Genomic DNA, 72089 nt, shown 5'->3' on the forward strand with positions numbered 1-72089 from the left:
GTTATTTAGCAGGATAAAAAATTAAAAACGTATTATTATATCATTATTAAACATTGTTAAACATTTTTGCTCTCATTTAAAAAGAGACATTTTTCAGAAATATTTTTACGTCCTTCCAATTATTTTTTGTGCGTATTTTATACATTGGTGACAAAAAAATGAAGGTGAGAAAATCAAAGTCATATGTATACAGGGTAAACCAAAGAGAAATGTATCAAAAAAACATCATTAATGTTCATTTTTTCAATTAAAGATTTGTAACGAATCACTTTACTCTTTTGGTGCCAGTATGTACGGGTTGGGGGGCCTGGCTGGTCTTTTTTTCTTTTTCTTATTTTTTTTTTCCTTTTTTTTCTTATTTTTTTCTTTTTTTCCCCTTTTTTCTGTTTTTTTCTCTCTTTTTCTCTTTTTCTTTTTTCTTCTTTTGTTCTTCTTTTTCTTCCTTTTTCCTTTCCTTTTTAATCTCGACATTTCGACTTTTTTCTCGACATTTCAACTTTTTTCTTGAAGTGCATAATGAAAAAAAAATCTTCCCCCAGTTATAACTAATATAGCTACATGTAGCATGTGTTGCCTTCATTCTAAGGCTGATACAAGACTCTTCATTTATTGCGGCTCCAGACATATTTGTTTTTTGTGTTTTTGGTCCAATATGGCCCTTTCAACATTTTGAGTTGCCGACCCCTGTCTTAGACACAAGTAGGAGCTGCAAGGAACAAAGGTTGTGAACCGCTGGGCTAGAGGGTCAGAGGTCAGAGCTGAGGCGTCCTACCCTCCATGTGGTCGTTAACCTGGCAGCTCAGCAGCCACTTCCCCGTCTTCTTGGGGATCATCTGGGCCGTGGCGAACGTGGCCGGGAACAGGCTGAGGGTGTCGGTTCGGTGGCCGCGGTCCAGCAGAGTGTTCCCTTGGAAAAAGGCGGAGTGAATGTCCACCTCGTTGCCCATGCCGAACAAATGCCAGGATACCGCTCGGTGTTGGCATAACTCCACTCCGGGCAGGTTACCAAACGTGAAGCCATTAATAGCTGTAACAGGAAACACAGACGGACTTTAGATAACTGGAAAACATAAACATTTATCTACACTTCTATAAGGAAATGGTACAATGCACACAGCTGCGTTGGTCGTAAAAATATCGCAAACTAATAGCACCATAAATTGTATCATCTGGGATAATTTTATGGTAAAACAGCTTGCAGTTGTCTGGAAACTCCTACCGTGCATCTGGTTTGACTCCTCAAACTCAGGGAAATCTACATTATCTCCATTGGGATCATTTAAGGTCTGAATGTTGTCGTCTAGATACCAGCTGAGGTTTTCGTCCACCACAGTGAACATCAGAAAGACATCCTGGTCCACGTCGTTGCGGGCAGAATCCGAACTTGAGGAAGCTTGCTCATTGGTATCCTTCAAGATCCCTGCAGTCATAGAAAAAACAAGAAAACAAGAACATTTATGCTGTGGTCTCCAGCCAGTTTTTCAAATTGTTATTTGGGGCTTAAAGTTTGAGAGTATCTTGCTTTGTTTCTGTTTAAATAAGCCATAAATAACCAACACCAACATAATTATTTGAAAAACAATGAAGAGTGAAAAGCAAGATTTCTACAGGTATTTACAACTACGTAATTACTTCAAAAAGGTCATTAGAAACTATACAGTAGCTCCAGAAGACCCAGTGCTGAAAGAGATATTACGTGCTTATTCATCAGAGCGAGCCAAGGGCACTATATCTACAATATATAAGGACTTCATGATTAAAAAAACCTACTCCACTGCTACATTAAAAATAACTGGGAGAAGGAAGGTAATTTTGAAATTCCCAAGGAGGAGTGGCATAGTTGTTGTGAGTTTCAGTGGAAATGCACCAACTCGCATACATGGAGAGAATTTGCATGGAAATGTTTAATCAGATTTGTTGTAACCCCTAAACAGAAAGCTCACTTTGCAGGAGGGGATTCACAATGTTGGAGAATGTGTGGGAGCCGGGATGCAAACCATTGGCATATATTTTGGGAATGTCCAGTAATTGTAAATTTTTTGGTTAGAGATGCACAAAATATTAGAAAACATGTTTCATATGAAAATACCATATCATTTCAAAACTTTTATTCTGGGAGAAACTAATTTTCTCACAGGGCATCTCAACAAATATCTATTTGGTGCTCTGATTTCTGCTGGCAAGAAAACCATCACACGTCACTGGCTGCATCCTGACCCCCCCACAATGGAGGAATGGACTAATATTGTCAATGAAATATATAAAATGGAAAGGATTACTTTCTCACTTCGGCTACACATGGATAAATTCACAAGGTCATGGTCAAAATGGGTCTCCTATACAAAAGTCACAATTACCTAGAAACTAAATCACTTGTCTCCACTCATTTACTTTCTCTGTCATTTCTCTGAAAGGACTGCCAGGTTTTATGCGTTTTATACGTACATAATTTTATGTGTGTGTATATCAAAACCCTTATAATATTGTAGTTTGGTCTCCCTGCAACTGAATGTAGTCGCTGTTACAAGCCCATACATCACGTTTTGATTCATCATTTTTTTTTTTGTTTGTCTTTAGTTAGTTCTGTTTGTTCGTTTTTCCTTAAAAAATATAAATGTACGCAGGTTTTGTTTCTTTCAACATTACACAACTATAGAGCAACAGCTATGTTTTGACATGCTGATGTTTTTCTTTCTCCCTGACAATAATTGTAAACCAATTGTACACCAGCTGTGTAATGTAAGATGTGAGTATAATAATAATAAAGAAAAAAAACAAAAGAAAGAAAAACAATGATGAACAATAAATGCGAACAGAACGTCTGCTAATGCCACCTTGAAACATACCTTTCTTGCACGTAAGAAGTGCACCAATAAGTCCCGAGGCGATGTCCTTGGGTGCGTCTACGTGGGAGTGGTAGACCCAAGTTAAGCAGTTGGCGTCGTCGTCTGTGGGGGCAAATTCTGGCTTGACCACCCAGCGGTACGTGTAGTTTCCTCCTGGAGGAACCGAGTCGTCCTGCTTCAAGCGTTTTGATGTCCCGTCTGGATAGAGAGCCCCTAGCGGATCCATTCACAATGTTTAGACAAAGTAGATCTGTTTCACATAAAGTTAACAGAAACCAACATGACAAATGATAATGATTCTTATACCCATGTGTGTGTGTTGAGAAAGGCATGGCCTGGTGTTTCTTGTAATTTAACACAAAGTGGCAGGTTTGAGATTCACATGCCACATGGTTGGAGAAGGATAACTGGTTATTGATCATCGCACGTGGTTTACTCAAAAACCTTGGCAGGACAGACAGATGAAAATGCCATTTGGACATTGAAATCGTCCTGGATGGGCTGGTTGGCAGGGATCATTAACATCTCAGGTTTGCTGAGGTTTAGCTGAAGGTGGTGTTCCTTCAACCATGCGGAAATATCTGGGAGACAAGTTGAGATTCGTACAGAAACCTTAAGCCTATTAGGTGGAAATTACAGATATAGTTGGGTATCATCTGCATAGCTGTGATCAGAAACCAAGGTTACGATCTTTCTTGATCACTTACTGGCATTTGCAAATCCCAGTTCCCATTACACTTTTACGCAAAAGAAAATTGAATCTCTGAAAGTTAAATAAACTTAGAATAGAACTGAATAAAACTTAATAGATAAAAGGCAGCACTGCAGGGTGTTTCCATTAATCGCTGTTTTTCGAATAAGCGTAATTCTTGTAATTCTTCTCTTCAAAGCAACGAAAAAGAAAATCTCAACGTTGAAGAAAATGGACAAAAACATCTTTAGTCTTTGACAAATTTTTGCGATTGTGCTACTACTGTTGAGAAACTGGTTGGACGATGAAGCAGCGGATGATGATTATTCAGAGGAAAAGGCCTGATGTGATCTATAATGATTAGTTAGTGTTATAACTAGTACTGGAGTTGAGGGGGGATGAGGGAGGATGGCATCCCCCCCTGAAATAAAAACGGTCCAAATCATCCCCCCTGTAAAACTGCCATCCCTCCTTTCCATCCCTTATGTCATTTCATCAATGAATGTGGTTTTACTGCTATTTCAACATTTAGAGTCATCACCAGAAAAATAACACCAGAAAAATAACTTATTTGACCATTTTCCCCTGTTTCAAGTACATTTTCACTTGAAATACCGGTAAGTAGAAAAATCTGCCAGTGGGACAAGATTTATCTTCTTATTCCAAGCAAAAAAATCTTGTTCCACTGGCAGATTTTTCTACTTATTTCAAGTGAAAATCTACTTGAAACAGGTGAAAATTGTAGTTTTTTCCAGTGATGAGTCTTGTTTTAAGTGTAATGAGACTTTTTTACTAAAATTAGACATTTTATCTAGAAATAAGACAAATATTCTTGTTAAGATTTTGAGTTTTTGCAGTGATCTATTTTACTTATCCTGTGAAGGACAGAGTCATATTGATAAGTTCAGAAAAGTGTTTTTTATTGTTGTGTTTTGATGTATTTGATGTAAGCCCAGTGGATATTTAAAGCTTACAGAAGGCTGCATTTAACTGCTGCTATGTCATTCCTGCAGTATTTCTGCAGGTGTTTTGGTCACTGCTATTATTTGTAATATATTATATTATTTGTAATCAGCACAAATTATCTGTCCCCATATGATAAAATCCACCATCCCCCCTGATTGTTTTTTACAACTCCAGTACTGGTTATAACACAACTTCATCTTATTAATGAAGCCGACAACAGCTGGAAACTAGACTTGGATGACTTTAGATTGATCAACTACTTCACATCCAGTGCTGCCAGAGACGTGGAAATGCACAAAACACTTTTGCAAATAAGTGGATTATGGAATTGCCTGAAAAACCACCGGTTTTAGGTCAATAGGTTTCAGATCAACGGGATTTAGGTCAAGACTCACAGAGGGTCACTTTCGATCAGCACATCTTTTCCTTTTCAAGCATCTTTTTGTGCTGTTTCAATATGTCCTTTGTGCCATTTTGTCCAACTGAAAGGCCCAAGACCTTTGTCCCAGCCCTGCACCGGGAATGCTGGGTAACAAGTCTCACTAATTGTCTGGTTTTATCAGTCCACATTTAGTGGTTTAAATACCAGAAACACCAGCACATCCCCACTTAGGATGCTTTTCCCTTAAAGGGAGTGTTTTTTCTGCCTATATTTTTCTTTTCGGACCTTTTCCTATAAACAAAACAATGTACGGCAGTGCAGAATTTGGTTTGTTCATTAAACAAACATTGTCCCAGAAAGACTAGACTCATCAGCATTTTTTTTATGGAGTATTCACATCAAAAACGTCCTTTTCTAAAGATCGGTAACTTATTTAAACAGATTAAAAGGGTGGAAATAACCATGTCTAAGGTACACTTTATGTCCACTTTTACTTTGCTTTATGAGGTCTGCAGGGACTGAAATGCCTTAAACTTCAGACAGGCTTAAGTGACTTTACACAGATGACCTTTTCACCTCTTTTATACTAATATGTTTTCTTCATACGACAAAGTCTAATAAAGCAACCGCTGATTTATTAGTTTTGGGTGTCTGCTGACAAATGTGCTTTCCTCCTTTTCTTCCATTCCTCGCTCTGCTCCCCCCTGGTTGCAGAGAGGTGGGTGCGGGCGAGCCAGGAAGTTATATAACAAAAGAAGTGCGGAGGTCAGAACAGTTAGAAGCAAGGTCTGACAAGATAAGGCCGGCGTTTCCTCTGGGGTGTTGACAGAAAACCACCTTCCACCCCCATCTACTGCCACCCCCAACATAAAATAATTCAAATTGTTAGTAAAGAAACATCCCCTGAATAGATATATAAAACTAGGTAGGTATATAGGTATATAAAACTTATTTAATTATTATTAAATAAATAATGTAGACAGTAGATGGGTATATGTGTATATGTATGTGTATGTATATTATATATATATATATATATATATATATATATATATATATATATATATATATATATATATATATATATATATAATATACTGTAAATAAATGAATATTTATTAAAAATGGTTATTGGTGCAAACTATGATAACTATACATGGTTTGCATTTGTTGATGTTATAAAATGTATGAATATGTATTTATTTTATTTACATCTAAATGTTAAACGGAAAGACTTTTTATTTTTTTCTTTATTTTCTGTTTTTCCTTTCTTTTTTATATGCTACTTCTTTAGGTTTGTTTTTAGTTTTTATTGTAATGTTCTGTGTATTATGTGTCAAACCCCAGGAAGAATAGCTGCAGTTTTGCTGCAGCTAATGGGGATCCAAATAAAACAATAAAACAATCACACTCCATCAAAGTAATATGACAATATATTTATATATAAATGTATATATTTCCTCTGTGCACACTTACACTCTCCCACATCTGCAGCCATTCAAGAATACAATATATCAGCTTGATTAAGTATTACATTTTTAAACAATTTTACATGTATTTCATGAAAGTATAACTTTTTTCTGTTCGTTTTCCGTCGGCTTTTCCATGTAGTCCTATTGTTTACTGTATTTAAAGGCGATATAAGGACATGTTGTCCAGTGGGAGTTTCTGTGCAACATGTCGTTGAGAGGAAACCCACAGAGCGACCTGCTACATGTCGATACAGCCTCTTTGTGCAGACGCTCTGATACTTACTGTACGATACTAGGCCTGTGTTGAAAAAAACGATTTTCCAATTCTAAATCGATTCTCATATTAATTCTTAAAAAATCAATTCGTATGTGTAAAGATTGATTTCTTCTTTTCATTATTACATTTTCGCCTGATGAACTTCAATCGCAGTAGTCACGTCATTTAATTCACACACGCGCTGTTGAGCTGTTGCAATTTCTTTCTTTTTTTGCACTTTAAATGGATATTGAAATGAATATTTGAGTTATTTATTTCTTAGTTATTTATTTCATACAAATAACTTTTGGAATTTTTTTGTTTATGCCCAAAAAAGGAATGTTTTGTTGGACACGAAAATAACTACTGCCATGCTTTTGCCTTTAAATATGTTTAAAGGTATGAAACATTAAGGTTTTCAGTTATAATTGCATGAATTGTCTATATTTCATTGCTTTATATACTTTCTTGGGGTTACATTTGCAAAAAATGCTAAAAACCAAATTCTCAAAAGTTAAAAACCCCCAAAAGACAGAAAATGGAAAAACTAAAAACGGAATGTGGGAAAAAATAAAACCGATTTCATCCGTCTCTGTTTCCTCCCTGGATGTGTTTGATAATTCTGACCCACAAGATGTTTCTGTTTCAGTTCTATCAGCATTCTGGGAGCTGATTGGTCCTTACAGCATCATTATTATTAATACTTGCTGTTGAATCTCAATATAATACTAGTAGTAATATGTTGCAGAACTACAGTCATATCATTCATGCAACAGCTCAAAAAACAGTTTTAATAACACTAACCCAAATCAATATCGGATCAAATCAAATCCTGATAATCGATTCTGAATCTTAAGAATCGGAATCGATTCTTGACATTTGAATGGATCCCAGCCCTGTACGACGCGTTCACTCTGAGACCGTTTTACCTTCTGAGTTCTTCTCGTAGAAGACGCCGTGGGGATGGATGGAGTAGCTCCTGCTGGCAAAGTTCTTCAGGTGCACCACGATGACGTCGTCCACCTCGGCACGCAGGATCGGTCCCAGGAAGCCCAGCCAGTCGGGCCGGGGAGCCAGGCGGCTGTAGGAACCGTCTGTGTACTGTCGGAACATGGCCTTCTTATAAACTCTACCGATGTGGTTGTCCTCCCGAGAGAGGAACACGCTGGCATGACTGATGTTGAAACAGACACGGGGACAAAAAGAGAGGAGAGAAGGATGAAAATGAGCCTCATTTTAATCTTGATTTGTCATTTCACAAGTTATGATCATATTTCACAAAACAGGATCAAATTATATTCATTTGGGCCAATAAAAGAGCCTATTCATGGTAATTAGGAATGGGTGATATTTTACCGTTCACGATAAACCGTCAAAATAATTCCCAACGGTAAGAATTTCTAATCTCGTGGTAAAAACGATAAATTCCCGTTGATGATGTTTTTGTGTAAAGCTGATTTATGGTTCTGTGTTAAATCCACGCACAACGTACGTGAAGGAAGGAAGGAAGGAAGGAAGGAAGGAAGGAAGGAAGGAAGGAAGGAAGGAAGGAAGGAAGGAAGGAAGGAAGGAAGGAAGGAAGGAAGGAAGGAAGGAAGGAAGGAAGGAAGGAAGGAAGGAAGGAAGGAGAGAGCAGGAGGAAAGAAGGAAGGAAGGGAAAAAAGAAGGAAGGAAGGAAGGAAGGAAGGAAGGAAGGAAGGAAGGAAGGAAGGAAGGAAGGAAGGAAGGAAGGAAGGAAGGAAGGAAGGAAGGAAGGAAGGAAGGAAGGAAGGGAGAAAACAAGGAAAGAAGGAAGGAAGGGAAGAAGGAAGGAGAGAGCAGGAGGAAAGAAGGAAGGAAAGAAGGAAGGAAGGGAAAAAGAAGGAAGGAAGGAAGGAAGGAAGGGAAAAAGGAAGGGAGGAAGGAAATGAGCCTGAAAGAAAGAAAGAAAGAAAGAAAGAAAGAAAGAAAGAAAGAAAGAAAGAAAGAAAGAAAGAAAGAAAGAAAGAAAGAAAGAAAGAAAGAAAGAAAGAAAGAAAGATAAATTCCCGTTGACATGGTGGATCTGAGAGTGAGATAGATTTATAGTTAAAAGATGGAGTTGAATTGGTATTTTTTTTATCGTCATTCTTATCGTTATCGGGATAAATGCCAGAAATGATCGTGATACATTTTTTAGTCCATACCGCCCATCTCTAATGGTAATACAATTCAACTAAAGTTTCCCAAATAATTAACTGAGGCTCACAAGGGATTATGGCATTTGATATAAACTATACAAACCCATCCATCCGTTATCTATCTCTCATTATTATTCAGGATCACAGCAAAAATACATGTCATGTCCTGTAAATATTGTGTAATTTCAAAAACATCTGTTAAATCTGGATGATTTTTCCTTTTTTCTGTCATGAAACGAAGTCATTAATATGAATAAAATGCCACTAGAAGCAGGAACATTCCTCTGCTGGGATAATGTTTAACCTCTATGGCTTTTTATAGCTATTTTTAGGTCCAAATATGTGCTTGTCATTGTTAGTGCCACATACAATAGGTTGAATAAACGGGGACAAACAGAAAACCAAGGAGGATCAAAGACGGCTAAATGCTAAAACTGCTTGTTTTGAGTGAAAGTAAAGCTGGAAAGTTGTCAAGTCTGACTGAGTCGCTCAGGAAAGTCCAGCATGACGCAACACACAGCTGTCCCGTCGTGCTCATTACGGGGTGAGATCCTTGCACAAGAACAGACACATTTTTTCATGTAAATGTAATAAAAAGTCAAAATCCCATAAGCTATTCTGTAGGATCAGCATGCAGTACGTGCAAACTTACCAAGCCTTATCTTATCTTCAGATCACATCACAACTCATCCTGTTTACCCCTTTAGTTTACAGTTTCTGCACAGAAGCCAGGATGTCTATTTCCTTTAGAAACTGAAACTCGGGAGGAAACTTCCTGGTTGAATAAGTGTGAGGTTAATGGTTTGACTATATATTGGGTATTGGGTGGTTAAACCCCGGCAACTTTGACACCAGGGGCTAAAAAAGGGACGTTCCCAAAACCTCTAAACTGCATAGAAATGTATTTATTTTATATGAAAAAAAAAAATGCTTTGATTTAAAGTTTAAAGTGCTTTAATAGCATTGAACGTGCATGACTGTACAGACAGCCAACCCTCTGCTACGTACGTCCACATCAGCCCAGATGTAGAATATAACCTACAGGTGAAGGTCGGAACATTAGAATATGGTGTAAAAGTTCATTTATTTCAATAATTCAACTTAAAAGGTGAAACTAATACATTACATAGTCTCATTACATGCAAAGCAAGATGTGTTAAACCTTTATTTGTTATAATTTTGATGATTGAATTGTTTATTGATTTCATAATATAGAGATTTTTTATTTGGGATTTTCATAAACTATGAGCCGTAATCACCAAAATTATAACAAATAAAGGCTTGAAATATCTCACTTTGAATGTAGTGGGAAATAATATATTTGTTTCACCTTTAGTTGAATTTACTACAAATGAAGTTTTGCAATACAAGACTGTCTCAGAAAATTAGAATATTGTGATAAAGTTCTTTATTTTCTGTAATGCAATTAAAAAAACAAAAATGTCATACATTCTGGATTCATTACAAATCAACTGAAATATTGCAAGCCTTTTATTATTTTAATATTGCTGATTATGGTTTACAGTTTAAGATTAAGATTCCCAGAATATTTTCTGATTTTTTTGAGATAGGATATTTGAGTTTGAGTGGCCATGGCCCCCCTACAAATTTGCTGGCCACCCCACTTGTCTCAATAAAAACAAAAAATAAAAACACTTGCCGGTCACATAGATTCTATCGTCAGTTATGCGTTTCATCCCAAATCATTTGGGCCAAATGCTCAGCCAGCACGGCCCAGGAGGCCGCTCTTGATCTGCAATCACTGACAGTAGAACTATAGAGAGTCTGCATTGACGTCACTTCCCCACTGGACCAGCCCCCTTACTGCACTGAGTGGCAAAACATCAGCAAAAATGTCTGCAAATAGTGGAGAAGACGGGATAACAACCGATTATCAGCTTAAATTAGCGTCAGTTGGACTTGACAGTGACCCGTACAGTTACCCCAAGAACCAGTGGTCCATGGACATTAATATTTGGTACAGTTACCAAGAACCAGTGGTCCATGGACATTAATATTTGGTACAGTTACCAAGAACCAGTGGTCCATGGACATTAATATTTGGTACAGTTACCAAGAACCAGTGGTCCATGGACATTAATATTTGGTACAGTTACCAAGAACCAGTGGTCCATGGACATTCATATTTGGTACAGTTACCAAGAACCAGTGGTCCATGGACATTAATATTTGGTACAGTTACCCCAAGAACCAGTGGTCCATGGACATTAATATTTGTCCACGAATCCAGTTTCCTGATATTTATATGTACTTAATTTCTACACCAGGAAATACACGAAGCAAAGCTTGAAGGCTTACAAAAGTCTTGACACTTGGTCCGACTTCAGGGCAGGATTTGTTGTAGAAATTAAAGTGATGAGGACACCGAACTTTATTATTTAACCGTTTAACGTTAGCTACCCAAAAATCCAACATTACCTGATACAAAATGGGAACCACAAATCCACGTTTCGGTGTCTGGAATCCAGTTGTTTCTGTGAATTGCAGCGATCCATTTGTCTCTCTTAAGCTTATTTTTTGTCAGTCTGTAAAACGATAACTCCAATTTCTTGCTAAATCTATGAGTACAGTCGATCGCACAACAGCTCTTTCCCATTTTAGATGTTTTCCAGTTGCTCAGACTGAAAGTTTACGCTGCCACTCAGTCTTTCTGACACTCAGTGGGTGAAACCCGCTGTCAAGTCGCATCTGTGACGTCATGCGCATTCCCTCTATTAGTCTATGCACATTAGACCATTAGTAACACAATAAACCTAATTATATCAGTAGGCGTTTCTTTAAGTATTTCTGAGCCTGTATGCTATAACAGTATAATAAAATCCTGTAATGATGGCTTTCAGTTTTGGTTCCACCCCAAGAATTTAAGTGGCCCCATCTGGCCCCCCCTATGAAAACTTTTTGGAGACGCCCCTGGATTATGGAGGTAGATTTGTGTCTTAATTATTCAATCAAAAAAAAGATTGCTTCAATCAAAAAATATATTTTCAATTAAAAAAAAATTCACTTCAATCAAAAAAATATATTTAAATCAAAGAAAAAAAGTGTTTGAATGCAAAACATTATTTGAGACTCAAAAAAAATACATTTGAACACTGTTTTTCTTTGATTGGAAATGTTTTCTTTGATAGAAGTGAAGTTTTTTGTTTGAAGCAACTTTTTTTGCTTGAAATAGTGTTTTTTTTTTTGTTTGGGCCATATTATGGGTTTGTGTCTTTATCATTTAATCAAAAAAGAAGTTGCTTCAAAAAGAAAAAAATATTTTCAGTGACACTTGTCACTCAAACATGTCTGTCTATGGGCTGAACAATGGGGAAGCATCCGCCCAGGGATGTTTGTGTCAAAATGATTCAATAAAAAAAAAGACTTTTTTCACTTCAATCAAAAAAAAATCACTTCAAATCGAAAAAAATATTTTAAATCCAGATAAAAGTGTTCAAATGCAATTTTTTGGGTCTCAAATATTTTTTTTGCATTCAAACACTTTTTTTCTTTGATTGAAAAAGTTTGTGATTTTTGAAAGTGATTTTTTTTATTGAAAATGTTTTTTCTTTTTGAAGCAACTTCTTTTTTGATTAAATGATAAAGTAAATGATAAATAAATGATGATAATGATAAGTAAATGATAAGTGATAATAAATGATGATAGATGATAGATGATAAGTACTTTTTTCACTTCAATCAAAAAAAAATCACTTCAAATCGAAACAAATATTTTAAATCCAAAAAAAGTGTTCAAATGCAATTTTTTGGGTCTCAAATATTTTTTTGCATTCAAACACTTTTTTTCTTTGATTGAAAAAGATTATTTTATTTGAGTGATTTTTTTTTATTGAAAATACTTTTTTCTTTTTGAAGCAACTCCTTTTTTGTTTAAATGATAAAGACACAAATGTCCAACCCATAATATGGCCCAAACACAAAAAAACACTACTTCAATCAAAAAGGTTGCTTCAAACAAAAAAAACTTCACATCTAATAAAGAAAACATTTCCAATCAAAGAAAAACAGTGTTCAAATGTTTTTTTTTGAGTCTCAAATATTTTTTTGCATTCAACCACTTTTTTCCTTTGATTGAAAAAGTTTGTGATTTTTGAAAGTGATTTTTTTTATTGACAATGTTTTTTCTTTTTGAAGCAACTTCTTTTTTGATTAAATGATAAAGACACAAATGTCCTACCCATAATATGGCCCAAACACAAAAAACACTACTTCAATCAAAAAGGTTGCTTCAAACAAAAAAACTTTTTTGAGTCTCAAATATTTTTTTGCATTCAACCACTTTTTTTCTTTGATTGAAAAAGTTCGTTTTATTGAAGTGATTTTTTTATTGAAAATACTTTTTTCTTTTTGAAGCAACTCCTTTTTTGTTTAAATGATAAAGACACAAATGTCCAACCCATAATATGGCCCAAACACAAAAAAAACACTACTTCAATCAAAAAGGTTGCTTCAAACAAAAAAACTTCACATCTAATAAAGAAAACATTTCCAATCAAAGAAAAACAGTGTTCAAATGCATTTTTTTGATATTCAAACACTTTTTTTCTTTGATTGAATTTTTTTTTTTTTGATTGAAGTGAACATTTTTTTCCTGTGCGTTGCGTCAACTCACGGGTCGTCCTCGATGTCTCGGCCGCTGAGCAGGTTCTTCCCACTGGGTGCGTAATCCCAGGAGTCCTCAATGATCCCCACATAGTAGACCCGGTCCCCGCTGACGGCCGCCAGCAGAGCGAGCAGACCGAGCAGAGCCAGCCCGAGCAGCCGCACGGTCCGCTCCATGTCCCGGGGAGCGCCGTGGAGAAACTGAAACTAAAGTGCGCCTGCTGAGCAGTTACGAAACTGAACTGGACACAGTCGCTCTATTCACAGACGCTGCGACCGCCTCCATGCGGTGCCGGCACAACACCAGCAATTAAATTATTAAAAGAAGAAAAAAGAAAAGTAAATCAATCTAATTATGTCAGAATTCCGTTAAGCACCCATGGGAGCTGTAACTCGACCATCTCTCTCTTTCTCTCTGAAGTTTCACTTTTCACATTCTGTTAGAAAAAGGTTGCAACACTATGACATATTTCTTTCATTAAAGATACAGGCTACAACGTTATTTATAAATCTGTAATCGATCTTTTGGAAAACATAAGGTCATAAATGAATGCAATGGGTTCGAAATGCATCATAAAGTAATTAGTTTAGGTTTAACATTTGGAGATAAAGTGGCAACAAAGCTTAAGTACTTCACACCTGATGACTTGCAGTTTATTATAGATTTAACTAGTTTATGTCATCATCAAAAGACACGTCAGGTTCAATGAATAACTTCTAAACCTCCTTGAAATAAAAATGTTAACTATATACAGGACTGTCTCAGAAAATTCGAATATTGTGATAAAGTTCTTTATTTACTGTAATGCAATTAAAAAAACAAAAAAGTCATACATTCTGGATTCATTACAAATCAACTGAAATATTGCAAGCCTTTTATTATTTTAATATTGCTGATAATGGCTTACAAGATTCCCAGAATATTCAATTTTTTTGAGATAGGATATTTGAGTTTTCTTAAACTGTAAGCCATGATCAGCAATATTAAAATAATAAAAGGCTTGCAATATTTCAGTTGTAATTAATCCAGAATGTATGACATTTTTTTTTTTTGTAATTGCATTACAGAAAATCACAATATTCTACAGTATATGTACAGTACAGACCAAATGTTTGGACACACTTCCCCATTTGTTTGAATGAGAAGGTGTGTCCAAACCTATATATATATATATATATATATATATATATATATATATATATATATATATATATATATATATATATATATATATAAATGTTTTATAGTTTTTATAGCTTAAAAAAAAGCTTTTTTCTCTTTCTTTACACTGATTTTCATTCTCATGGAGTCGTTGCTTTGACTTGTGCTGAGATTTTTAATGTCAGGTTTCATTGTTGCAGCAGGTTTGTGTAAATAAGACATGATTCATCGTTTCAGCAGGTTTGTGTAAATAAGACATGATTCATCGTTTCAGCAGGTTTGTGTAAATAAGACATGATTTACAGTGTGTAAGTTCCTGGAGCAGCACACACTTTACCATCAGATGGTCAGGGCGACACCTGCTGGCCAGGTTTGAGCAGTGCAGTCAGAGAAATCAGTGTGGGAACCGGAAACTACACCTGGAGGCAGGTAACTACTTGTTTGTAACGGGAAATCCAATTTCTCTGTTTATTCAGCCTGAACAACCTGAGATACAGATCACTAGATATCCTGGATATGAACTAACTAGTCCCTTTGGTTACGTTCTCTTTCTGTTATTTGCATGGGTCATCATGAGGTCAGTAAGATCAGGACTTGATCACATCAGCTTTCCACTTGGTGGCGTTGATGCTCACTAACCCTGGTGCATCTTCTTCTGCTTCAGGTGAAGGGATGTCTGGACTCGGGGTGAAACCCTCGATGCATCAGGAGGAGTTGTCTCGTCTGGACACCAGTAAGAGGCTACTATAGCAGTAACAACCTGATCTCACAAAAATCCGTGAAATTCCCACGACCTTTCACCACTATTTTCCGTGGTATATACACGGAAAATGGTATAATTCCGTGTGAGCACCACGGATATTGTACCATGCAAAGTCAATGGGATTCGTTGTCGTGATATATACACGGATTATGACATTATTATTATTTATATATTATTCTTTATTATAGTGGCTAAATTATGAGTTTTTGTCGCACAAGGTACTGTTTGTTAATGTCAGTTTGTAAAAACATGTTTTTAACGCTGTTTTAGCAGTGTTTTATTGAGGTTTTAATGGGAACACCACAGATATAGTACTATACGAAGTCAATGGGATCCGTCACCTGATTTGACTGCTGTCAAACCATTGAAATAAGGACAAAACGATAACAATCATGCCATAGATATGGGCCAGTAGGGCCCTACTCTACCTACTAGTAGGCGCAGGAGGCTGTTATCGCCCCTTTCTATGGCTAACCCCATGTTATTAATGTTCAGTAGGCACAGAAGTTTTGTTATGAAGCTCACACCTCACCTCCCTTTTTTATGTATTTAGCTAGAATTTTAAAACCTGAACAATAGAATTCAACGTAAAATGCCGGATCTTGTCCATTAAAAACAATACTTTTTGGAACATAGTGTAATGACCACAGATAGATAAGGCCTTGCCCGCCTGGGCAACACATCAGCATTTGGGCGACTGGTTATTGCAGTTGACTGTGGTCTGGGAGACTGTGGTTTGAGACACGCTCTGGGCATGACTTGTTCGCCACGGTATTTTCCTCATTGTGTTATGGTTTTCTTTTAATATCTTTAACATTTCTAAACACAAAAACACGAAAGTGTCCTTGATAATTCAATAATACAATAGGTTCATGTTAAGGACATCCATTTTAATTAGTTCTCCTTCGATTATGACATGTTATTAATGCTCAGTAGCCACAGGAGGTTTGTTATGTATTGTTATAGGTTGGCCTATGAGTCCTATTTCGTGTTTATTTTTGCACAGTTCACTAACGCTTTGAGCTAGGAGGCTGAAATTCTAGACTCTGTATCAGGAGGTGACTCTCATCCACTGTGCCGAGGTCCAGACCCGTGTGACCTTCGGAAGTGCCAAAGGTCACCGTGTGTGGTGCCTTTTTCTGGCCTTTTTTGTGTTTTTTGAATAATTCACTAACGCTTTGAGCTGGGAGGCTGATTTTTGATTATGTTGCAATGCAGAAGGCCCTTTGCTAGGATCTTTTGGTCCCGTGGCTGTACGACTTCCACAGAGCTAGTTGGCGTTGCAGAGGGTTCACAGAGTTGAGACTTGGCAAGCCCAATCTAGGCCAGTTTCAACAAATGAAACTGGCCAGAACAAATTAGCTGGCATCCCTGGGAATGAAAATAATTTAACCGCATGCCATACCTCCATTTATCTGCAGTATCATTCAGGGACAGCTCTCTTCACTCAGTTTAGAATCACCAATTAACCAAACCCTTTATGTAGGGAGTGAATTTACGCAGGATAAACAGAATCCATTGTCCAGGCAAAAAAATAAAGTTTCCAGAGATTCCATCTGCCAAATCTTCACTTTAGGGTGGGTTTTTCATTTTATGTTGGAGCCATTTGTCACTTTTGCATTATTTAATAATTTATTATTTAGATAGTTTTTGTGGTTTAGTTTTGGGAACACACTTTTAGTTTGTTTATGATATTTAGTATTGATTAAGTTTATTTTGGTACTTAACCATACTTTTATTTTGAAGGTACCGGGCAGCTGGAGCGCATTGTTCTTTGTTTGTTTGTTTGATAATGTAATAACCTCAAGAAACTTTATTTTTGGCCTGGACAATGGACTCTGTTTATCCGGCGTAATTTCACTCCCCAGGTGTCTCAGTGGCCGTTTGATTTGATGTAGTTTATTCTAGTTTGATACTTTGAGTTTTTTAATAATTCACCTGGACAAACAGCCACTACACTAATCTGTTGGGACGGTTGAAGGAAGGTGATGCTGCCACCACGGTGCAAAGCTTGGCCACGAAGATGCCTGACATCTAATTTCTCCTGGCCAGTGTAATTCGTTTGATTTGATGATTCTTCTTTAGCCAGTTATTAGTACTTTTGGTCAGTTTCAAGTTATTTCAGGGAGCATTGTGGGTTTTTCTGTCTTTAACAAAAGGTTACCAACACATTTCCCAACAAGGGAGCCTCTGTGTTGTGGAGATGCAGATTGTTGGTAGTCGGTAGTCTAACTTACTTCCTTAAATTTTATTTGAGAGGGACCATATGCAATTAAAAACATAAATGTAAACATTTGATGCATTGCACCAGAATTAGCCATAGGCTAATTTGCATCTGCAGTCCCCACAATAAGGAGGGTTTGGCCTCGGGTAAAACGTTCCACATATCCAATCTTTTATCAGCTGGTTCATTTGTGCTGCCAGGTATTGATGACGTGTAGTCAGTTCCTCCAGTAGCTACACACCCAGTATGTAGATGTGTGTGTATCCAGGGGTAAATGGATCCTCATGTCATTATTCTGCCACAGATACGACATCATAGAACATCCTGTTTATTCTCTTGACTTCTGCGATGCATCTTCTCTGTTGTGTAGCCAAACATGTGACCCGTCGTTAAGCAGATTCCATCCTTCAAACCCTGAGATTGTGCTGTATTTTTTTTTTTTTATTCTTTATTTAGGTATGGCAGTACATATCACAAAGTAAAAGCAGTAATATTCTTATCCACAATCCAGTTTTTTCATTTTAAGTAAACATATTAAGAGATAAGAAAAGGAAAAAAGAAAGAAAAAAACAAAAACTACAAAGAACTCTATACAATCTGGGAGAGACAGACTATAAACATAAAACCTCCATACAGAAGAAAAATAACATGATTCTCAGTTGGGTGGAGAATGAGAATAAGGATAATGATGTGATATTATTAGTGTCTTTAGATCATTCAAGAATATGAGAGAGAAGGAGGGGAAAAACAAAACAAGTTTTATCTATTCAATACCTCATTCATTTCATTTCATTTCGTATACAATTTTACAAACAAATCTTTCTGGAGACGGACGCTAAATGTAATCTTTTCCATCATATATATACATATATACATGTATATATATATATATATATATATATATATATATATATATATATATATATATATATATATATATATATATATATATATATATATATATATATACATACTGTATATATATATATATATATAATTAGCTAAGTTTGTTATTGTGGGAGCCTCAGGGAGCAACCAATGTCTCGTGAGCGCTTTTTTAGCGGCAGTTATCAAAATGCCAAATAGATATTCATCTGACCGTCCTGTCAGGAAATAAGTCCTTCCCAAATAAAGTACAGAGAACTCGTAAGTCAGATCAGCAATAAATATTAGTTTCAGTGTCCTGTGAAGCTCTTTCCAAAAGGGTTGTATCACTGTTCCCAGAAAACATGCCGGTGGGTAACTCCCTGAAGCCGCACCGTCTCCAACATCTGGTCTTACTCTCATCCATATACGCTTTTTGTTTTGGTGTGATAAAGAATCTTATCAGACATTTCCACCCAAACTCACGCCATATGTGGGAACTTGTTCCTTTTTTTAATGAAATTTACATATTTCAAGCTATCTATATCTCCATTAATATATACTGATTTATAGTTATATGTAGATATGTCGATATATAGATTTATAGTAATTTTTATGTATATAATTGGAGGTAAATATATGAACCAGTATATACAGCATATCTACTCTTATATAGTTATTCAAGTATATTGTTATATCATTGCTGTCTATTGTTCTTTATTATATTGTAGTATTATAGTAAAGTAATGATAATGTAATACTATACATTATAATTACTTCTATTATTACATACATACATAGTAGCACAACTAAATGATGGGTGTTTGTTTTGTTTTGTTTAGTTTGCCTTGATTTGTTTTGATTTTTACTACATTTATATATACACATAATTGAGTATTATATCACTGTAATAAACAGTTATTAAAGTAGATATGTGTGTTTTATAAGTAAGCTTATTGAAACTCTTGTTATATGTAAGAATGTATGTAGATTCAGGGGTAGGACTGGATAAGTGTTTACTTCAATCCCACTATATATATATATATATATATATATATATATATATATATATATATATATATATATATATATATATATATATATATATATATATATATATATATATATATATATATATATATTTATGTATTCTGTTATTTTTTACTTTTTTGTATTCTTTTTTAACATGCATGTTCGAAATAAAATCTTCAAATCCAAAAAATCTAATCAAACCTTATCCTTGAGAAGCTTTGTTATGATCGTGCATCTCAGCTCAGTTGTGTTCATGTTAGTTTAATTACCCCCCCCCCCCCCCCCCCCCGACTCAGATACAAAGAGAACTGGGGGCAACACATGCAGTGACCCCTACAGCTCTGTTCATGGGAGTTCCTGGTTCTGTTGTGGTTTCACCACCATAGCAACTCATCTGCTATTGGCTGTCACCTGTTACCAGAGCGTGTGTGTGTGTGTGTGTGTGTGTGTGTGTGTGTGTGTGTGTGTGTGTGTGTGTGTGTGTGTGTGTGTGTGTGTGTGTGTGTGTGTGTGTGTGTGTGTGTGTGTGTGTGGCTGCTCCCACTTGGATTCCTGTGTGCTGTTTGTTCGGGCAGCCAGGGGGGTTTGAGTGCTGCAGTTCTTTGTCTGATTCTGATTTGTTTGATTTTGAGTTTTTTTATTTCGGTCCATTTGGATACAACATAATACAACATAAAAAAAAAAAAGGTCCAATATATTAAATGGCACCGAAAAGGTATAGGCTGAAGCCGAGGCTTATTATGCCTACCCTTTTATGAACCTCGACTCAGGAGGTTTTATACAAAACAAAACTAATAATTTGGGTTCAAACATTGAAAAAGAATGGATATATTGGACAAGTAACAGAGGTTTCTAGACAAGAAGCAAAGACAAAAAATTAAAGACAAAAACAAAAACAAAAAACATACTATAAATTAAAAAGGAGTGATAAATTAAGTGGTTTTTGGCAAGAGACTGTACAGCGCGGAGAGCAGAGGTTTAGAGTAGGGTGTGTAAAAAAAAAAAAAAAAATTTTAACATACCAAGTGGCTTACAGGGACCTGGTATGATGTGGCGCTGCTTCACCAACTCCTCGGCTAAACGGCCGCGGAGAGCGGTCATGCAAACACTCAATTTGCTACCATCATGGTATTTATTATAATATTATCATATCAATGTTTTATATTTATTTAATATTTTATTTTTGAACTTATTTTTGAATTTGGTTACAGTAGTGCATAGTTTTAGTTCATTTTCTAAATGATTCCATAGCTGGACCCCCTTTATTGATACACAGTTGCTTTTAGTATTGGTCCGTACACCCATTTTCTTAAAAATACATTTCAATTTCAATTTTATTTATTTGGTAAGGAGGGACAGTGCACATCATTATGCATTTACAAAATAAAAGCAGATGCACCCAAATGTAGCCTATTGGCTAATTCCCATTGGCAGTCCCCCCGGCATGACCCCCTAAGTGGATATTTTGTGGATATTTTGACTCCCTAACTTCAAACAGCTCCTGCATGCAGGGTGGGAGTATATTATTGTGTGCCTTGTACATGATTACAACTGTATTAATGTCCACTAGGTCCTCCAATTTTTGTTTAACCCTCTCTTGGTGTATTTTTTTAGTTCATATAGCTGAGCTGGAGTCAGAACGGGGTGCTGTTGGCTCTTCACCGTCTTCCAGTTCAGCCCAGTTCAGCCCAGTTCAGCCCAGTCCAGCCCAGTTCAGCCCAGTTCAACCCAGTTCAGCCCAGTTGCTCTCCTAACTCCAACAATGGGATGTTGCTATTTTAGGAAGGACAGCCTCTGCTTGCCTGCTCCGGTCACCCTGATGTCACCAGACGGCGTCTCGGTGCGTCATAGACACTGTCGCTGTTTTACCAGGAGCTCCCAGCAGCACTACCGGCCACCGTTGTGGGAGGGATGCTGGCACTGATTCATCAATTTCCCTCGGGATAGATAAAGCATCTTTGAATCTGTGAAAAATTGGATAAATAAACTTCTGTCAAACAGACTCCTGCCTCCATCGTATCAATGAATCTGTGTACTACTGAGTTTTGACTTCTGGGTGAAAGTTGAACATCATATTAAACTCATGTAGCTCATCCTTGGAATTATCTTTATTTTATTTTTAAAGAGGTTTGATATCAGCCTGTTGCAGAGGGGTTTAACCGCTGTCAGCATTACTTACCCTAGCTCTGTCTGTGTGTGTGTTTAAATATCATACTGCACATCCGGTTGAGGAACTAGATTCAGGGTGAAAGGTGAGATACTAGTGTGAACAGCCTGTTAAACACGTGGTTTTTGTAGCAGGCTAAACAAAACCTCAAACACTCATATTGCCTTCAAACCTTTTATTTTTATATAATTTTTTGCATAAGTAATGAAGTTAAGCTGCAGGTTTACAGACCAGGGGCCTCATTTATAAAAGAGTGTGTAGGATTCATACTAAAAGTGCACGTGCGCCCAAAAGCCGAAAATGGCGTGCGCACAAAAAAATCCTGATTTTTAAAACCGTGTGCACGAACTTTATAAATCACATTCCACCTGGAAAGTTGCGCAGGTGAATTTGCCTCATATCCCGCCCTCTACACGCCCACTTCATACCATAAATGGGCAATGCAAACTACACGATGACTGTATTTGCATATAAATGAGCCTGCTGAGCATGCGCAGCGGCTTCCTGCAGTCTGTTCCTGCTGCGTCAGGATGAATGAGACGTGTCGAGCAACCGTGCCACTAAATTTCACGGAGACTGAGATGGAGATGTTGTGGATGAGGTGGAGGACAGGAAAACCACATTATTTAGTGGTCACAGTAGTGGCATCACTAACAAAAATAAAGTGAGTGAGTGGCAGCATGTCGTTGCTGCTGTAAACGCGGTGAGTGCCACGGACAGATCTGTTGAAGAAAAATAAGAAGTGGTGTGATTTGAAGGTGCAGGCCAAGAGGTACGGAGCCCCTGAAGGGACACAGATTTTTTTTATATATATAATGAGTTTTACGTGCGCGCGTGAAACCTTTAAGGCTGATTTATGGTTCCACGTTACACCAACGCATACCCTACGGCGTAGGCTCTGCGTCGTTTTAACGCGGAACCATAATTTAGGTTTCACGCGCGCGTAAAACTCATTATATATATAAAAAAAATCTGAGTCCCTTTAGGGGCTCCGTAGAGTGGCCCGGCACTCATTTGTTCTGTCCTCAGTCACTCTCCAGTTGGAAGCGGTGGGTGAGGAGGAGGTTCCTGGCACGGCATGTCCTGGGACCTCATTTATAAAGACCCCTTGGCCTTTTTATACTGCACCCTTATGGATTAAATTTAAGAAGGCCAGCATCCATAAATTACAGGTTGCGTACAACGATTGTCTGCGTATTTTGCTTGGGAAACCAAGATGGTCTTGTGGAAGTGAACTCTTTTGTAAAGTACAAGTTATCACTTTTCATGCTTTTTTGAGGCGATTGATGTTCAAATTCATATGTCGACTTAATAGCTCTTGTAATGCCATTATTATGATGTTAACCAACCCAGTCCTCAGTGCTGTAAGATAACAGTCTGCTATGTGGAAACACTGGTATGACTGTCTTTTTTAAATATTGTTGTATGTTTGTTTGTCTTTTTTTAATGGACCTGAGTCTAAATAAATGAAGGATAAATTAATAATAATAATAATAATAATAATAATAATAATAATAATAATAATAATAATAATAATAATAATAATAATCAGAAACAGAATCAGAAAAGGGTTTATTGCCAAGTTGTTAGACACACACAAGGAATTTGTTGTGGTGATTGGTGCAATACAATACAAATATAAAAGCAACTATATAAGAGATAAAATGTATAAACAGAAATGTACAATATGAGGTGCCAGATATGAGTCTGTACAAAGGTGACCTAGGATGTGCGTTAATGTAACGCATAAGGTCAGGATTGGAGTCTTTACATTAATGTAACATAGAGTGGGATGGGGGGGCAGTCTGTGGTAGACGGGGGAGAGGGGGGACCGGAGCCTTGTTGATGAGGACAGCTGCAGACGGGAAAAAACTGTTTTTGTGGCGTGAGGTTTTGGTCCTGATGGACCGCAGCCTCCTGCCAGAGGGAAGAGTCTGGAACAGTTTGTGTCCGGGTTGGGAGGGGTCTGCTGCAATCTTTCCTGCACGCTTCCTGCTAATAAAATTAATAATAATAATAATAATAATAACAATGATAATAATAATAATAATGTAACTATAATAACATTAATAACAATGATAATTCAATTATTATTATTATTATTAATAATAATAATAATAATAATAATAATAATAATAATAATAATAATAACATACTTTTATTATTATTAATAATAATAATAATAATATATTATTTTAATAATAATATAATAATAATAATAATAATAATAATAATAATAATAATAATAATAATAATAATAATAATGATATTAATAAACCAACAAAGCCGTTATAAACACAAAACTGTCATTAAATACAGACACAAATATCTCGGGAACTAGAGACGTGTGGAGGAGGCGCCTCCCCGTGAGCGCGCTGCGCGCCCCCGCCTCCCCGTGAGCGCGCTGCGCGCCCCCTCCTCCTCAGTCCGGTCCCGGTTATTCCGTCATGGCGGCTCTCAGCAAGCTGCCGCACAACTGCTACGAGATCGGCCACACCTGGGACCCGTCCTGCCTGCAGGCCGCCCTGGACGTGACGAAGAGCGCTCTGGAGGTTTCCCTGAAGATCTACGCTCCTCTTTACCTGGTGACAAGTTTATAACTGTATTTATGTGTTAATAACAGCCATGCAGGGACTGAGATAGCTCCTGCAAAGCCTGATTCATGGTTCCGCGTTACACCGACGCAGAACATACGGCGTGGTGCGCGTCGCCGCGTACCCTACGCCGTAGGCTACGGCGTAGCTTACGCCGTAGGTTCTGCAAATCAGCCTTTAGCCGCCGAGGCTAGTGCAGTCAAACCTGGTAAACATTAGCCACAACCAGGGGCCAAAGTTCATGCAAAGCACGGGTTTCTGCAGCAGAAAGTCAAGGAAAACCTTTTCACCAACTGACATTTGAGTCTGAAGTCATTATGGGTGATTTTTCGTGTCTGTTTTTGTCAGTGATGGAAACTTTTGCAGGTTTGCTTTAACCTGCAGTGACTTTTCAGAGTCCTGACCTACAAAACAGCCTCTTTATTAACCTGTTTTACAAGAAAAAGTTGCACTTGGGACACCAAGACTCTGCAACAGACTCTAAGTCTTAGTTTTATATCTCCTGAAAGTATAAAGTGGAGAGAAGTTTGTATTTATATTGTGTGGCATCAGAGCAAATTACTGCAGCAATAACATTTTGAAGTATTATGAAGTATCTTTATGAATTGTGTGTTAATACAGCTGAAAAAAGTTGTATTTGGGAGACCAAGACTCTGCAACAGAGCTCTAAGTCTTAGTTTCTGCAGGTTTACAAGGTGTTTAATATCTTATGAGATAAGTTTATCTTGTGTAGCATCAGAGCAAATTACTGCAGCAATATAAAATCTGCAGCAATATCAAATCAGATGAGCTTGATTATGAATTATCTTTATGAATTGTGTATTAATACAGCTGAAATTCTGCCTGTCAGATTTAGCTGTTGCAATAAAAACATGTAAAAGTGCCTCATCGGCTGACTGTGTTGCTGTATCTGCAGAAAATCAAGGAAAACCATTTCACCAACTGACATTTTAGCCTGAAGTCATTACGGCTGATTTTTCGTGTCTGTTTTTGTCAGTGATGCAAACTTTTGCAGGTTTGCTTTAACCTGCAGTGACCTTTCAGAGTCCTGACCTACAAAACAGCCTCTTTATTAACCTGTCAAAGAATAAATAGTTGGATTTGGGACACTGAAACTCTGCAACAGAGCTATGAGTCTTAGTTTCTTCAGGTTTACTAGATGTTTAATATCTTCTGAAAGTATAAAGTGGAGAGAAGTTTTTATTAATCTTGTGTGGCATCAGAATAAATTACTGCAATATCAAATCAGATGAGCTTGATTATAAATTGTGTGTTAATACAACTGAAATCCTGCCTGTCAGATTTAGGTGTTGCAATAAAAACATGTAAAACTGCCTCATCGACTGACTCTGCAGAAAATCAAGGAAAACCATTTCACCAACTGACATTTTAGCCTGAAGTCATTACGACTTATTTTTCGTGTCTGTTTTTGTCAGTGATGGAAACTTTTGCAGGTTTGCTTTAACCTGCAGTGACTTTTCAGTGTCCTGACCTACAAAACAGCCTCTTTATTAACCTGTTTTACAAGAAAAAGTTGGATTTGGGACACCAAAACTCTGCAACAGAGCTCTAAGTCTTAGTTTCTTCAGGTTTACAAGATGTTTAATATCTCCTGAAAGTGTAAAGTGGAGAGAAGTTTCTATTAATCTTGTGTGGCATCAGAATAAATTACTGCAATATCAAATCAGATGAGCTTGATTAAAAAGCTGGATTTGGGACACTGAAACAGATTTAGCTGTTGCAATAAAACGTGTAAAAGTGCTTCATCAGCGGACTGTGCTGCTGTATCTGCAGAAATGACCCCGGCCTTGGGACCCGGCTCTCCCTGTGGGTGCATGTGTCAGAGCAACAGTCATGTTTGAACATTTTATTTAAGTTACGTTATACCTTAACTCATGCAGGCATTTCGCATCTGACGGGGTTATTCAGATTCAGATTCAGAAAACTTTATTTATCCCCGAGGGGCAATTGCAAGACAATTGAGCAGCAAGACGTTGAAAATATCAAATAGAATAAGAAATAAAATAGAATAAAATGAACAGGGCATGTCTCGTTATGTACAAAAAATATATAAATATACGAATGTCAAAAAAATGTTACAATAGAGTGACTGTAGTGGTATAAATAAAAGTATAAAGTGTCAGTGTAAAGTGTAAATATATGTTTTGAACCTGAATTTGACTTGACTTGAACCTGCAGTTTGGTGAACCTTGCCCTAGATTCATCCGTTGGTTGGCACCGTAGCCCGAATCCCTGCAGCACGAGCCCTGGCACGGCCGGCTCCTCTGACAACCAACAGGTGTTTACAATGAATAACTCCGAACTATAAATGCATCGGCCAGTAGTAAAGTAGCTGTCAAAGTGCCACACGCTCCTCCTGCTGTTGCATCCTCCAAGCGTCTAGTCCAGGAGTCGGCAACCCAAAATGTTGAAAGAGCCGTATTGGACCAAAAAACAAATATGTCTGGAGCCGCAAAACATGAAAAGTCTTGTATAAGCCTTAGAATGAAGGCAACACATGCTGCATGTATCTGTATTAGTTATAACTGGGGGAAGATTTTTTTTTTCCATTATGCACTTCGAGAAAAAAGTCGAAATGTCGAGAAAAAAGTCGAAATGTCAAGATTAATGTTGAAGTAAAATCTTGATAAAAAAGTCGAAATGATGAGAAAAAGTCGAAAGGTCGAGAAAAAGTGGAAATGTCGAGAAAAAGTGTAAATGTCAAGAAAAAAGTCCAAAGGTCGAGAAAAAAGTTGATATGTCAAGATTAATGTTGAAGTAAAATCTTGATTAAAAAAGTCGAAATGTCAAGAAAAAAGTGGAAATGTCAAGAAAAAAGTGGAAATGTCAAGAAAAAAGTCGAAAGGTCGAGAAAAAGTGGAAAGGTCGAGAAAAAAGTTGATATGTCAATATTAATGTTGAAGTACAATCTTGATAAAAAAGTCGGAAAAAAAAGTCGAAATGTCGAGAAAAAAAGTCAAAATCTTGAGAAAAAAGTTGCAATGTCGAGAAAAATGTCAAAATTTTGAGAAAAAAATCAAAATGTCGAGAATAAAAAGGAAGAAAAAGAAAAAAAGGAAAAAAAGAAAAAAAAGGTCAAACGTTTTTTAAAAAGCTCCAGGGGCTGAAGAGCCGCATGCGGCTCTAGAGCCGCGGGTTGCCGACCCCTGGTCTAGTCTGACCGTGTTGGACGATCTGATTAAATGTAAAACATGGTCCAGGGTTAAAGGAAGCTCTAGCGGTGCCAGAGCTGTTTAGTAATTTGTGATGCCCTGTATGGACCGCTCATTGGTCAGCTCATGATGGGATACATTCCTGCAACATACTAGACTTGTAGACGAGACCGGCTAAACCGAGACCAAGACCAGTTCAGCTCAAGACCAAAAAGAAACCTAGTTATTTCATCATTTGTGTAAGTTGTAGAACATCAGCTCCATCCTGGTTCAGCTAGTTTCCATATGAGCTTGTTTTCAACTGCAGCACAATAACAGAGAAGTGGATGATGATGTTGAACTCACTAGAAATTCTCAGAAAGACTCAGAAAAGGAATGGATAGTAAATGTTACTGATTTAAATTGGACTGAATTTGGAGATGAAACCTGAATTTTAAATATTACTGATATCAGAATCAGCTTTATTCGCCAAGTATGATCATGCCAGACTGGGAATTTGACTCCGGTTATTTCACTCACTGAACCCAGATTTAAATAGTAGCAACAGCAAATAGACAAAAGTGGCTCTTAATAACATATATACAAGCAGTATGAGGTAGAAACTGTTATTGTTACAGCATATGATTGTGGTTTTTAATAATTATTTTTATTATACACACAATTATCGACTTGAACTTGCATTATTTACATTATTGCATTATTGTAGAACAGATTACACTGTATATCAGCATCACTGAAATGGACCTGATGCTTAATCAATCACAATGATATGCAAATATTATTCATATATTTATTCAAATAAGGCTGTTATAAACACAAAACTGTAATTAAATACAGACACATGCAGATGCACCAAAACATTTAATCAAATGCTAAATAAAAATAGTTTACAAAACTGTACATTAACAAGAGGAAGAACTGCTGATACCAGATTCTGTCACCTTGGTGTGAAACGGACTCTCAATTATCCGAGTCCGAGACCCAGAGACCCGAGACCGAAACAAGACCAGGAGAACAAAAAAGTGTTCTGAGACCAAGACCGGTCTGGAGAACTACAAGTCTCCAACCTGCTAACAGATCTCACCTCTGTGTTGCAGATAGCGGCGCTTCTGCGGAGAAGGAAGAAAGATTACTATTTAAAGAGGATTGTTCCGGAGATCCTGTGGTCGTCCTCTTTCCTCACCGCCAATGGAGGCCTGTACATCGTTTTCTTCTGTGTTCTCAGGTCAGTTTGTCCAAGAGATGTGGGAAAAAAATGATGCATGCTGGTCGAACGTTTGGTGACCTGAAAACTAGTTCATCCATTACACCAGGGCTGGGGATCGATTCAAATGTCAAGATTTGATTTGATTTGATCCGATTCTGATATTGATTTGAGTTAGTGTTATTAAAACTGTTAAAACTGTTTTTTGAGCTGTTGCATGAATTATATGACTGTAGTTCTGCAACATATTAATACTAGTATTATATTGAGATTCAACAGCAAGTATTGGCAGCTAATGATGCTGTAAGGACCAATCACCTCCCAGAATGCTGATAGAACTGCTTTCAGAAACATCGTGGGTCAGAATCAAACAGATCCAGGGAGGAAACAGAAACGGATGAAATCGGTTTTATTTTTTCCCACATTCCGTTTACATTTTTTCCATTTTCGTACTATTTCGGTTTTTTATTTTGGTATTTAGCATTTTATGCAAATGCAACCCCAAAAAAGTATATAAAGTAATGAAAAATAGACCATTTATGCAATTATAACTGAAAACTTCAATGTTTTCATACCTTTAAACATATTTAAAGGCAAAAACATGGCACCAGTTATTCTTGTGTCCAACAAAACATTCCTTTTTTGGGCAAAAACAAAAAAAATACCAAAAGTTGTAATGTAATGATGAAAAAAAAATCGATCTTTAGACATACGAATCGATTTTAGGAATTAATATGAGAATCAATTTTAGAATCGGAAAATCGATTTATTTTTTTTTCAATACAGGCCTACATTACACCAATTGGGATTTGATTTCTTTTGTATACCACCAGTTCTATGTACAAATAAAAGGAACCATTACTGTGCCAGTATGAAAGAGACAACAATCAATGCACTTTTACTGCAGGGGGGAGCTTATTCAGCGGACAAATCTAAGCAGAACCTGGAGCTGTCTGGTTCATCATGAGTCTCAGTTTGATCTAGTCGTGTTTAAGACGATCTGGGAAACTCTGGCTCAAAGCTCATTATCGTCTGTGTTTCTCCTCCTGAGACGACTGCTAAGTTGAGAGGGTAAAATGGCTTAAGTCATTAGTTTGGCTTCTTAACCTGCCTTTCTGCTGACTCAGCAAGTATAACTTAAAAGGAACAGAGATCTTTAAAAAACAAGATTCAGAACTAAATTGATGGAACGTTGTGTTTCTGTGAAAGGAATCAGTTTATGGAACAATCTAAACAAAGAAATCAAAGAATCCAAATCAAACATTACATTCAAAAGAACAATTAAAGCCAGTATGTTAAGGAAATATAATGAAATATGTTAATTATGTTTGATTGACATCCCCATCGTCATGATAGGTATAAACATAGTTTGTTGTTGTTGAATGGTATTAACTGAATTGTAACTTGGGAACTAAAAAAGGAATGTGTCTGTCTGTGTCGGCCGGCAGATATTTTATTTAATTTTTTTTGTTTACTTTGTTGTTGTTTTTTAATTTACGTTCTTTGTAAATTGATTTCTTGGAAAAAGGGGCAGATTAAATAAGATTCTTCTTCTTTCTGCTCCCTTTCATTCAGAATTTAGGAACGTTTGTGTTCATATTAAATTGTTTGTTGTTTTATTTTATCAATGAATGAAATAAAGAATAAATAAATAAAACTCAGAGGTGTTGTAATGACCCCCCCCCCGTATCTGAGAGATATTTAACCTTTCTGTCCCAGGAAACTCTTGGGGGGGTTCAACTCCTGGTCTCCGGGGTTCGGGGCGGCGCTGCCGGCCTCCTACATCGCCATCCTCCTGGAGCGGAAGAGCAGGTGGGAGTCTGTCTGTCTGTCTTTCTGCTGTAGTATAGTGTAGTGCCAAGTAAAACATAGGAGACGACCTGTAGTTTTGGGGGGTACTGAGGTGTTTCAGGTTTAGGACTGCAACGATTCGTCAACGTTGTCGACAAAAATTGATAATCAAAATAGTCGACAATGAATTCCATTGTCCACAATTGTCGCCAGACGTGTTTTTCCAACGGAGTGAGGCGTCTCACTTCAATACAATCTCTGCCGAGAGTCGCGCAGCACGATAGCGTCTCAGCAGCTGCAGGTAATAAAAGTTCAAAAGTTTGGGAGCATTTTAGCCTCGATACGGCGAATAAAAAGATACTTGCAAGGTTTGCAAAGCCGACGTTGCTTTTCACTGGAGCACGTCGGTAATGCATTTGAAGAGAAAGCACGTCGGAGTGCTGAACGAAACGGACTCTCCTTGGTAAGATATTAAGCCTATTTACATTTGTTAAATTAATTTGTTTCATTCGTTAACTTTGTTTATTTCATGTTATTTATTAGTATTATTTGAGCCACTCACAGCTACTCTCGTTGCTTTAACCTCAATCACATAATTGATGCAGCGCGAAAGGCGAAAAAGCTTGTGTGATGATGACGATGATGGATTTGAATCTAACTTTCAGTCAGGTGTCTATGAACTGTCAATTATTCATCAAACTCCACAATGATCATGTTAACATTAAATCAGACAGATTTGTCTGAACATTTCTCTTGCGGGACGGGAGAAGACACTAAATCAATGCATCTCTATTATTGTGTGCCGTGCAGCATGAATTCTCAGTTTTGCGGGCGGGAGCAGGATGAAGAAAACAGTCCCACTATATCAGGGCTGTAGTGCCATCTTTCTGGTGTTTATTATCATTTGCCACATAATTAAAGCAACCTCATACTAAATTTAAAAATTAGTCGACTAATGGTTTCAATAGTCGTTGACTAGTCTTCTATTAAAATAGTCGTGAGTTGCAGCCCTATTCAGGTTACCAGCTTTCATTGGATCTGCACTTTGTTCTGACTGAGAATCTGCTTCCTGTTCCTCACCAGGAGAGGGCTGCTGACCATATACATGGCAAACCTGGTGAGCTGCTGCCTTCTTCATTTGCAAATGCATTTCTTCCATCTGCACCTGAACATCTGCTTTTGACGGGTTAGTAACTGCTTCCTGTCGCCGTCAGGCCAGCGAGACGCTGTTCCGGATGGCTGTGACGCGAGGATTCATCAAACCCATCAGAAACGGCGAGGTGAGTCACCGAGAGGCCGTCGTCTCTTATCAGGAAGCTGTGACCGTTTCATCAGCTGCAGGAGGATTTCAGAGTCGTGGTAGACGGCTGCCGAGTCGTGCATCCATGTAACGGTAACCCTTTCTTTTACAGTACAGTAATAACCAGGTAATACCAAATTACACTGTAATTACCTAGTAGTACCTTGTATTTACAAGGTAATTACATGATAACTACCGGGTAATTTACCCAGTAAGTACTAGGTAATTATTACGTATTTTCTTGTACCATGTAATTATGTGTATTTACCATGTAATTACATGGTAATTGTACAAATACAAATACCCTTTTCATGTCACACGACCCCTATATGGCCTTTGTGCACCACAAGGGGTGCACGCACGTGGAATTTTTTCAATCTTATTTGTTATTTATTGTCTAATTATGTCTTGCTGCTTTTAATGTCAATGTAAAGCATTTTGAATTACCTTGTGTTGAATTGTGCTATATAAATACATTTGCCTTGCCTTGCCTATAATCTACAAATACCAGGTAATATTATGGAAACACTTTCACTTTCACTTTAATTAATGGGTAAATATCAGGTAATTATTTCTGTATTTAATGAGGAAGTACCAGGTAATATTATGGAAACAACACACGCTTTCTTTTACAGTCCAGTTTCACTTTAATTACTGAGTAAAAGCCAGGTAAACATGTCTGTGCTTATTGGGTAAATACTTAGGAAATAGAATTACTGGGCAAGTAACTACAAGGTAAGTACCTGCCAATTGCCAGGTAAAACATGGTAACTATCAGGTTAATTACAAGGTCAATAGAGTCATTTACACCCTCGGGGGTACATGCACCAATCCATTGATAATACATAAATCAATAATGAATGGGTAAATACCCGGTAGTTATCCATGAAATGTATAGTAAATACAAGGTAACTACATGGTCATTGAAGTGTAATTAGCTGGTAACTACCTCAAATATAGGTTATAATTTCCTGGTAGTTTGCAGAAAAATACTTAGTAATTACCTGGTACTTATAAATAATTCATGTAATTTCAGAGTAATTACATGGTAAATTGACTGGTAGTTACCAATATTAACCTAGTAAATACCTGTAATTTCTAGTGATGCACCAAAATGAAAATTTGTGGCTGAAACCGAAAATAATAATAAACACTTGGCCGAATACCGAACATGGTTCTTCAGCAGTTTTTCATTTATTTTGCCAATTTTTTCACCATTGCATAAATCAAATACATTTGATTTAGGCATGCTTTTCAAAGAAAAAAATCTTTTACAAAATTACAAGGTAGAAAATATTTATTGAACATAAAAAAAGTAAAAATATTTAATTTCCCAGCATTACGTTGTTTTGGTTCCACCTCCTGGTGAATGTTAGGTAAAATTCTTATGGCGTTAGTTTTTGGTTGGCCAATTAATTGTTCGTTTTTTTCCCACTTATTCCACCGAACACCGAAAGTGTTTTTTTGCCATTTTCGGCCAAACAATTTCGGTTACCGAACAATCGGTGCATCACTAGTAATTTCCCTCATAGTTCCCATCTAATGTCTTTGTAATTACCTAGTAATGTTTAGTTTAAACAACCAGGTATTTACCATGTAATTACATGGTAAATACACATAATTACATGGTACAAGAAAATACGTAATAATTACCTAGTACTTACTGGGTAAATTACCCGGTAGTTACCATGTAATTACCTTGTAAATACAAGGTACTACTAGGTAATTACAGTGTAATTACCATGGTATTACCTGGTTATTACTGTACTGTAAAAGAAAGGGTTACCCATGTAACTCCAGAGGAGCATCATGGGAAGTCCTGCTTGTCCGCTGACGTGTCTCTCACTCTCGTTTCACCAGGTGCTCCTGTTCTGCATAACCTCGTCGCTCTTCATGTTCCTCTTCAGGTCAGAGCCGTTGCCGTGGTTACAGAGCAGCCTCCACATGTTTAACAGCCAGGACTGAGAGTTAAGAGTTTTCTTGTGTATTTCAGGAGTAACAACGGTCTCAAGGGCTTTGCCTTTTCTGCGTTAAAGTAAGTGAACCTTGTTTATATATATAGATTTTTTAATCTCTTTTTATTTAACATAAAACAGAGTTACATTTTAGGCTTAAGACACAGATTTTATTTTTTCTTCCCTTTTTTACATTTCCAATTACCCCCCCACCCCTCACAACCTCTGTATGTTTTCCCATATACTCAATCAGTAATAAAACATTAGTGAGTCATTTATATACACATATACATCTTACACCAAAGAAGGGGAGACAAAAATAATAGTTATAATGACAAATAAAAATACTACCGTTAAAGAGTAAAAAAAAAACGATAACAAATGTATATGCATATATTTACATATTCCTACCATGCTTTACTTCTGGAGGTTTTACCCTCAGGGACTCTCAGGAAGTTTCTTGAGCTTTTCAAAATATTTTATTAATGGATTCCAAATATTATATAAACGGTCATTGGATATTTTTTATATATATATATATATATATATATATATATATATATATATATATATATATATATATATATATATATATATAAAATGCAGGACTGTCACAGAAAATTAGAATATTGTGATAAATTTATTTATTTTTCTGTAATGCAATTAAAAAAACTAAAATGTCATACATTCTGGATTCATTACAAATCAACTTAAATATTGTAAGCCTTTTAATTGAATATTTTAATATTGCTGATTATGGCTTACAGTTTAAGATTCCCAGAATATTCTAATTTTTTGAGATAGGATATTTGAGTTTTCTTAAGCTGTAAACCATGATCAGCAATATTAAAATAATAAAAGGCTTGCAATATTTCAGTTGATTTGTAATGAATCCAGAATATATGACATTTTAGTTTTTGTAATTGCATTACAGAAAATAAAGAACTTTATCACAATATTCAAATTTTTTAAAATGTATTTGATTTCAAAGGGTCAGACAATAGAGAATTAAAGGACATGTTCTCCCCTTGTGAACCTTGTTTATATTAAAGTCTGAGAGTAGACTGGTAGTAGGGCTGTGCGATTAATCGATTTTAAATCTAAATCGGATTTATTAATCAAGACGATGTTAAAAAAAGGAAAATCGGAAAATGGATTTTCCTTTTTTACAGCTGGCTGCATTACAGACGGAGCTCGTCTAGTCATCTTTGTTTGGTCAAGAAAATTGTAAATGTTGTCACTTTACTAAACTCAAGGAGGATTTACAGTATCTTTCAATTGCACTTCATTCCCAATAGGGAAATTTGTTTGCTATTTTTCTTTAAAAATAAAGATAAAATATTTGAAACAATTTATTCCATTGTCTTTTGTAGTTTTACCAAAAAAATCAAAATCGAAAAAATCGGGTTTTCAGAGAAAAAAAATCGGGATTTTATTTTTGTCCAAAATCACCCAGCCCTAACTGGTAGTTATTGATGATCCGTTCTGCCGCAGATTCATCATCGGTAAAGAAGAGCTCCCCTCTCATTCCGCTGACCCTGCCGGCCCCCGCCCCCCCGAGTCCAGAGCAGCCGTGGAGCCGGACAGTTCTCACCAAAGATCCAGGAGGAGGAACCTGGTGGCCTACACGAAGGGGCTGCTGGAATCAGTGTAAGAAGAAACGCTTTCCTGCACCAAACCAGAGCTGCTGGGTCCGGGTTCCGGGTACTGATCCCCCTTTTTTCTTCTTTAAACTTAAAATCCAGATGCCGACACGGTCCAAGACACAGATGCTGTAAACATTACCAGGACAACTGCATTTCCTACTGTGTCAAAGTGAGTTATTTATGTTCCTTTTGTGTGGTTCTGTTGCATAAACACGTAGCTGCTGGGAATGGGCGATATTTTACCGTTCACGATAAAAGAAGATAAGATAAGAAAGAAAGAAAGAAAGAAAGAAAGAAAGAAAGAAAGAAAGAAAGAAAGAAAGAAAGAAAGAAAGAAAGAAAGAAAGAAAGAAAGAAAGAAAGAAAGAAAGAAAGAAAGAAAGAAAGAAAGAAAGAAAGAAAGAAGGAAAGAAATGAGCCTGAAAGAAAGAAAGAAAGAAAGAAAGAAGGAAAGAAATGAGCCAGAAAGAAGGAAAGAAAGAAAGAAAGAAAGAAAGAAAGAAATGAATGAGCCTGAAAGAAAGAAGGAAAGAAAGAAAGAAAGAAAGAAATGAGCCTGAAAGAAAGAAAGAAAGAAAGAGAGAAAGAAAGAAAGAAATGAGCCTGAAAGAAAGAAAGAAAGAGAAAGAAAGAAAGAAATGAGCCTGAAAGAAAGAAAGAAAGAAAGAAAGAAAGAAATGAGCCTGAAAGAAAGAAAGAAAGAAATGAGCCTGAAAGAAAGAAAGAAAGAAAGAAAGAAAGAAAGAAAGAAAGAAATGAGCCTGAAAGAAAGAAAGAAAGAAAGAAAGAAAGAAAGAAAGAAAGAAAGAAAGAAAGAAAGAAAGAAAGAAAGAAAGAAAGAAAGAAAGAAAGAAAGAAAGAAAGAAAGAAAGAAAGAAAGAAAGAAAGAAAGAAATGAGCCTGAAAGAAAGAAAGAAAGAAAGAAAGAAAGAAAGAAAGAAATGAGCCTGAAAGAAAGAAAGAAAGAAAGAAAGAAAGAAAGAAAGAAAGAAAGAAAGAAAGAAAGAAAGAAAGAAAGAAAGAAAGAAAGAAAGAAAGAAAGAAAGAAAGAAAGAAAGAAATGAGCCTGAAAGAAAGAAAGAAAGAAAGAAAGAAAGAAAGAAAGAAAGAAAGAAAGAAAGAAAGAAATGAGCCTGAAAGAAAGAAAGAAAGAAATGAGCCAGAAAGAAAGAAAGAAAGAAAGAAAGGAAAAAAGGAAAGAAATGAGCCTGAAAGAAGGAAAGAAAGAAAGAAAGAAAGAAAGAAATGAGCCTGAAAGAAAGAAAGAAAGAGAAAGAAAGAAAGAAAGAAAGAAAGAAAGAAATGAGCCTGAAAGAAAGAAAGAAAGAAAGAAAGAAAGAAAGAAATGAGAAAGAAAGAAAGAAAGAAAGAAAGAAAGAAAGAAAGAAAGAAAGAAATGAGCCAGAAAGAAAGAAAGAAAGAAAGAAAGAAAGAAAGAAATGAGCCTGAAAGAAAGAAAGAAAGAGAAAGAAAGAAAGAAAGAAAGAAAGAAAGAAAGAAAGAAATGAGCCTGAAAGAAAGAAAGAAAGAAAGAAAGAAAGAAAGAAATGAGAAAGAAAGAAAGAAAGAAAGAAAGAAAGAAAGAAAGAAAGAAAGAAATGAGCCAGAAAGAAAGAAAGAAAGAAAGAAAGAAAGAAAGAAAGAAAGAAAGAAAGAAAGAAAGAAAAAAAGAAAGAAAGAAATGAGCCTGAAAGAAAGAAAGAAAGAAATGAGCCAGAAAGAAAGAAAGAAAGGAAAAAAGGAAAGAAATGAGCCAGAAAGAAAGAAGGAAAGAAAGAAAGAAAGAAAGAAAGAAAGAGAAAGAAAGAAAGAAAGAAATGAGCCTGAAAGAAAGAAAGAAAGAGAAAGAAAGAAAGAAAGAAAGAAAGAAAGAAATGAGCCTGAAAGAAAGAAAGAAAGAAAGAAAGAAAGAAAGAAAGAAAGAAAGAAAGAAATGAGCCTGAAAGAAAGAAAGAAAGAAATGAGCCTGAAAGAAAGAAAGAAAGAAAGAAAGAAAGAAAGAAAGAAAGAAAGAAAGAAAGAAATGAGCCTGAAAGAAAGAAAGAAAGAAAGAAAGAAAGAAAGAAAGAAAGAAAGAAAGAAATGAGCCTGAAAGAAAGAAAGAAAGAAAGAAAGAAAGAAAGAAAGAAAGAAAGAAATGAGCCTGAAAGAAAGAAAGAAAGAAATGAGCCAGAAAGAAAGAAAGAAAGAAAGAAAGAAAGAAATGAGCCTGAAAGAAAGAAAGAAAGAGAAAGAAAGAAAGAAAGAAAGAAAGAAAGAAATGAGCCTGAAAGAAGGAAAGAAAGAAAGAAAGAAAGAAAGAAATGAGCCTGAAAGAAAGAAAGAAAGAGAAAGAAAGAAAGAAAGAAAGAAAGAAAGAAATGAGCCTGAAAGAAAGAAAGAAAGAAAGAAAGAAAGAAAGAAATGAGAAAGAAAGAAAGAAAGAAAGAAAGAAAGAAAGAAAGAAATGAGCCAGAAAGAAAGAAAGAAAGAAAGAAAGAAAGAAAGAAATGAGCCTGAAAGAAAGAAAGAAAGAGAAAGAAAGAAAGAAAGAAAGAAAGACCTTTTTGACCTTTAAGCACCACTTTATTGGTCAATTTTTGCTTACAAAACATACAACATCTTAAAAAAACACAGAACTATTAGCCTAAAAAACATACCTTGTTTGTATGTGTGTGTGTGTGTATGTGTGTGTGTGTGTGTGTGTGTGTGTGTGTGTGTGTGTGTGTTAAAACCTGAGAGTGAGAACTTCATCCACCACACTGCACAGTACACTTCCAGCACCCCAAATACAGACAAACTCCTGCAGATTGGACACCATTTTAAAATATATAAATTCTGTCCTTATCCGTGCAGCCACCAAACCTCTAAACATTAAGTCAACATCTGTAGATCCTGTCTCTTTTGTTTTGTTCCTCCTTGTGAGCCATACAGCCATTTTGGCCTGGCCTAATAGAAAATTGACAAGGCAGATGTTCCTCCGGTGTGCTGCAGAGTACCTAGGACCAAAGATAAACAGCCTATCATCCAAAACCTGTCCCAAACCACCTAACCATCGCCGCAGCAGAGCAAAGAGGGGAACCAATCTGGGGCATGAGAGCCAAAGGTGCTGCAACGTTTCCTCACCCTGGCAGAAAACACAATGACTCCCTGCTCTAGGATCTACATGTGCCACATATCTGTTTGTGGCCACGGCCCCATGCACCACCCTCCACTGGAGATCCGCACAGCGTTTCTCTATGGGAGGTTTGTACAGGGACCTCCAGCTGCCTCTGGGAGAAGACCCAGGCGCCAACACACCAGACCACCTCGACTCCCGGACACCAGCCAAAGATGTTCTGTTGAGAACCTTCACAGTCACTGTAGACAGACTCTTCTTGGACGCTTCAGAGAAGGCTGACAGTTCCGGTGTATGAAAAGACAGTAGAGTTCCACCTTCCTCCTCCTGCTCCTCCACTGCAGCGCTGATGGACAGTGGTGGAAACTCAGCCGACAATAGTGCTCGATCTTCCACAGCACTGCTCCCCAACGCCTCCCGAAAAAGACCAGGAAGACCATCCCGCACTTCTTCCACCAGCTTTCCCAGCAGGCGCAGAGACTGAAGGCCAGTTTCATGACTCAGCCTGGCTGCAGTCTTCCACTTTCCTGCTGTCCTCAGATCCGCTATCTTCGTCATCCCTGCTGTTGTTAGGACTCTCCGTAGATTAGCAGACCCAAGTATCCTGCTCCGTACAAGTGGGTTATGGAATAATGGTTCTTCTTCCACACTCCCATACACCTGAGCACAGTCTCTCTTAGGTCTTAGGACCGTTTTCCAGGCACGGAGGACAGACTGATAGAAGACAGAGGTCCGTGACACATCCATGCCAGCAAAGTCCAGGAGAAACAGATGTTTATCGTAGTTCAAGCTCTCCACTCTGCGTAGCAGTACGGAGGCAGTCTCAGTCCAGAGCTGCTGCTTATGATAAAGAAACCGCTGGGCTGTTTGAAGGCGAAAAGATGTTATTCTACTGCGCAGGTCGACCAATCCCTGGCCTCCCTCTGACACAGGTAGAAACAGCACCGCAGCTCTGGTCCAGTGGTATCCTCCCCAGAAAAAGTCCACCAATCTGCGCTGTATGTCTTTTATCAATGCTCCTGGAGGTTCCACAACCATAAACCGGTGCCAAAGCATCGAGGCAGCCAAGTTGTTGACGACCAAGACCCTCCCCCTATAAGACAGAAGGGGCTGGACCCAAGTCCATCGAGACAATCGGGCACTGATTTTCTCAATTAGACCCTCCCAATTCCTATTCCGGAAAGTCTCGTTCCCCAGGAAAACTCCCAGACACTTCATCCCCTCTTTGCTCCACTGCAGCCCAGCTGGCAAAGTTGGCTGCTCTTTGTTGTTCCACTCTCCCAGCAGTAAACCCTCACATTTAGACCAGTTGACCTTTGCAGAAGAAGACTCTTCATACAGCGCCAATTTTTTTTTAAGGACTTGGATGTCGTTTGGTCCAGTTACCAGCACAGTGACATCATCAGCATATGCGGATAGGCTAACTGGAATGTTGTTATCTTCTGCAAAGGTCAACCCCCCAAGGCCCTGCCTAAGGTGACTCAGTAGAGGTTCAATCGCCAGAGCGTAGAGCATCCCAGAGAGGGGACATCCCTGCCTAATACCCCTCTGGACAGGGACAGGTCTGCTGAGTCCTCCGCCCACCTTCAACAGTACGGTTGCTCCTGAGTATAAAAGCTTGATCCAGGACACATATTTTTCCCCAAACCCGAAAGTGCCAAGTGTTTTAAATAAATACGAGTGGTCAACTCTATCAAAAGCCTTTTCTTGGTCGATGGAAAAGAGACCGACATCCAGCTGCTGGAACCTGGAAAGGTCAATAATGTCCCTCAGCAGGAACAGGTTGTCCTTAATTGTTCGTCCAGGAATACAGTATGTTTGGCTGAAGTGCACAATACTGTCCATGCAGTCTTTCAGCCTGTTGGAGAGGCATTTTGCAATGATCTTGTAGTCAGTGCACAGTAGCGAAACAGGCCTCCAGTTCTTCAGTAGGCCAAGATCTCCTTTCTTGGGTAGCAGGGTCAGGACTGCTCTTGTGCAGCTCAGAGGCAGATTTCCAGAGTCCAGACAGTACTGAACAACTTCAGCAAAGTCAGTCCCCACCAGGCTCCAGAAGCGCTTATAGAACTCCGATGGAAGACCATCGATCCCAGACGACCGACCACAGTTGAGCTGCTGGACCGCTGCTGACACCTCGTCGAAGGTGATAGTGTTCTCCAGCGAGGCAGCCATCCCTTCATCCAGCTGGGGTAGTCCCTCTAGGAGCCTAGCCATGGAATCTGAATTACAGCTACCAGCACTGAAAAGATTGGTGTAAAAATCTATGGCCAGCTTCCTCATTCCTGCTGGATCAGCTGTTACAGACCCATCAGGAAGCCTAAGATGCATCATCTGGTTGTTCTCTCTAACTTTCTTCTCTAATTTAAAGAAGAACCGAGTTGGAGCATCTATCTCTTTGATCGTGGTCATCCGAGTTCTTATCAGAGCGCCCTTTGCCTTTTCATGCAAAAATCTACCCAATGAGTTCTTTCTGCCTTCTAGAGTCCTGTTATTGCCGTCTGCCCCATTAATTACTCCGTCTTCCAGTAACCTGATCTCTTTTTCTAGGTCTTCAATGGAGTGTCGCTCTACAGCTCCTGCATTTGACGCGTACTGTTGACAAAAACACCTGATCTGTGCTTTCCCAACCTCCCACCACTGTGCCAAACTATTAAAAGAATCTTTTTCCAGCCTCCATCGACTCCAGAAGTCAGAGAAAGACTGGCAGAAGGCCTCATCCTCAGTTAACCTTACATTAAAATGCCAGTAGGGGCAGCGCTGGCGGGGAGTCAGTAGTGAGATGTCTGATGTCACTAGGTGATGATCTGAAAAACCAACTGGTGATATTATGGACTTAATTAGCCTGTTGTTATACGTTTGGTTTATATAGATCCTGTCCAATCTGGCAGCCTTTACACTCCCTTCGGTCACCTTCACCCACGTATACTGTCTGACTGACGGATTAAACTTCCTCCAGACATCTGTGAGGTCGTTTTCTGCCACCACACTGTTCAGAAAGGAACCTGATGCTGGATGAGACTCTGCTGTGTTCCTGTCTACTGACGGATGTGTGGTGCAGTTCCAGTCTCCTCCGACCACTATGACAGATCTACTATTAAACTGTTTCAGTTTGTCATTTAGTCGACGAAACAGTCTCAGGCGGTCAGCACCAGAGTTGTGAGCATACACGTTAATGAATACGAAGGGTATGTCCCTGATGGTCGCTTGGACTACCTGAACCCTGCCCTGCTCCACTTCACACTCAGAAACATTTGTCAGGTTCAGATGTTGTGAGAACCAGACTGCTACACCTGCACTGATGTTAGTGCCGTGACTAAAGAAGAGCTGCCCTCTCCATCTCATCCCCCAGTCTACCTCGTTATCTGAGGTACTATGCGTCTCCTGTAAAAATAAAACATCTATTCGTTTAGTTCTGCTAAGCTCAGCTAACGCTGCCTGCTTATTCTTATCCCTCCCCCCATTCACATTAAGAGTTCCTATTTTAAGACCCTCCATGAGTAAAAGAGAGAGGAAGAAGAACAGAACAGTGAGACCCTTGCAAGAGATTAAAATCACCCTGTGTGCTTCACCCATTTTTTTTTTTACATTTTTAGAGGAGCCTTTCCCCGCTTTTCTTTCCTCAGTTTTGTCAATAACTTTTTCAGTCGAAACATTTTTTGTTTGCTCAGTTCATCACTGGCCTTTTTCTTTAGTTTTAAAACAGAGTTTATGAACCGATCGACATCAGGGAAAAAGTCTGTTAGTTCAACAGACTGTCTGCCATACGTTTCATCCAGGAAGAGATTGATCTCCTGTAGTGAATATAAATTCTGATCATCCTGTGACAATGTGTCTGAAAACTGTGAAAGGGAGTCATCCTCCAACATCTCCTCTTCCTCATTCACAGTGTTGGTCTCATCAGCCTGTCCACTTTGGTTTCCAGCCTCTGTTACCTGAGTGTCAATCCGTCTTTCTTCTGCCTCTTCACTGCCTTCATCTACCTCTGCATGCTTCTCTGCATCATCAGACCGACTGCCCTTCCCCTCACGACTGTCCTGCACCGTGGTCTCATCATGCACCTCACTACAGTGCGGGGCGCTGGTCCCCTCTGTCTCAGCCTCAGGCTGCACGGCCCGCGGGGGCTCGATGACAGCGCTACCTGCAGCCTGGGGTTCACCTGCAGCCTGTTGCTGCTCACCTGCAGCCCGTTGCTGCTCACCTGCAGCCCGGGGTTCACCTGCAACCTGGGTTTCACCCGCAGCCCGCTGCCGCTCACCCGCACCGCTGCCCGCAGCAGCCCGCTCCTTGTGCGGGCATGCTGAGCGTTTATGACCGACATCACCGCACTCAAAACATTTCATACTGCCCGAGCTCGCATAAACAGTATAAAAACCATTTTCATGTTTCACTTTGAAGGAAACCTCCAAGTTCTGAGCAGGATCGTTCAGAAACATGAACGCCTGTCTCCGCAGAGACTGGACGTGCTGCAGCTTGGCGTCTTTACAGCCGAGCCGAACTGTCTTAAACCCGCTGGCGAACTTCCCAAAACGGACCAGCTCTTTCTCCAGTAGTTCATTGGGGATAAAGGGGGGCACGCCCGACACAGTGACCCGTGCAGATGGAACAAACAGCGGTGACACAGCCACGTACAGATCATCCAGCACCACGCCCTTCCCGACCAACTCATGAACCAGGCGCTCCTCGCGGAGAAACGCCACCACGGCCTTATTCATCCTGGAGCCGTACGTGATGTTCTCATGACCCACCTGTTCTCCCACAGCCAGGAGAACCCTCTCCACGGTGTAGTGTGGAGCAGCCACCACCCTGACACCATGCCTGATGGACGGCGGCGAACCCTCCCCGGGGAGGGACGCCATGCCCGCTAAAACACGATCCTGTACACGTTTTACTTTCAGAATCCACTAATGATGAATTAAAGTCCCCTTACCTACTCGTGAAGAACAGTCTGGAAAGTTGAAAAAGTCAAAAAAGCACCATTTCACCATCCAACACTCACTCCGTGTCTCCGCACGCTCTACAGCCGCTCACACACCTCAGACTCCCAGCATGCAGTGCGAAAGACAGAAAGAAAGAAAGAAAGAAAGAAAGAAAGAAATGAGCCTGAAAGAAAGAAAGAAAGAAAGAAAGAAAGAAAGAAATGAGAAAGAAAGAAAGAAAGAAAGAAAGAAAGAAAGAAAGAAAGAAAGAAAGAAAGAAAGAAAGAAAGAAAGAAAGAAAGAAAGAAAGAAAGAAAGAAAGAAAGAAAGAAAGAAAGAAAGAAAGAAAGAAAGAAAGAAAGAAAGAAAGAAAGAAAGAAAGAAATGAGCCTGAAAGAAAGAAAGAAAGAAATGAGCCAGAAAGAAAGAAAGAAAGGAAAAAAGGAAAGAAATGAGCCAGAAAGAAAGAAGGAAAGAAAGAAAGAAAGAAAGAAAGAAAGAAAGAAAGAGAAAGAAAGAAAGAAAGAAATGAGCCTGAAAGAAAGAAAGAAAGAGAAAGAAAGAAAGAAAGAAAGAAAGAAAGAAATGAGCCTGAAAGAAAGAAAGAAAGAAAGAAAGAAAGAAAGAAAGAAAGAAAGAAAGAAAGAAAGAAAGAAAGAAATGAGCCTGAAAGAAAGAAAGAAAGAAAGAAAGAAAGAAAGAAAGAAAGAAAGAAAGAAATGAGCCTGAAAGAAAGAAAGAAAGAAAGAAAGAAAGAAAGAAATGAGAAAGAAAGAAAGAAAGAAAGAAAGAAAGAAAGAAAGAAATGAGCCTGAAAGAAAGAAAGAAAGAAAGAAAGAAATGAGAAAGAAAGAAAGAAAGAAAGAAAGAAAGAAAGAAAGAAAGAAATATTCCCGTTGATGACACTTTTTGTATTTGCATTTTTTTATCATCATTTTTATCGTTATTGGGATAAATGCCAGAAATGATCGTGATACATTTTTTATTCCATACCGCCCATCCCTAGTAGCTGCTGGGTTGATTTTAACCCCGATCCGTCTCTTCCTCGGCGCTGCAGGGCTTCGTCCGGATGTTCAGCATCGGCTATCTCATCCAGTGTTGCATCAAAGTTCCCTCGGCCTTCAGGCAGATGTTTTCCAAACCCTCGCGACTCCCGTCCATCTTCTACAACAAAGAGAACTTCCAGCTCGGGGTGTTTCTCGGCTCCTTCGTCAGTATTTATAAGGTGCGTTCATGTTCTTCTTCCTATAACCCATTCTTTGCTGTTTGCTTTTACTGATCTGGTTTTTTTTTGTGATCAACTGTTTTTTATTATTTATTTAGTTGATGCATACAATTAAATCGAACAATTATTTCATTTTCATTTTATTCTTTATTTCATTCAAAAAATAAAACAAACAATTCAATACAAATACAAATGTTCAATTGTGAATGAAAAGGGAGCAGAAAGAAGAAGAATCTTATCTAATCTGCCCCTTTTTCCAAGAAATAAATTCACAAATAACAAAAAAAAATTAAAAAAACAAATAAGTAAATAAAAAAATAAAATAAAAATACCGCCGTCTATAGGTATGTCAACAAGACAACAATAACACAAGAACGGGATAAAACAAGCAAGACAAGAAAAAAGAAATTGATAAATGTTCAGTCAATATTCCGTTTATTCAGTTTTTCAATGGCCTGTGTCCATATTTTTAATATCCTGGTCCCGCACCATGAATTCTTGCCACTGAAAGATCCATACAGGACTGTCTCAGAAAATTTGAATATTGTAATAAAGTTCTTTATTTTCTGTAATGCAATTAAAAAAAAAAACTAAAATGTCATACATTCTGGATTCATTACAAATCAACTGAATTTCAATTTTTTAATTTTTTGAGATAGGATATTTGAGTTTTCCTAAGCTGTAAACCATGATCAGCAATATTAAAATAATAAAAGGCTTGCAATATTTCAGTTGATTTGTAATGAATCCAGAATGTATGACATTTTTGTTTTTTTTTATTGCATCACAGATAATAAAGAACTTTATCACAATATTCTAATTTTCTGAGACAGTCCTGTATGTAAAATATCCATAAACAGATTAAACCAGTAACATGTTGGTAGATCGTGTGGTGGTTTCCATCCAAGAGCAGGCATCTTTTTAGCAGCTGTTAATCCTGCCAGCTAAACAACTGATCTGTTTATTTTATTTTATTTTATACCTTTTTAATACCATTTAATACCTTTTTTTTCTTTTCTTTTGCGTAGGGAACAAGCTGCTTGTTGCGGTGGATGCGTAACATTGACGACGAACTCCATGCGTTGATAGCAGGTAAGACGGGATGACGTAAAATAAAGTTCCTGTTGAGCAATTTGTTTTTGTAGTTTCTTACTTCTGTATTTTGATTTTTTTTAACTTTTTGTTTCCTTCCTGTGTCCTTGGTTCCTCAAGGCTTCCTGGCCGGCGTCTCCATGTTCTTCTACAAAAGCACCACTATCACCATGTATCTCTTCTCCAAGCTGGTGGAGGTAAAGCCGTCTAGAAAGTCTATTCTATGTTATTTTGTACTATTTTATTTCATACTTATTCTACTTTTTTTTTATTTAAAAATTGTGAAGGAAAACATCACTCCGTGCTGCTTTAGTTTCGTTGTATGCCTCGTATAATGACAATACAAGTCTAAAACAAAAGTCTAAAGTCTACGTCTGAAACAGTCACATGTTGCAGGAAATAAATTGTTATTGATCAAAGTGGCGAGAAAATAAACACGACCAAATGTCAGGGACAAAAAAACCTTAGTGAATCTAATAAATACAATTCCCCTCTCACTGATAAACTTCATAAATAAATATTAATGTGAAGCTTCAACATGTTTTAAAACCAAACATATGAACCAGTTCATCATCTCTAGTGTTGTTTCTGTCAGCCTGTTTCAGTTTTAGTTTTAGTCTTTGGTCCAGCTATCATTTTAGTTTTTATTAGTTTTAGTTACTTTGATTCTCCTTTTAGTCGTGTCAAGTTTCAGTCGACTAAAAGTCTGAGCTTTTTAGTCAAAATTGTCCAGGACCATTTTAGTCCAAGATTGTATTTAGTCAGAATTGTCCATTTTAGTCTATTTTTAGTCAAAGATTGTATTTAGCCAAACCCATTTTACAATTCAAACAAGGTTATCTTATTATTATATTATTGTTACTTTATAGACTCAAGAATACGTTCATTCCAGATACAGAAGACTCTAATTTGAGTTTACAACATATTTATTTCTCCGCATTTCTCTGCGTCTTTTTTTGTTTGAGTTGTAAAATGGGTTTGGCTAAACACAATCTTTGACTAAAATAAGACTAAAAAGCTCAGACTTTTAGTCGACTGAAACTTGACACGACTAAAAGGAAAATGAACAAACAAGGTTATCTTTTTTTTTTATTGTTATGTTATTGTTACCTTATAGACTCGAGTTAGAGGCTGATGCCGTTAACGCAGAGCTCTAGTTAACGTCAATTAAAAACAAACGTACATAGAGAAACGCGGGATCTGCTCTGGGGGGGAGAAGAAGAAGATCCATCTTTGGATACACTTTCCTACATAGACGTGGAAAAGAAAACCCAATGTGTCGTGGAAAAAGAAAAAGACGGGGAGAAATGCAGAAAAATAAATATATTGTAAACTCAAATTAGAGTCTTCTGTATCTGGAATGAATGTATTCTTGAGTCTATAAGGTAACAATAATATAATAATAAAAAAAAAGATAACCTTGTTTGTTCACAAGTTTCAGTCGACTAAAAGTCTGAGCATTTTAGTCTTATTTTAGTCAATATTTGTCCATTTTAGTCTCGTTTTAGTCAAAGATTGTATTTAGCCAAACCAATTTTACAATTCAAACAAAAAAAGACAGGGAGAAATGCAGAGAAATAAATATGTTGTAAACTCAAATTAGAGTCTTCTGTATCTGGAATGAATGTATTCTTGAGTCTATAAGGTAAAAATAATAGAATAATAAGATAACCTTGTTTGAATTGTAAAATGGCTTTGGATAAATACAATCTTTGACTAAAACCAGACTAAAATGGACAATTCTGACTAAAATAAGACTAAAAAGCTCAGACTTTAAGTCGACTGAAACTTGAGAATGAACGTGACTAAAACTAATAAAAACTAAAATGATAGCTGGACCCAAAGACCAGACTAAAACTAAAATGGAAACAGACAAAAACAACACTAGTTGATGACGATATTTAGTCATAATTTTCTTTGACGAAAGCAACTTTAGTCTGGAGGCGTTGAACGTCAGGAGTTGGATCTTCAACCTCTGCCACAATAAAACAGGAAACGACCAGTCTGGGTCTGTCCAGTCCTGGGAGAGAGGGTTTGAATCTGGACTTGTTTGACCTTCCAGGTCCAGGAGGTCGTTGTTTCTCGGCCTCAGTGCTGGAGAACTTGTTTTCATGAACCATTCAGTATATTTCACAAGGACTCGCTCATACAGACTCAGTATGAACTCGGTCATGTGACCGCGACACATGGAACACGTGTTTCAGTAGATTCAGTAATATAATGTGACTCTTCAGAAGCTTCCTCTCAGAAGGTTCTGCATTTAAATCCGTTCTAAACAGCTAAACGCTAATGGTTATGGACGTTAGTGGCCTCGTTGATCAGACGAGTGAGTGAGTGAATGTTTTTCTGCTTATCTGCCGGTCCTCTGATCATTAACAGCATGATCTCTGTGTTTAGACCATGTACTTTAAAGGCATCGAGGCCGGCCGGTTCCCGTACTTCCCCCACGCAGACACCGTCATCTACGCCATCTCCACCGCCATCTGCTTCCAGGCCGTGAGTAGCAGCCGCAGGCTGGTTTTACTGGTTTTACTGGTTTAACTGGTGTAACTGGTGCAGGACGCCGCTGACTCCCTGTTCTCCACAGGCGGTGATGGAGGTGCAGAACCTCCGGCCTTCCTACTGGAAGTTCCTTCTGCGTCTGACCAAGGGCAGGTAGGAGGCCGCGCCGTCAAGTCCTTAAACTATGATCTGGTGGAGAACTGGTCCAGACCAGACCAGCGAAGGGCGACTTGTTCACTTTAGAGAGACACGGTGCATGATGATAATAACATTCTGTAAAGATTGCGTAAGGGAAGAAGTGGTTTAGTTAAGCCGGGCAGACACTGTGCGATTGTCGGTTCGTTTTGAACCGATTTTCCAGTCGTGCGACTATTTTTTTGGATCGAGCCGGATTTCGACCCAATCGTTGGTCGTGCCTCGTGCAGTATACGTGGGGTAACGACGAGAGATTAACACCTCACGACGAGAGATTAACACCTCACAACGAGCTCCCGATCACAAATCGTGAGGTCGCAAGAAAATCAGGAGTGTTTGAAATCCTGGTCGCTCCTCGTGAAGGAATCGCACAGTTGAAGCAGCTACGACCCGATTTGTCTCATTCTTTCACAGAGAGCATGCGCAATCTCTGATGTCACGTCAAAAACTATTATTTGTAGTTTTAAGTGTTGCAAATTCACATTACAAATAATGTTTTAATAGCAGAAAAAAAAAGACCGTATTTCCCACGTCTGTCCAGCCAATTCTTGTCCAATCACAACGTTGTCTAATCTTTTTTCATTTATCGCCACACAGAATGGCACAAATTGCTAAAGGCTGATTTATGGTTCCGCGTTACACCAACGCAGAGCCTACGGCGCAGGGTACGCGGCGACGCGAAGCAGTTACGCCGTCGATTTAACGCGGAACCATAATTCAGGCTTAAGGCAGCGCATTTGTTTTTGCTGAGCATCTTCAGTGTCTCCCACTTCTGGGTTCCTCCTCTTCCACTTCTTTTTGACGTTGCAGTTCCAGTAACAGAAGTCCGACGTGAGGATTATGATCGTATAGTGTGAGCAGACGGAGCATCAGAGCATCGGGACGTACAGTGTGAGACTCGTGGGCTGTGAACTTTTGAACTCAGCGATGTAGTCGTGCAGTTTGAGATGGGGCTGAATCAAATGATTTAAAATATCGCACAGTGTATGCCCAGCTTTAGGCAAGGCAAGTTTATTTGTATAGCACAATTCAACACAAGGTAATTCAAAGTGCTTTACATCAACACTAAAAGCAGCAAGACATAATTAAACAGTAAATAACAAAATAAGAAAAGAGATAAAATAATAAAAAGCACAAGTTGTTAAAAAGTAAGGACAGTAGAGTACAGCAGGTACATCTCATTCTTACAATGGCAAGAATTACGTTTCTATAAGTTCAAAACGTACAAAGAACCGGGTCAAATACAGTATTACAAAAGTAATCTGTAACAATTTGTGCGGTGAATTAAACCAAGTTGACAATTCTACATCACAATGCCTGCATTCAGGTCTTATCTATAACTTTGCACGGTTTTCAAAAATCACAAGTATTTAATTTAAGAGTACCCTTAAATTTATTTATTTATTTATTTCAGATCTCCATCAGTTGCTGCCTCAGCAGCAACTATTCTTCCTGGGGTCCAACAGTACAAATACTGTATACATTTCTATAAAACTTTTACAGTACAATATAAAATGTTAGTTAAACAGAATAAAACAAAGTAGATAACAAGTACAAAGAACAACAACTAAAAAGAAAAACAAGACAAAAAAAACAAAAACAAATAAAAACTAAAGATAATAATAAGCAGAAAACAATGAAAAAAAGAAAATGAATTTTCCTAAATGAAAAAAACAAAAATGAAAAAAACAAAAAAAACAAAAACAAATAACAAACAAAAACAGATAGCTTAAAGATAAATCCAAGTACAACTAAAGATAAATAAGTTCATACTAAATGAGACAAATACAAAAACAAAGAAACGTATTTCAATAGAAGAAAATTTAAAAATAGTGAAAATAACCGGAAACGTCACAAAACTTCAGCCAAATAAAATACTAAGAATTGAAATTAAATGCAGAACAAGAAAATATGTTTATTTATATAACACCTAACTCAATTAAATCAAAAAGCTAAAACCATTAGACACAATCTAAAACAACCAGTTTAACCCTTAAATAACAAATAAAATAATAAGAAAAGAGGTAAAATAATAAAAAGCACAAGTTGTTGAAAAGTAAGAGCAGTAGAGTACAGCAGGTAAGTATTTAATTTAGGAGTACACTTCAGTAAACGGTAATGTTTTTAGGCATGTAGCCCATTTCCACCAAACTGGTTCCAGAACCAGCCCTGGAACCGGTTTGGTGGTAAAGGGCTATTATTGATCAGAGTGGTGAAATTCCCGGCCTTGGATTAGATTTTTATGAGTTGCAGTGAGGACTGGCCCACAGTCTGATTAGATTAGATTCAACTTTATTGTCGTTGCACAGAGACACGTACTGAGACGACGAGATGCAGTTAGTATCAAACCAGAAGTGCAAAGAAGCAGAAAGTGCGGAATGTACAGTCTTATAAATAATGAGCTACAGTGTGTGCAAAGTGAGCAGCAGTTTTGTAAACTGTGACAAACTATTAAAGGATATTATATACAGTATGAAAGATAAGTACAATACAGTAAAGTAGTAAATTATGCTCTGACTATGAACATGAGAATATCCAGTATAAATCAGTATAAATTCTCCACTGGTCTGGCTTCAGGACCCTCCACCCCCCTTAATGACAAACCGCAACCCAAATCAAGGAAACTTATTGAATGAAAAGATCATCCAGTTTGAATCAGAGATAGTAGAATAGAATATCACAGAAAAATAAGTTTATTGGTGAACCAAAATTACTTGAAGTGGTGATAATAGAGGGAAATCTTCCCTTTGATTCTCAATTAGCTGCATTTTAATTAAATCGAAAACACTTTACTTCAGTAACTTCAGCCTTTTTTAAGGCAAGACAAGTTTATTTGTAAAGCACAATTCAACAAAAGGTAATTCAAAGTGTTTTACATCAACATTAAAAGCAGCAAGACACAATTAAACAGCAACAAGTCAATTAAAAGGAAAATAGAAATAAGAAATAATACAATGAAATAGAATTCAATAAATAACAAATGACAAGAAAGGAGGTAAAATAATAAAAAGCACAAGTTGTTAAAAAATAAGGGCAGTAGAGTACAGCAGATAAGTATTTAATTTAGGAGTACACTTCAGTAAACGGTAATGTTTTTTGCCCTGATTTAAAGGAGCTGAAAGTTATACAGAATAACTGAACGCCTTTCTTGGTTCTTGTTTGTGCAACAGACTCAACATGCACAAACATGAAATAAAACAGTGCAACCACTGAGCAGGAGTTTCAAAAAGAACTCAAAATGTATAGTTTTAGCTGAATAACCACTCACTGAACCTCTAAAAATGTCCTATTAAAATTATCTATTCACTTATTCAAGTATTAATCATAAGGACTAAAAAATGTATCACGATAATTTCTGGCATTTATCCCCATAACGATAAAAATGACGATTAAAAAAAATACCAATTCAACTCCACCTTTGTAACTATAAATCTATCACCACATTCAGTCTTTGGAGCCAAATCACTGCTGTAAAAGATACTAAATACTACTAAACTACACCAATTAAATTGAACTAATAAAAACCAATTAAATTAGTACACCTGTACTGCAAAACTGAATGAAACAAGTTTGAAATGTAAGAACAGACTCAACATTTATTCAAACTGTACGGCTGAAACAGTGGGATAACAGTGCAAACAGCAAAAGTACCATTGTCCTTCAAGTTTTCTTAGCTTATAAAATCACAAAGTAGAAAAAAGATACAACCTGATAAATAAAGAAACGGGACAAATAAATAAAAGCCATCCTTTGCCCTCACTGTTTTTTTTGCAGACTCTGCACATAATAGATGATGTTTGCTCCTCGTCTCTCTTTTTAAATCCAAACCAGTTCCAGATAACGGAGCTGGAGCCTCGTTTAACAACGAGCTCCTCGCTCTCAGATCCGCCTTCCGCCATGTTTGTTAAGGCTGATTTATGGTTCTGCGTTAAATCGCAGCGTACCCTACACCGTAGGCTCTGCGTCGATTTAACACAGAACCATAAATCAGCTTTACACAAAAACATCATCAACGGGAATTTATCGTTTTCACCGCGAGATGAGAAATTCTTACCGTGGGGAATTTTTTTGACGGTTTATCGTGAACGGTAAAATATCGCCCATTCCTAATATATGTGTATGTGTATGTATATGTCGGCCCCTCTCAAATATTTGTTCTCCTGCATGGCCCTGATTCTCTTCCGTATTGGTCTGAGTTTGACCTTGCCTCTGTTTCTCCAGGTTTGCTCTGATGAACCGGGAGCTGCTGGACGTGTTTGGAACTCAGGCCTCCAGGGACTTTAAAGGCTTCGTGCCCAAACTGGACCCCCGTTTCACCTCAGTGCTCCGAGCGACGCTCCCCCCGGGGGGAGACGTCCCGCTGGGCTAGCTCGGCCTCCCAGGGGGCTCTGCGGTTCCCTCAGGTGGAGACGCACGGCCGGGCGGGCGGTCCCCGAGCGTCTTCACAGGTGTAGCTGCTCAGAAAGCCTGTGCCTGTTAGGGGAGGTGGATGTCACAAAAACCTCAAATCTATCCAGCGGACCGCGGAGATGCACCAGCCCACTCGCTGGAAAAGACTGACAAATTCCTGGTAACTTGTAAACAATGTAGATTAATGTATAATTTAAATCAAAGAAAATCTTTATTAAAATTTTAAAAGATGGATCACGCCTCGTAAAATCTGGAAAAATGTCAAAAGGAGTATAAATACACTTTTTTTTTTTTTTTCCTGTGATCTTGTATCGTCTCCCTGGACGGATGTGTCGGTACGAGCTTCTTATGGCGCTTTTACACCAGAACCTACTCAGCCCGACTCCACTCGCCTCGCCCTCGTTTCTTTTTAGACGTATTTGATTGTGTCTAAACCAGGGGTCGGCAACCTGCGGCTCTTTAGCGCCGCCCTAGTGGCTCCTGGAGCTTTTTCAAAAATGTTTGACCTTTTTTTTCTTCCCTTTTTCTCTCCTTTTTTTCCCTTTTTTTCCCCTTTTTTTCTTCTGTTTTTCCTTTTTTCTTTCCTGTTTTTCTCTTTTTTTCCTTTGTTTCTTCTTTTTCCCTTTTTTTTCCTTTTTTCCTCTTTCTTCCTTTTTCCTTTCCTTTTTTCTTTAATCTCGACATTTCAACTTTTTTCTCAAAATTTTGACTTTTCTTGAAATTTCAACATTAATCTCGGCATTTCGACTTTTTTCTCGACATTTCAACTTTTTTTTCGAGATTGTACTTCAACATTAATCTCGGCATTTCGACTTTTTTTCTTGAAATTTGGACTTTTTCTCGACATTTCGACTTTTTTCTCGAAGTGCATAATGAAAAAAAATTAATCTTCCCCCAGTTCTAACTAATAATGAAAAATGCAACATGTGTTGCCTTCATTCTAAGGCTGATACAAGACTTAATGTTTTGCGGCTCCAGACATGTATGTTTTTTGTGTTTTTGATCCAATATGGCTCTTTCAACATTTTGGGTTGCCGACCCCTGATCTAAAGGAAGAAGACAACAACACTAAAGATGTAGAACCTGGAGGAGATGATAGATGTGCTGCTGGGTCTGTGGCTTGTGTTCGATACCAAGTTAAAAAGTGAGAGAGAGAGAAGCTTCAAGCGCTTTTTAATCTTTTTTAGTTTGTCTCGGCGCTGCTGAAAAGTCAGCTGGAGCCGTGAGCAGCTATGAAGTGACAGAGCTCCTGGTAGATCTGGTCGTTCCTTATCTCCCGTCTAGATCCCTTTTTAATTCTCTCCTCAGCACCAGGTTTATGAACATCTGCACCTCAGAGTTGGATCACCAAACAGACTTCTGCTGCCGTTGCTGCTGGAATAAAATGAACAAGAATCTCTTTCTCTGATGTCACATCCTGACTCAGACGTCTGACTCCAACCCCTGGGTTTTTTTTACGGACTTCCTCAATGAGTCGCTCCTCGACTTGGTCCATGTTGATAATGAGTGCGTTTACATGGGAAGTTTAATTCAGAATTAAAATTAAATCCCATTTAAAATGAGTAAAAATTACCATGTAAACACCTAATTCTGAATGAAAATGGCCATTCTGAGTTAAACTTAATTCCGAAGTAAGTGGCTGGTTTATTCCGATTTTAAATCCGAAAAGAATAATTCTGCCATCATATATCCACTCATTCCTCTTTAAAATAATTCCGGTCTTTCTTTCTGCTCGTTCTCTCGCCCGTCTGTCTCCATGATGCTTATATTCCGTGCTGGGCTGGTTTTTGAAACAAAGTTTCAAGATGCAGCAGCAGTAAACGCTGGTCAAGAGCAGAGACCATTTATTTTATAAATAGCTTGGAGGACCTGGAAATAATTAAAAGAACAGATGGCAGGAAACATAGAAATTGTGAGCTTTTCAAAGTTGTAGCAGCTAAGTTTGTTTTTCTTCCGGTAGTTTAACTTCCGGTCCCCCCCCTATCCAATCAGAACCTTCCCAACCCCCAGACCTTAAGGGGAATTGGATAAAGTCGATCAAACGTGTTTTCCATGTAAACCTCAATTCGGAATTACTATTTCCATGTAAACTCCAAGGAAAATAGTTCAATTCTGAATAATTACCGTATTGTCCCGATTATAAGACGACCCCCTCTTTTTCAAGACTCAAGTTTGAAGAAAGACTTTTTAAACACCAAATTCAATTTTTATACAGAAAATAATTACAGTACGTCTGAAACAAATGATTATAACAATATATTCGAGAGAAAAAGCATGTTATTTTGACTATTTGAAAACATTACCTTGAAGTTTGCATCATAACTTCTCCTCAGCTGCCGGTTTACCTGCCGAACTTCCACCCTCTTTTCTCCAGATTGTTGCTACGTTTCTCCACTTTCTGTTATCTCTTCTCTTATTTTCTTCTCTTTTCTTTCTTATACTATTTTTTATTTTTATTCTTCGTGACAGGAGTTCGCTTTGGCCTGGGGAATTAATTCAGCATTCGCTTTAAAGATATCTGGCGCCATCTAGCGGTGTGAATGGGTATAACGTCTAGACCCCGAATGTAAGACGACCCCCACTTTTTCAGTCTTATTTCAATGCAAAAAACACCGTCTTATATTCAGGCCAATACGGTAATTCCGAATTAAAAAACACTGTGTAACCGTGGCCAATGTTCTGTCCGTGTACAACAACAAGATGTTTAAAAATGGCGGGGATGGTGCAGTCTGGAACCGGAAATGCGTTGCTACCAAACAAACCAATCCCAGCACAAAACCGGGGAGAGTCAAGTCCAGTCGGGCTGAGTGGGTGCTCGTGTAACAGCCATTATGCAACCTGAGAATAACTTCACGGAGGTCCGAGCCCTCGTCCGAGCCTATCAGAGCGCTAAACTATCAGCGACGTTTCAATCACACTCCCACTCCAGAAACTTTCCAACGCAAACAGAAAAACGTTGCTCCACCTGGAAGTTGAGTAAATGTTCAGTCAACAACCAGCTAAAACAAACAGATAATAACGTCCAGGACTCTGAGTTTATGTAGTTTCTTGCCATTTGACTGCAGGATGTCACGCTTTTAATCCACTTTGTTATTCCTAATCAGAAATCAAACACCAGTCATGAATGTTCTGAATGATGCGTGTGATTTTATTTTCCTACCACGTTGGTTTACACTTGGGATGAGGTGATTACGCAACACTAAGGTTTAGCTGTTTTAATCAGTCAGAATATACCACATTCCTTTATTTTTTCTCTTCTTTTTCAAATTATAGCTTTTAATTTTGTGAAAAACTTTTCAGTTTGTTGTATCGGAACCTATTTTTTTGTTTTACCTCTGTTCAATTCACGGCCGGCAACATAGACTGAAATAAAATCTGGACAAACTCACCTTGACATCCGGCTGGGGTTCATGAAGTCTTTTGAGGAGTGTTTGGATGAAGAGAGATAGATAGATAGATAGATAGATAGATAGATAGATAGATAGACCTTTATTTAATGAATAAGAGGATCCAGTGGTGGTAAAAGCCGACTGGATGAAGGTACAGACCTTGTTCAAGGATGAATATCTTGTTTTCAGAAACACACTGATCAAAAGTGCTCAATCTAATGAAATAATGTGAAAAAAATCCATATTTTGTTTTGGTGTAGAGCAGGAGTCGGCAACCCGCGGATCTAGAGCCGCATGCGGCTCTTTAGCGCTGCCCTAGTGGCTCCTGGAGCTTTTTCAAAAATGTTTGACCTTTTTTTTATCCTTTTTTTTTCTCTTTTTCTTTTTTTTCTTCTTTTTTTTCTTTTTTTCTCTTTTTTTCTTCCTTTTTTTCTCTTTTTTTCTTCATTTTACCTTTCCTTTTTAATCTCGACATTTCGACTTTTTTCTCGAAATTTTGACTTTTCTCGACATTTCGGCTTTTTTCTCTCGACATTTCGAGTTTTTTCCTCTACATTTCGACTTTTTTCTCGAGATTGTACTTCAACATTAATCTCGACATTTCAACTTTTTTCTCAACATTTCGACTTTTTTCTTGACATTTCGACTTATTTTCTCAAAATTGTGACTATTTCCTCGACATTTCAATTTTTTTCTCAACATTTCGACTTTTTTCTCGACATTTCGACTTTTTTCTCGAAATTTTGACTGTTTTCTCGACATTTCGGCTTTTTTCTCAACATTTCGCCTTTTTCTCAACATTTCGACTTTTTTCTCGACATTTCGACTTTTCTCTCGACATTTCGACTTTTTTCTCGAGATTGTATTTCAACATTAATCTCGACATTTCAACTTTTTTCTCGACATTTCGACTTTTTTCTCGACATTTCGACTTTTTTCTCGACATTTCGACTTTTTTCTTGACATTTGCCTTCATTCTAAGTCTTATACAAGGCTTTTCATTTTTTGCGGCTCCAGACATATTTGTTTTTTGTGTTTTTGGTCCAATATGGCTCTTTCAACATTTTGAGTTGCCGACCCCTGGTGTAGAGTATTTAATGAGTTTGAGTAGAAGTAGCCAGAGATGTTTTGGAGTCTCTGACGCATCAACAATGGCGCTTTAAGGAATTTCTCCGCCGGCTTCTTGTCTGTTAACGGATGATTATGTCCATTTCTTTTGTTTTAATTTTTTTTACAATCTCTGTGGTGAAACTCTAATCTCATTGGAGCAGACGGCAACAGTACACACAAAAATGTCTGGGGGGAGGGTCTTTTTTTTTTAACAATTCAAAAGCAAGAAAAGTGAATTACTCTTGATCATTTCTGAATGTGTATTTAAGTCTGCGAGTGGACCTGCGTGTGTTTCCTGGAGCCTTATCAAATATCTGACCTAAAACAGCACTTGGACATGTATTTTGACTATTGTAAGAGATAATAAAACAGAGGCGGTAAGTCGCCATGCTAGCCAATTATTTAACAAATAAAATGTATTTTTCAACACTTTAACTTTTTGTCCCTGTCACTTTACTGCGTTGACTTTGATTAGAAATGATTCATGTGCCCAGATGTATAATTGTCAAGGACACTGAGACCGAGGCCACGAGTGTTTTGAAACTGATTATTTTATTTTTATGTCACTCGTATCTGCTTGTAGACAAATTTACAGGAAGTTCTTCCAAGGAAGTCGTGTAAACGTGAAATAAACGGGGTGCATGAAGAACAATAACACGATCACCTTAAAACTTGTGTACAAGTCACAGATATGTTCACAGTAGGTTCTTTTGAAACCTAAAATTTAAATATTGATAAAAATGTAGATTTAAAAAGTACAGTCTGAATAGGATTTAATTGATTGATTTTAGTGCTGGAGAAAACGTGATAATTTTTCTTCCCTGCATTTTACTTTACAGGTAATTTACAGGTAAGTGGGATTTCCAAGAAAGAACGAGGTTCCACACAAACAATACTCTGGATTACTGAATCACACAATTTAGTTTACTTATGGTTTTGATGTTTTAGTGACAGGATAAAAGTAGAAAAATAATATTTCCTCTCCTTGAGGTGAGTTGCATATTTTACTGATGAATGGGACCCTGCAGGTCATCTATACACTTTGTTTTTCTCCCATTTGATTTGAAGATTTGATTTCGAACATGCATGATTAAAAAAAAAAGAGTACAAAAAAGTAAAAAAAAAACAGAATACAAATATATATATATCTGATATCTTATATACATTCTTACATATAACAAGAGTTTCGATAAACTTACTTATAAAACACCCATACCTACTTCAATAACTGTTCTATACAGTGATATAATACTCAATTATATGTATATATAAATATAGTCAAAATCAACAAATTAAGGCAAACAAAAGAAAACAACACAAACGCTCAGCATTTAGTTGTGCTACTATGTCTGTATGTAATAATAGAAGTAATTATAATGCATAGTATTACATTATCATTACTTTACTATAATACTACAATATAATAGAGAACAATAGACAGCAATGATATAACAATATACTTGAATAACTATATAAGAGTAGATATGCTGTATATACTGGTTCATATATTTACCTCCAATTATAAAAAATTACTATAAATATATCGACATATCTACATATAACTATAAATCAGTATTAATAGAGATATAGATACACAAATACTGTACTTATAATATAACTCAATATATCTCCAATCCAATCCACTTTATTTATATAGCACATTTTAAAATCAACAAGGTTACCAAAGTGCTGCACAATGAGTAAAGCAAGACATAATAAAATAGTAAAAACTAAAAACAGAGTAAAATAGATAAGAGCACATAAAAGCACGAAATAAAAACACACCAGACAGACAACAACCAGTGATTCATAAACATAAAAGACAAGACAGAGACCACACAACTCTCATGCTGGATTAAAAGCCAAAGAATAAAAATAAGTTTTAAAACGAGAAGATCCATATACATACCTACATATGACATATCTATATCCATAATATAAGTCTATATATCTACATATATTAAATGTACATATATACATGTTTATATTTATATACATGTTTATTTTATTTTGTTTATTCTGTATTTTGAATAGAATGTTTCTTTGTATCTTTTTCTAAATGGTGATATGTTTTGACTTTGTTTTAGCTCCAAGTTCAGGCTGTTCCAGTTTCCTCCGCAGGTCGAACATACAGAAACTCTTCAGTGTTTGTGCGTCTGTTGAGAAGTTTAAAATTAAACTGACCACTGAGGTTGTAGCTCCCTCTCTTTCAGAAAATACCCCCTGTATTTGTCCCGGTAATGAATTATTCTTTGCTTTGAACATTGCATTTGCTGTGTTCCATTTAGATGATTGATGACTTTAGTCCTCAATTACCACATCTAAGTGGACCTTACAGCTATTAAATTAGCCAGTTTGTTTGCTTTATGATTATTATTATTTTAATCTAAAGGTATATATTTATGAGGGGGGTCGTGGTTGAGGTTGTTGGGAGTGGCAGCAGCTCAATGTGTCGCCTTTTTTTTGTTCCAGTGTAGCACAACTGCTGTGTAAAATGAGACTAAAATCCTGAACACATCATCTTCTAATACATGAAAAAACTCTGGCACCCCCTTTGAGTTGGGGCTCACGTCATTTGAGAAACATAACTGAGAACACCACACTTCTACACACCACAGTCATTAAATAAGTGAATAAACCAACCTCTAACAATCAGGTGTTTCCTGTAATACAATGATATAAAGGGTCATTTATTTTTACAAGCCTTACATAATGACTCTAGGCAATGAGTTGGCTATTTACTCTCTTTATTGATATCTATTTATGACTTATACTGCAACAACAACTTTATCCTTTGGGATTCATAAAGTGTTGTTTAAACTGAGTAAGATGTTGATTTTTGTTCATGTTCATATAACTATTCCCCTCAACCTCTTCTGGGGAGGATGATATACACTATACAGTATATGTATATATATATTTTCTTTTGTCTTAAACCCTCACACGCTCATTTTATTTTAGGATTGAGAGCAAGTTTTTGTCTTCTTTTTAGTCCTTATAAGCAATAAAGTTTTTCTCCCACTAGGAGAGTTTTTACCTGCCACTGTTTATGTTAATGTATGTATGTATGTGTCATGTTCTGAGTCTCTGGAAAGATCCTAGAGACAACTTCTGTTATAATAGATGCTATATAAATATACAAGACTGTCTCAGATAATTAGAATATTGTGATAAAGTTCTTTATTTTCTGTAATGCAATTTAAAAAAACAAAAATGTCATACATTCTGGATTCATTACAAATCAACTGAAATATTGCAAGCCTTTTATTATTTTAATATTGCTGATTATGGCTTACAGTTTAAGATTAAGATTCCCAGAATATTCTAATTTTTTAAAATAGGATATTTGAGTTTTCTTAATCTGTAAGCTATGATCAGCAATATTAAAATAATAAAAGGCTTGCAATATTTCAGTTGATTTGTAATGAATCCAGAATGTATGACATTTTTGCATTACAGAAAATAAAGGACTTTATCACAATATTCTAATTTTCTGAGACAGTCCTGTATATATTTTTTTGTATATTTATATATTTTTGTCTTAAACCCTCACACTTTTATTTTAGGATTGAGAGCAAGTCGCTGTCTTCTTTTTAGTCCAGATAAGCAATAACAATGACTGTGACCATAAAATGACGTTTTTTAGTGAAATATGTCACAATGATGTAACCACAATAAGGAGCGTCAGTATTTACACGTGAATAAACATTGGTTTATGCTGCCTTTAGGTCCAGTAGGAAATCGTAAAGTCGGGTTTTCCTCTAATGAAAATGCAAAACATTAAGAAAACGTGAAACCTATTTCTGATTTTATATTTTCTGCATTTTTTTAATATAGCTATATAACACATATATGTGTTTTAATTTTAACTTTTGAATGATAAACTCCATATTTTGGTCAACTTTTAAACGGGTCTTATTTTTTTTATTTTTTTTACGCGTCCTGAACGCGCTGAAGGAGGAGATGACGTCACAGTGACTTCCTTATTTCCGGGTTACGAGACGGTTGAGCTTTTATCGCCACGGAGCACAAAAACACCACGGATAAAACTACGGTTTAAGGCTCAGCGCGTACCCATGGGGGGTAAAAACAAACAGAGGACGAAAGGAAATGTTCGGGTGAGTTGGGCAGCGATGAAAACAGACAAACAGACACACACAAGCTGGTAAACTTCACACTTTAGATGTCACGTGGTTTGATCCGTCACAAAAACACGGTTTGATAACCAGAACACATGTCCTGATAAAACATGCTACCTAATGGTTTTATACCTTTGTAGAGCTACAATTTTACTGTGTTTTACTCCCTAGTAGAGCTGGGTAGAGTAGCCAAAAATTGTACTCAAGTAAAAGTACTGTTACTTCAGAATAATGTGACTCAAGTAGAAGTAAAAATTAGTCATCCAAATAATTACTTGAGTAAAAGTAAAAAAGTACTTGGTGAAAAAACTACTCAAGTACTGAGTAACTGTTGAGTAACGTCTGATTTATTTTATTAACACAACCATTCAAACAGACAAAAGTACAAAATAATCATCTTCAGGCAAATTAAATCGATAAAATTAATTAAAATTAATAAAAAATAGCTTAAATTAAAATAATCTTAAAGTAAATTCAAGTACTTTAATACATAATAAAATGAATAAAATAATAACAGTTGTGTTGACTGGACTATTGCACCTTTTCCACCAACAGAGGTGTCTTCAGTATTCACATTCATTACTCAGGTAGAAGTATAGATACTAGAGTTTAAAAATACTCCTGTAGAAGTTTAAGTATCAACTGAAGTTTTTTACTCAAGTAAAAGTATAAAAGTACTGGTTTCAAAACTACTTAAAGTATGAAAGTAAAAGTAATGTAAGGGGGAAAAAAGCCATTAAGCAATAATATGTTTAAATGTATGTGTCGACTCCATGAATGGGAAAATTGTCTAATAACTGCACTCACTAACATCAAACGGAGTGATACAAGGTGGAAACATTGGAACAGATGTTTGCATGTATTTCAATGTGTGACCTGTAATTTTTATGTATTTTATATGGAACCTTTTGAGTCTGTAATAAAGTATTCATTCATTCTCCCCACCGTACAGCCGTCCAGCAGCGGGCGGGCCGCCGAGGTCCTGGCCCGGGAGGGAGGCTCCATCCCGGGCTTCGTGGGGTTCGGCTCCGCGGCCGTGGAGCTCAGCTACGTCCCCGCGGTCCACGGAGCCGAGGACATCGACCACCTGGTGGACGCCGACTTCAGACTGGTGCTGAGGAAGCTGTCCAAGAGGGACGGGGTCACCAGACTCAAGGTGAGTTTTAGATCCACATCTGTCCTTTCTTTAAAGATACCAGCTGTCAGAACGAAGTGTTTCTGCTCCACAATCCAAACGCAGTATCTTCAAGAAGATTTGTTTATTGGATGGATGCCCATTAGCTGCCGCCTTGGCGACCACTAATCTTCCTGGGGTCCATAAAGTACGTAAAATATTACAGAAAAGATAACATCTAAGACATAAATACATACAGTCATACATTCCTAGCATAACTACATTTATAATAACAACAACAACAATAACACACACACATCAGTTATATATGCATTAAATCATAATATATTAATAACACTATAATTATACTAATACACTATAATAGCACTAATAATACCATACATTAGTAATATATTTTCAGTCACTGCTATCATTATAATAATTCTACTAATTTCAATATCAATAATAAATTCCCAGTCATATGGTCTGCAGCATTAGGTGAGCCTTAAGTCGTTTTTTAAAAGTTAATTTGTCTTGTGAGCCAGATATGTGAGGAGGTAAAGAGTTCCAGGACATTATTGAACGATAAATAACTGAGTGTTTGAGTAGATTAGTTCTCGGAGTTGGAGGTATCAGGCATTTCTGGTGTCATGGTTACGTCTGTCTGTAGTATTTCGTAATTGGTTGAAAAAATATTCAGGTGTCTGATTGAATATGATGTTTCTGAAAAACATCAGGATGTTGGAGTGAGTTTTCAGAGCCCAGTCGATAGTAAATCACCTGGGAACTCCTTGAAGTTGGCTGCAATGAAAATAATTTGAGATACTGGTTGGACTGCTGTTATTGGCAGTGACCAAAAAAAATAAGTCATCCAATGAAAAGATTTTTGCCTAGCTATTGCAGTCACAGGGCAGATAAACAGTGTTAACAATATTATCACTGACAGGCATAGGTGTCTTAAAGGTATTGTGACATGAAAAACACATTTTTCTTGATTTTTTGTGTTTTGTTGGGTGTCTTGACATCAATTACACCCAAAAAACAACGAACTTTTAACATTCAGTGTATTGTGTGCTTTCTGGGATTTTCCGCATAACTGTGCAAAAACGGCGCACCTGGTTTGGTGGCGGGCCGTTACGTAACGACCCGCTAAATCACCGCCCCCTCCACCCAGCTCCCTGCCTCCTCTCCTCTCCAGCGCACCATAAAGGCTGATTTATGGTTCCGCGTTACACCGACGCAGAGCCTATGGCGTAGGGTTACGCGGCGACGCGCACCGTACGCTGAACCCTACGGCGTAAGCTCTGCGTCGATTTAACGCGGAACCATAAATCAGGCTTAACACGGAGCTGTTTAGAGCCTCTTCTGTTCTAATCACCGGAGGAGAACTGCTAAGAAGACCCGCGGCCACTGACTGGACTTAAGATAAGGAGACACTGCTGCTTGCATGCCTTTTATTTTTATGATTGTTTGCTGTGGACTGTCTGCTTCGCCGTGCTGCTTTTCCGTGCATGCTTCGCCTGTCGCTCCCCCGACGCCGCTGTGAGCGTATTGCTGGCGGGGAGCTGCGGTCCCGGTCCTCTGGTCCCGGTTGGACTTCATCCTCGGGCTGTAGTCGCGCTGTCTGGGCTGTGTGTCGGTGTTTGTGATTCGGTGTGCGCGCGTGTGTGTGGAGACGCCGGCAGAAGTGTGTAGCGGTTGGTTGGAGGAGGTTTGGAGGAGGAGCGGAGCAATGATTGACAGGAAAGGGGGAAAAGGAAGCGTTTTTCACGGGGCAAAAAAACACTGTAATAAAAAGCCAGGAAAAGAGTACTAGAGTGAAGTTTTTCTTGTTACACTCTTTTAGACACATTTGAGGGATGTTGGCCAAGACTTTTAATAGTGTTAAAAGCATGTTAAAAATGATGTCACAATACCTTTAAGGGTGAAAGTGTTAATGTTGGTCTTTTTTACAGACGCTTTTTTTCTTGCTCTCGATGTTTTGTCTTTGTGTCTGTGAAGTGTCTTTAATATATTTTAAAAGGGCTGTATAAATTAAATGTATTATTATTATTATTATTATTATTATCATTATTATTATTATTATCTCCTCAGGCTGTGCAGGACTTTGGCTCCATGTGTCAGGAAAGAGATGCTGAGGAGGTGAAAGGAGTCCTGCCCTACTGGCCCCGGATTTACTGCAAGATATCAGTGGTGAGCAGGTTATTACCATATTTTCTGGACTATAAGCCGCACCTGCATACCGCATCCGCTCTATTTAAAAAAAAAAAAAAAAAAGATATGCAAGCCGCAGATATTTATGTTGTTAGATTAAATATTTACTACATGTACAGAATGATTTTAAACTGTAAATGATGTACATGTTTGTACCTAAATAGATCCTTTCCTAACAGTGTCTTTTAACACGGCAGCAACTTTGCTGATTAAAACGGGACAGAACCAAGAGAAATAACCGGTATTTATTTATATATTTATCTGTTTGAAATCTGCTTCTACCTACTTCTATCTGCTAAAGAAGAAGTAGCGTATTCTTCTTTACATTTATTTTGTCTTAGTTTTAATTCCAATTCCAGTTAGAGCAACCCGAGCGGTGGAAGAAAAATCCACAGAATAGTCGCACCTTTGTATAAGCTGCACGGTTCAAAACCTATGAAAAAAGTAGCTGCTTGTAGTCCAGAAAATACGGTACTGTCATTATTCTGTGGCTCTGAAGGCCGTACGTGTTCTCAAGCTTCATCGTTGTCTGTTAGGACCACGACCGGCGCATCAGGGAGGCCACGCAGCAGGCCTTCGAGCAGCTGGTGCTGAAGGTGCGGCGCAGCCTGGCGCCTCACCTGAAGAGTCTGATGGGCCACTGGATCCTGTCCCAGTGCGACACGTACACGCCTGCCGCCTCGGCCGCCTGCCAGGCCTTTCAGGCCGCCTTCTCTCCCCCCAAGCAGCCCGAGGCTCTCGGCTTCTGCAAGGATGAAATCCTCATGGTAGGTTGTAACGGGGGACTTTAAGTCCCAGTCCCAATCCCCCCCTACCCTTACTTTTCCTACCTAGGGGTAGTGCACATATCGAGGGGTATTGTGTATGAAACTAGCCCTATAGAGCGAGGGTTTTCAGATGCACACTAGATGACCGAGGGTTAGAGAAAATTTCCCAGAATGCTTTTCGTGGTCATTTGCAGACTGAATCAAACGAAAAAACATGGCGGACATTTTTCTTATTTTTTAGTGAATAAAATCAATATTTTGAGTTAGTTTCTGCATAAAAATGCGTTTGGATTACATTTCTAGCGAGAAATATATATTTGACTTTCATAATATTCACTCAGTGAATGTACATAATCACTCGCTACCTCGTTTTTTTTCAGATCTCGCCAGAATAAAGGCTGATTTATGGTTCCGCGTTACACCAACGCAGAGCCTACGGCGTAGGTTACGCAGCGACGCGTATCCTACACCGTAGGATCTACGACGATTTAATGCGGAACTAGGGCTGGGCGATTTTGGACAAAAATAAAATCCAGATTTTTTTTTTTTTTTTTTTTTTTTTTTTCTCTGAAAACCCGATTTTCAATTTCAATTTTTTTGGTAAAACTACGAAAGACAATGGAATGAATTGTTTCAAATATTTTATCTTTATTTTTAAAGAAAAATAGCAAACAAATTTCCCTATTGGGAATGAAGTGCAATTGAAAGATACTGTAAATCCTCCTTGAGTTTAGTAAAGTGGCAACATTTACAATTTTCTTGACCAAACAAAGATGACTAGACGAGCTCTGTCTGTAATGCAGTCAGCTGCAAAAAAGGAAAACCGATTTTTCTTTTTTTAACATCGATTGTGATTAGTAAATCCGATTTAAAATCGATTAATCGCACAGCCCTATGCGGAACCATAAATCAGCTCTCGAGCCGGCGGCTCTAGATATTCCCCGAAAACATCGGATCAAATTTCTTAACAGGTTATTTGGATAAACTGAGCCCAGGTTGGGGATCTTAACAGTTACTTTTACGCCTGGAAAAAATATTAAAACGTAATAAAGTGGCATATTAACAGCGCTACAGCTGAAATTAAAACAGCTTTTATCTCTCAGCTTCCTGATATGGTGACGTATGTGCAAACGTAACTACGCAGTCGCTTACGTACCTGAACGTAAACCACGCAGTGACGTAGCAAGCAAAATTTAGGGTTAGTGCTAAAAAGTAGGGGTAGTGGGAGTATTGGGACAGGGCCCTGGGAAGATTACAAGGGCCCTAAAATTTGTGGCTTCATTTTTAGGGCTAGTGGTAGAAAGTAGGGGGTGTATTGGGATTGGCCCTAACGCTGACGTGTGGAGTTATGCTCCATAGTACTGAGCTGCACTTAAATGATCGTGTTTCTCATGCAGGTACTTCAAGATATTCTGTTAAAGGAGACGGCAGACACGCTGAGTGACCCACAGTAGGTTTAGACGGAGCTTCTTTTAGCTTTTTTGTGCCTACACCTCTTCACAATTATTACATGTTCCACGTGAGACGTACCTGAGAGACCTGTCTTCTAGAAACGTGACGGAGGAGGAGAGGGAGGCCAAGTACGTCCGCATGTTGACCAGTTCCCTGTTGGGGGTGAAGAGGCTGCTCTCCCTGCTGCTCCAGAGCGACAGAGCCGCGCTGGAGGAACGATTAGCAGATCTAGTCGGTGCAGCAAAGTTCTGGAAGTTCAGCAAACACAAGACGCCACAGGTACGTAGTAATGCAACAACACAGGGACTCAAAGTGCTTTACAGAGACATTGAAACATAAATAAAGAGCACGATTTAAAATTTTAAGAAGAGAAGTCAACATATGATCAAGTTTTTGAAAAGTACCAGTGTATGTATGTGTCTGTGTGTGTGTGTGTGTGTATATATATATATATATATATATATATATATATATATATATATATATATACATACATACACATTGCGGATATCTACAACTGCATTCTGACTAGTCGTAATTACATTGTGACTAGTCAGAATTGTCATTCAAGATATCTATAAATTCATTTTGACTAGTCAGAATGGAAGTTAAAGATATCTCCAATTTGAGATATATCTAATTAAAATTCATTTCAAGATATCTATAACTTGATTACAGATATCTAGTGTTAAATTATGACTATCCGTAATTCCAGTTTGAGATCTCTACAACTTCGTTCTGACTAGTAAAAACTTAATTTAAGATATCTAAAAGGGACGATGTAGATATCTTGAATTGAGGGGAATTAAAGATATCTTGAACTGGAATTAGGACTAGTCAGAATTAAATCGCAGATATCTGAAACTGGAATTACAGCTAGTCGTAATTCAGTGGCAGATATCCGTAATTGACATTGCAGATATCTGCAACTGAATTGTAGATATCTGTTATTAGAGACCCCACACACATGACTGCGAAAGTGAGGTCATTTGTCCCAGGCAGAATGACAATTGTGGATAGGAAGAATGTAATTGTAGATATCTGAAATGCTCTCTGAATAGGAAGAGTATTAGGGCCAAACTAAGATAAAAAAGAAATTGGAAATTACGAGAATAAAGTCATAATAATATGAGAATAAAGTCATAATGTTGCGACAATAAAGCCGTAATATTACGAGAATAACGTGGTCATTTATGAGAATAAAGTTGTAATTTATGAGAACTCAGGAACATACGTCTTTTGTGGAAGCGGAGCTGTCTGGTATAGTATAGTATAGTAGTGGTGACTGCAAGTATCGGTGGTTCCATCCGCTTCATTCAAAGAGATTTTGTTGTTTCTCAGGAAACAATGAGGATGATTATAAAGATTTTCCTCTTCCACAAAAGACGCAATTTCCTCCAAGTCTGTGTGGTTCCTTCTTGGAAATAGATGCAGTCGTTTGCACAATAGTTTTAAAATCCTTACACTGATAATAATTTGATGCTGATGTTCCAAAAGATTAAGTATTTTCTTGTTTGTGAAACCGATTCTTTCTGTATTCTGGTAATTTCAAATTTGTCTTTTGTCATAGTTTGTCACTAATACTCTGTCGTAAATTGCGGATATCTGTAACACATATCCAGTCTAGCTGTTAAATATTAAACGGCTTGCCATAGGTATCAGCAGGGATTAGCAGTGTTTTCCACTGTGCAAACTAAAAAAGAAATTAGATAAAAGGATAAAAGGATAAAAATCTCTTTTTTTTGGTTTATCACAATTTGCTCAGGCATGTGAACATTCACAATTTTTCTGACACTGGAAATGTATGCTGGGAGGTCTTAGCTATCCATTGAGAACAAAGATTATACATATTGTATAATATAATACATTATTATTGTGGAGATATTGTTGATTTAATTTGGATAGGCCTGTTCAGGCGAAATTCACATCCAAAATCCCTAGGAGTGAACAGGTTAAGTTGGGAGTTAATTTACTCAGGAGAATGCTTTATCAATTTTAGCACCGCTGATATATGTTATGTTTACCGTAATACACTAAATTACATGTCGTGATATCGATAAGAGTATAGATAAATATTGATACCGATAAGGAGTACACTCGGAGAAATCGGAAATCTGAAATGGCTGTGAAAATATCAATCGGTGCATCTGAAGGAATGTCAATGAAATGCCATGTAATCCACCTGCAGTAATCTTAGTATAATATGTGGTTAATGCCTGCGTGCTGCTCGGCAGGTGAGAGGAGCGTTCTTCGAGATGATCTGCTCCCTGTGTGAGTTCACCCCCGGCCTGGTCCAGACTGAAGCAGCTCGGCTCTGCCCCGCCGTCCTGCTCAGCATCGACGACGCCGACCCCTTCGTGCTGCCGCCCGTCTGGGAGGCCGTTCTGCACGTCGCCTCCACAATCCCCGTAAGTTCGCCTTTTAAAATGAAACATTTGATTTTAGATTTGATTTGAAGATTTGATTTCGAACATGCATGATAAAAAAAAAAAAAAGTACAAAAAGTAAAAGAAACAGAATGCACACTGACATACAATTTAGTTAATTAAAATGAAATAATGATAAAAGTTCAAAGGATTTAGGATAAAAAAATAATCAGTCCACAACAATAAAATATAATAATAAAAACATTACAAGAAATAGATGAATAAATAAAACAAATACCTCTAAAAAATGTTAAACAGAATAAAACTATAAAATTTGATGCTACATAAAAGCCTGACCTAAGAGATGAGTTTTTAGTCTGCATTTAAAAATGTCTACATTTCCAGCTCCTCTCCGATCCTCCGGCTGTTCCACAGTTTTGGAGCATATTAGTAGCTAAAAGCAGCAAATGTTTTAGTTCTACTCTGTGGAAACAGCTAAAAAGGAAGAGCCAGAGGATCTGAGGATCTTCCTGGTTCATAGAATAAAAACATCTCTGAAATATACTCTGGTGCAAACCCATGTAGCGCTTTATAAACTAATAAAAAAACTTTAAAATCAACAGGAAAACTAACAGGTAGCCAGTGTAAGGATTTTAAAATGGGCCTAATGTGTTTTCTCCTTCTGGTCTGAGTCAGAACTCGCGTGTTCTAACATGTTCCAAACGGAGTAGGATTGAAGTAAACACTTAGCTTACTTATAAAACACACATACCTACTTTAATAACTGTTCAATATAGTGATATAATACTCAATTATATGTATATATAAATATAGTCAAAATCAAACAAATCAAGGCAAACAAAAGAAAACAAAACAAATGCCCTTCATTTAGTTGTGCTACTATGTCTGTATGTACTAATAGAAGTAAATATAATGCATAGTATTACATTATCATTACTTTACTATAATACTACACAATAGACAGCAATGATATAACAATATACTTGATTAACTATATAAGAGTAGATATGTTATATATACATTGGTTCATATATTTAGCTCCAATTATATCCATAAAAATGACTATAAATCTATAAACTATAAAACATAAATCAATATATATTAAGAGATATAGATATATAAATACTGTACGTACAATATAACTCAATATATCTCTATACATACCTACATATAACATATCTATATCCATTATATACATCTATATGTCTACATATATTAATAAATGTTCATATCTACATGTTTATTCGATCTATGTTTTGAATAGAATGTTTTTTTTGTATCTTATTTTAAATGGTGATATGTTTTGACTTTGTTTTAGCTCCGTGTTCAGGTCAAACTTACAGAAACTCTTCAGTGTTGTGTTATTCACCAGGCAGAGCACAGGAGTTAAATCAAGAGCTGTTCTCAGACATCTCTCACTTGTGATAATTAAACATCGTGTTAAAGTGTAGGGATTCTGTTCCAGGACTGCTGGACGCATGTTAACGCCAGGAAGGGCTTCCTGCCTAAACTCTGGTCCCTGCTGAGAGACGGCGGTAAAGGCCTGGCCAAAGCTCTGCACCCTAATCTGATGCCGCTTCTCAGCAAACTGCCCCCTCAAGTTACTGATCCGGACCTGGACTTCTACACCGACTTCTTCACCGCATTCGTGCTCGGGTAAGTCGTGTGTGTTTGTGTGCATCGGTGCTGGTGTCGGGTGGGAGCAGGGGGGCCGCGGGTCCTTAAAGTCTAAAATTAAATTTTTCACTAAAATAAGGCCTTTTTAAATGTCTTAATTTGTCTTAAATCTCAATCCAAGGGTCTTAATTTTAGAGGGAGAATGTATTGTATCCACTCATCATTCATCGTTTTGAGGAGAATCTCCTGCGGAGGTTATAAATCTGTGTTGCCAGGTTGGGCAAGTTTCAGCCCATTTGGGCGGAAAAATATATATTTGGGCTGCTTTTCCTGGTTTTTACTAAATGTTTAGGAGAAATTATCAACAAAAAAGTTTCTATTATGGCAGAGAAAAGTAGAAACTTACACAGTAAAGTCACTGATATTATATTTGCTTTAGTCTACTCAATTTAATTGTAGTCTTTGTTTGGAGCCTTAACTTTTTTTGGGTTATTTAGTGGTGTTTTAACATGGAGAATGTTTGATTTGGGCTGGTTTTTCATTATTTCGGTGGGTTTTACATCACGTTTGGGCTGGAACCTGTCAGCCAGTTCTGGCAACCTCGCTGGATTTATTAATGACTCGTCTTTTTGATCTTAAATTTAGTTTGAAAATGGTATTAAAAAGTCTTAAATCTAAATCCAAGGGTCTTGATTTTAGAGTAAATGTATCCAGTCATGATTAAAAAGTTTATTTCACCGTTTTGAGGAGAATCTCTGCGGAGGTTCTGAATCTGTGTTGCCAGGTCGGGCAAGTTTCAGCCCAATTGGGCTGAAAAAATATATATTTGGGCTGCTTTTCCTGGTTTTTACTAAATATTTAGGATAAATTATTAACAAAAAAGTTGCCAATATGGCATCATCATTAAAAATGTTCTTACATTTTAAAAAGGGAAAAGTTTATTAAATCATTTTGAGGAGAAATACATTTGTGTACCAGTATTTAGACACACGCTTGACAACGCCTCAGTCAATGTTGCCAGTTTGGACGGGTTTCCACCCAATTGGGCTGAAAAATACAGGACTGGGCGGATTGATAAAATCTGGGCTGCTTTTCCTGGTTTTTACTAAATATTTAGGAGAAATAATTAACAAAAAAGTTTCCATTACGGCAGAGAAAAGTATAAACTTACACAATAAACTCACTGATATTGG

General features: G+C 37.5%; 3 protein-coding genes across 3 annotated transcripts in view; 2 read left to right on the forward strand and 1 right to left on the reverse strand.

Moving 5' to 3' along the window:
- Nucleotides 1-13750, reverse strand: part of hephl1b (hephaestin-like 1b) — a 54332-nt gene extending 40582 nt beyond the window's left edge. Inside the window, exons 1-5 of the mRNA XM_061740626.1 lie at nucleotides 13406-13750; nucleotides 7543-7787; nucleotides 2847-3059; nucleotides 1220-1420; nucleotides 773-1027 (exon numbers count right to left, since the gene is read on the reverse strand). Of these exons, the coding sequence (XP_061596610.1) occupies nucleotides 773-1027; nucleotides 1220-1420; nucleotides 2847-3059; nucleotides 7543-7787; nucleotides 13406-13572 (1081 nt within the window). The 5' untranslated portion in view covers nucleotides 13573-13750. The remainder of the gene's footprint in view (nucleotides 1-772; nucleotides 1028-1219; nucleotides 1421-2846; nucleotides 3060-7542; nucleotides 7788-13405) is intronic.
- A 10280-nt stretch (nucleotides 13751-24030) lies between these two features.
- On the forward strand, nucleotides 24031-52966 carry tmem135 (transmembrane protein 135). The gene is made up of 15 exons (XM_061739215.1): nucleotides 24031-24192; nucleotides 28472-28599; nucleotides 30298-30390; nucleotides 31453-31486; nucleotides 31584-31649; nucleotides 33530-33576; nucleotides 33663-33704; nucleotides 35119-35274; nucleotides 35370-35439; nucleotides 44341-44508; nucleotides 45537-45600; nucleotides 45721-45797; nucleotides 47998-48096; nucleotides 48188-48255; nucleotides 52519-52966. The coding sequence occupies exons 1-15, from the start codon at nucleotides 24055-24057 to the stop codon at nucleotides 52664-52666; spliced, it is 1398 nt and encodes a 465-aa protein (XP_061595199.1). The 5' UTR covers nucleotides 24031-24054; the 3' UTR covers nucleotides 52667-52966.
- An 8243-nt stretch (nucleotides 52967-61209) lies between these two features.
- Nucleotides 61210-72089, forward strand: part of ltn1 (listerin E3 ubiquitin protein ligase 1) — a 50357-nt gene continuing 39477 nt past the window's right edge. The window contains exons 1-8 of the mRNA XM_061740627.1: nucleotides 61210-61324; nucleotides 62298-62501; nucleotides 64554-64652; nucleotides 65210-65440; nucleotides 66838-66890; nucleotides 66991-67171; nucleotides 69127-69300; nucleotides 70745-70935. Of these exons, the coding sequence (XP_061596611.1) occupies nucleotides 61283-61324; nucleotides 62298-62501; nucleotides 64554-64652; nucleotides 65210-65440; nucleotides 66838-66890; nucleotides 66991-67171; nucleotides 69127-69300; nucleotides 70745-70935 (1175 nt within the window). The 5' untranslated portion in view covers nucleotides 61210-61282. The remainder of the gene's footprint in view (nucleotides 61325-62297; nucleotides 62502-64553; nucleotides 64653-65209; nucleotides 65441-66837; nucleotides 66891-66990; nucleotides 67172-69126; nucleotides 69301-70744; nucleotides 70936-72089) is intronic.

Source organism: Cololabis saira, chromosome 14 (assembly GCF_033807715.1).
Source record: "Cololabis saira isolate AMF1-May2022 chromosome 14, fColSai1.1, whole genome shotgun sequence".
NCBI lineage: Eukaryota > Metazoa > Chordata > Actinopteri > Beloniformes > Belonidae > Cololabis > Cololabis saira.

Bases quoted from the DNA above. Each gene is read 5' to 3' on its own strand.
- tmem135 (XM_061739215.1), top strand. From the start codon at position 24,055: ATGGCGGCTCTCAGCAAGCTGCCGCACAACTGCTACGAGATCGGCCAC. The intron at 45,601-45,720 runs GTAAGACGGGAT...TGGTTCCTCAAG, and splicing joins ACTCCATGCGTTGATAGCAG to GCTTCCTGGCCGGCGTCTCC. The intron at 45,798-47,997 runs GTAAAGCCGTCT...CTCTGTGTTTAG, and splicing joins TCTTCTCCAAGCTGGTGGAG to ACCATGTACTTTAAAGGCAT.